General features: G+C 32.0%; 5 protein-coding genes across 6 annotated transcripts in view; 3 read left to right on the forward strand and 2 right to left on the reverse strand.

Annotated features, from left to right (window-relative positions):
- Positions 1-10,889: 10,889 nt before the first annotated feature.
- LOC125848167 (rab escort protein 1) lies at positions 10,890-17,733 on the forward strand. Its single transcript, XM_049527986.1, has 9 exons — positions 10,890-11,720; positions 12,571-12,693; positions 13,397-13,496; positions 14,387-14,425; positions 14,538-14,769; positions 14,862-14,937; positions 15,471-15,672; positions 17,043-17,129; positions 17,331-17,733. Exons 1-9 carry the CDS (start codon positions 11,005-11,007, stop codon positions 17,415-17,417), a joined length of 1,662 nt encoding a protein of 553 aa, XP_049383943.1. The 5' UTR covers positions 10,890-11,004; the 3' UTR covers positions 17,418-17,733.
- A 2,257-nt stretch (positions 17,734-19,990) lies between these two features.
- On the forward strand, positions 19,991-20,868 carry LOC125848748 (dehydrodolichyl diphosphate synthase CPT3-like). The gene has a single exon (XM_049528674.1). It carries the CDS (start codon positions 20,028-20,030, stop codon positions 20,667-20,669), a length of 642 nt encoding a protein of 213 aa, XP_049384631.1. The 5' UTR covers positions 19,991-20,027; the 3' UTR covers positions 20,670-20,868.
- Positions 20,869-21,215: 347 nt separating this feature from the next.
- On the forward strand, positions 21,216-22,304 carry LOC125846804 (dirigent protein 19-like). Its single transcript, XM_049526414.1, has one exon. It carries the CDS (start codon positions 21,552-21,554, stop codon positions 22,116-22,118), a length of 567 nt encoding a protein of 188 aa, XP_049382371.1. The 5' UTR covers positions 21,216-21,551; the 3' UTR covers positions 22,119-22,304.
- Positions 22,305-22,718: 414 nt separating this feature from the next.
- On the reverse strand, positions 22,719-32,823 carry LOC125846789 (phosphoinositide phosphatase SAC6-like). Of its 2 annotated transcripts, none has more exons than XM_049526395.1 (21): positions 32,736-32,823; positions 31,462-31,628; positions 31,285-31,368; positions 30,714-30,841; positions 30,520-30,611; positions 29,201-29,258; positions 28,993-29,049; positions 28,880-28,913; positions 28,683-28,763; positions 28,315-28,421; positions 27,279-27,365; positions 27,107-27,184; positions 26,810-26,880; positions 26,624-26,722; positions 25,722-25,821; positions 25,015-25,123; positions 24,840-24,912; positions 24,359-24,452; positions 23,880-23,972; positions 23,233-23,299; positions 22,719-23,093 (listed from the first exon to the last, which is right to left on the reverse strand). In XM_049526395.1, exons 2-21 carry the CDS (start codon positions 31,607-31,609, stop codon positions 22,963-22,965), a joined length of 1,791 nt encoding a protein of 596 aa, XP_049382352.1. In that variant the 5' UTR covers positions 31,610-31,628; positions 32,736-32,823; the 3' UTR covers positions 22,719-22,962. The 2 variants fall into 2 exon arrangements, with proteins under 2 accessions (XP_049382352.1, XP_049382351.1); XM_049526394.1 differs by lacking the exon at positions 32,736-32,823 and adding an exon at positions 32,603-32,663.
- Positions 32,824-37,897: 5,074 nt separating this feature from the next.
- Positions 37,898-70,117, reverse strand: part of LOC125846792 (catalase isozyme 2) — a 186,530-nt gene continuing 154,310 nt past the window's right edge. Inside the window, exons 2-9 of the mRNA XM_049526399.1 lie at positions 42,165-42,262; positions 41,931-42,027; positions 40,779-41,056; positions 39,467-40,243; positions 38,813-38,902; positions 38,640-38,707; positions 38,435-38,528; positions 37,898-38,143 (exon numbers count right to left, since the gene is read on the reverse strand). Coding sequence (XP_049382356.1) covers positions 38,084-38,143; positions 38,435-38,528; positions 38,640-38,707; positions 38,813-38,902; positions 39,467-40,243; positions 40,779-41,056; positions 41,931-42,027; positions 42,165-42,179 — 1,479 coding nt within the window. The 5' untranslated portion in view covers positions 42,180-42,262 and the 3' untranslated portion in view covers positions 37,898-38,083. The remainder of the gene's footprint in view (positions 38,144-38,434; positions 38,529-38,639; positions 38,708-38,812; positions 38,903-39,466; positions 40,244-40,778; positions 41,057-41,930; positions 42,028-42,164; positions 42,263-70,117) is intronic.

Consider the following 70,117-nt stretch of genomic DNA (forward strand, 5'->3'; position numbering starts at 1 on the left):
GGTGCACGATAACCTAAATAAATAGATATCAAATAATCTAGCAAGAGTTTGGTAAGAAATGACATAAAGAAGATCGCCAATGATCAAGAGATTAACAAATACTAATTTGATTAAAGAAATTATTAGACAAATTTGATAACGGGATAAAAATAAATCACCAACCTTGATATTATTCACTATAGAATTTCCACTCGTGGAACACCTAAAGAGACTTGCAGAGGTTAATATTACGCTATAACTTTCCACACATTATATGATAGTCCCAGAACATTCAAATATCTCCTTTTCCCCTGACAATGAACATAAAAATAACAATAGGTAAAATGCTAACAAAAGTTAGAACTAAAAACTAATAGAAGTGGGAAAAAAATTAAATCTCAAAAGCAATAAAGAAACAAAAATATTGAAGGACAACAAATAAGAGAAAAGAAATAAAACTATCAAGAAAAATATGGATGAAAATAAAAAAGAATTGGAAAAAAAGAAAAATCACATAAACACCCATCATCAAAGAAGGCTCTCAAATATCAAACATGATCTTATACCAGACTGAAAGTTGGCAGAAAAATGTGCACCACGTACAAGAAAACGTATATTTATTCATTCAGGGTAAATAGGGTATTAAGTTTATATGGTAAACGGATATATTGTGATAAAAAAAAAAAAAAAAAAAGGTCTTGTAGGCCTAATACCTTAGGGTTGGCGGAGCTACGTGAACACAACGGACGACCCTTGAATATTTTCATAAAAAAATTATAGTGTATATAAAAAATAATATACTCTTATGCCAAATTTCAACATACCATACATAAATATGATTTAAAAGCAAAGAAAAATGTAAATCTATAACCTTATTCAACTCTTATATGGTAATTTCCTTTTCTTTCGAAGTTTTCTTTTCTTTAGTGGCATAAAATGAGTGTACTAATCTTAATTCTTTGATTTGAAAAAAGTGTCCAGTGCTAGTGTTGATACCACACTATGTTTGAGATGCTGATATTATACAATGGTTGTAAGTCAGTTGTATGAGTTGTTAGAATTAAACACATGGCTAAAGGGAACATTTGGAACTGCTTTATGTGTGAGTAGTGATAAATTGTTAATAACTACGATTCATATATCTTATAAAGACTTCCTATTAAATTGTTGTCAGAAGGTTAGATCTAACTATTTTTCAATCGATTAACGTAGTTTATGAAAAGTTGGCTCAGATCAATCGTTGATAGAATCACTTAGATGAGCCATAGATGCGATTGGAAGTGGTTTGTTTGATTGAATCCTTATGACAATTTATAGTGAAAGTCATATGACTCGATTTGACTATCAAATGGTCTTTCATCAAATAGGTGCACAATAACCTAAATAAATAGTTATAATCAACAAATAATCTGACAAAATTTTGGTAAAAAATGACGTACAGAGAATCACCACCCTGATCTTGACTCCTATCCTTCAAGTTTTTTATTACACAGATCGATCCCCTACTCCTTTAAATTTTTTCTTACACAAATTGATCCCCTCTATTTTTTCTTACAAAAACCGATCCCCTCTATTTTTTTCTTACCCAAATAGATCTCCAAATTTTTCTTACCCAAACCGATCCCCCACTACATCCTACGTGACATTTTGTTAATGCAGGTTAAAAGATATGAATGGTTGTGAATAGGTTGAACTTAACAATGGTGATTCACTGTTAGATGTGTATTGGATGGCTTGTGCAACCTACCAACCAATTTTTTTTCTAATTATAAGTATAAATATAATTATAATTTAATTGTACTATTGATAATTGTATAGAGAAAATTTAATTTCACCCATATATGATTTTGTGTTTAGATTTTAATAAATATAAAAGTAAAAATAAGGGCATGAAAAAAGAAAATCGAAGAGGATATTTCTATGAAATCAAATAAAATGTTTAGATAGTTAAATAACTAAACTAGTAAAATTCCTCATATAATAAATGATTAAATACTACTCGAACAACATATTTAAATGCTGGTCTTGGATCATACTAAATATTAAAATATTTATAAAAAATTCCTTTCTAAAAGTTCACTTCCTAAACATGTCAAAGAAAAACACCTTGTCTTCTCCCTTCTTCTTCTTCTTGCCGAAAGCCCTAAATCTTTGAACGCATAATGTCGAACTGAAGTAAGAAAAAACAAACTATCTCCCTCCTTTGATATAGCAGCCGCAGTTCAAGGAGAAGCCATTAACACTATTTCATTCTCTTCATTCTTAAGGAGAAACCCACATCTTTTAATTATGGTAAACATTTTCTGAGTTACTTTTAATTTCTTCAAATTTTTTTCTTACACAAATCGATCCCCTCTATTTTTTCTTACAAAAACCGATCCCCTCTATTTTTTTCTTACCCAAATAGATCCCCAAATTTTTTCTTACCCAGACCGATCCCCCACTATATCCTACGCGACATTTTGTTAATGCAGGTTAAAATATATGAATGGTTGTGAATATGTTGAACTTAACAATGGTAATTCACAGTTAGTGAGTCTAACTTTATTACATATAGGAAATTCTAAAAATTTTGTGGGATTGTTCTTGGTGGTGGAATTACCTTTGAATGTAAATGTAAGGTTGAAATATCTACTATCAATATGACTTGCAGAAATTATAGACCAGTGCCTTAGAGACTACACCTGAATATAGAATTATGGCAATATTTGGAATGTAGACGTATTTGTTAATTCTTCATCTTCCCTTTATGAAAAGTATCTTCACTATTCTGTTTCTGTGTTATAAATGTATGACGTTATTTTTTAAGATTGTTCAGGTAATCCTATTTTCAATGTTAGAAGAAAAGTTATAGGAATGGTTGCAATGTTTGCATGTGGATATGAGATCGTCATCCACGTTGCAATATTGAGAGAAACATTAAGGTTGTTAAAAAAAAACAACACCTAGGTGATGAAGATGGGAAAAGAAAAAACTATACTTGATCCTAAAATTCAGGTTCAATATTGTCATTAATTAAAACACATAAGCCGATTGAAAAGGAAAAGGTGAACCGTGTCTTTCAGGAATGTTCATTTTTTGGCATCTTTCTCATTAGATTTCTCTTACTTACCACTTTTGTGTATTTTCAATGATGCAATTTACACAATGCAAGCCCTTTTTGCCATACTACTTTCTTTGGTTGGGCTATATTGTTTTTACTCTTTGTTTTTGTAATATGTGGTTACCGAATTCTATCTTTGCCTATTTCCTCTCCGAGTTTTAGTTGTTGGATTGGTTATCAATCGAGATCATCTTAGCAACTGGTTATTGGTTTATATTATGACCAGGCATACCTATGTGTTATACTATTAGTTACTTAGGTCTTTTAACTTATGTGCAATGTAGTTTTTTTTTAATTGTTGTGAAATGACTATTTGTTGGTAGACTTGCATGGAATGAAGTTTGAAGAGTTGCTTGTAGATATAACAATTACTAACAAGATTTTCTGGAAGATGATTGGTTACTTATTTCAATAATTGAATTACACTTTTGATTTTACTTGTATTGGCTACTTGTTGAACTATTGATCCTAAAAGACAATAAGATATTTGCTACAATTCCACTTTTGACAAATTGATTGTTGCGCCAAAGCTCAAATGTGTTTGACTTAATGATCTTTTATTAATACTAAGAATAAGATAAATTACTTGCATACTTTGTGGAGTGTTTTAATTATTTGTTAGCTTCTTATATCATAGAAGTGTGATTTCGATGAAAGATTGAATTCCTTCCTTTCATATTTCTCATGGTTATGTGATTTCTTACCTTCCACACCATAAAGGAGCTTTGACAAAGCTCCGATGAATAGTGAACGAGAGAAAAAAATCGAATATCTTTGTAGTTTAAAGGTTTAAGAACGATTTTTCCACATTTTTTTAAACCTCGATAGATTTCCAGCTTCTCTTTCGCGTAAGGAAAGAGTAACATATAGGTGTTGGGGTCGGTTCTTGTACGTATACGTATTGTATGTAAAATGTATGTACTATGTATTGTGAATGAGAAAATTGGGTTGGGCTGAAATTGGTGTTGTGTTGTTCTTTAAGAGGTATTTGGGATGAAAAAGATGGCTGAAAATTGGGTGTGTGGTTAGAATTAAATTTAAAATTTGGCCATTTAAATTTCAGTTATAGCCATTTGGAGTTTAAAATGTAGTCAAAGTAAGTTAATTGATCGGCTAAAAATTAAATAAGACAAATTAATATTTATTTATTAATTAACAAATTTAATCTGAAGAAAATAAAAATAATTAACTTAATTTTAAGCCAATCAACCAAAAAAATAATCTATTAATTATATTAAACTAATTAACAAAATATTAGTCAAAAATGAAATTTTTTGAGATGATTTTTGAATATTTATAAAAAATATAAATCATATTAATATATTACTGTAACACCCCAGAAATTTTTTGAGCTAAGACTTGAACCATCCTTTGTTGTGAGTAGGATTTTACCGAGGAATTAAAATTTCTAAGTGTTAAGTTCACTAGATGTAGCACCTTTAGTTTGAAAAAGAACTAAGTTGGAAATAGCAAAATCTGAAATTTTGCAAGTTATGCTTAAGTATGAGTTTTGGATTGACTTTAAACGACCATAACTCCTAGATCAGGATGAGTTAAGTGTGCTACCAGATACCGTAGGAAAGACCTTTGAATTATCTTTCCAACGCCGTTGAATTTGCTAAGTTTCGAGGTCGGATGAGTGAGCTATGGCCTTTTGAAGTTAGGCTGTCCAGTTAAGGAAAGTCAAAACCGGAAATAGTAAGGGGTATTTTGGTCTTTTCCTTACCAATCAGATTTAATTCGTTTTTAGTAATGTTTTAAGGGTCTAATCCTATTAGGTTCAGTTTTGTAATCCTAGTTTACGCCTAGGGTTTTAGTTGAGAGAAAAGAAGAAGAGAAAAAAAGAGAAAAGAGGAGAGGATCAAGCGTTCGTCGAGATTCTTGCGTCTTGTTGCGGATTTTCGCCATGGGTTTAATCCCTAAGAGGTATGTAAGCTTCCATAGTGTTGGGTTTGTTCACCCACATGCCAAACATGTTATTTTTTGCGCAAATTTCATTCTTGAAGTTGAAAGATTTGAATTCTTGATAGGTGTTCTTGAAGTTCATTCTAAATCTTGTTGTGTTGGGTTTTGGACGATTTCTTGAGGTCAAAGTGAGTGTTTTAAGGGATGTATTGAGTAGATTAGAGTGTACTTATGTTAAGTAATCAATTCTAAGTGATTGGGGAAGAAACCATTCGATTCTAGGAGAAATAGGATGAGAAAACGAGAAAAGAAACTTGCTGAATTTTCGGGGTTGGGGGCCTGGCGTGATGCGCCTGCTAGAGCTCCCCAAACCCACTTCTGAAGTTTAGGGGCTGGTGCCCCGCGCCACCCATAGCGCCACGGTCGCTTGCCCCCTTCAGTTTGTCGTCGGTTGCCCTGTTTGAGTTCGTTTAAAGTGCACCTTCACTCCTTTTTGATAATAACTACTCTAAGCTACTTCTAAACACCTAAAATCATTCCTAACATGATCATAACCTTGAATTCATAAATCAAATTCAAGGTATAGTTGAGAGTCAAGTTTGAGAGTTCTTTCAAACCTTTTGATAAAGCCCCTTAGAGTTTTTGAAGAGTCTTCTACAATTACTAGTAACTTGTTTCAAGACTCGAGCAAGTGAGTATGATGATGATGAGAATGTATTCATGAATCTACTTTGTCATCATCATGAGATCCTTCATATCATGAACCAAAACTCTTGAATTCATAATTCATAATTCACATTCAAGAGAGAGTTAAGAGTAAAGTTCAAGTAAGTCTTTGAGTTCAATTGTGAATCCTTTGAGATTAACTATAGATTTGAACTAAGTTTTGAGAAAGTAAGTAAGAAAATGAGAAGAGTCATATACATGAGTCCATGTTGTTATGTAGACCATCGAGTCGAGTTGTTTCATGCCCATAATTTCGCATGAACTTCGTAAGTTGAGCATCTTTCAGAGAAGTGGTATCTTCAAGTTTTAAGCCTTTAAATGTTGAGTTCCTAAGCCCTTTTGAGAAGTATCTTTGAGTTCTTGAGTTAAGAAGTTCATGCTTATAATTCCGCATCAACCCTTTGAGTTGAACATTCTTTAAATGAGTAGTATCATTGAAGTTCTTAAGTTCTAACTATTGAGTTCTATCTATGGTTATTAAAAACCTTGCAGTGAGTCATTTATGTCCCTAATTCGGCATGAACCATAATTTAAGGAGTCTTTTGCAAATGTTTGAACTTTGTTGTAAGACTTAAGCTTTGAAGTTAAGTAAAGAGTAAGAGTAAAGTCTTTTATAAACGTTTTAACTTTGTTTTAAGACTTAAGTTTTGAGTTAAGCAAAGAGTAAAGAGTAAATAGCAAAGAGTTGAGTTCATTTCTCAAAAGTTATTAGGGAACTAAGTATTCCCAAAGAAGTTTATAAATGTTTTCACATTTGAGCAAGAAAGGAACTATGATTTCCAAAAGAGCCTTTGGGCTAGTTTTCAGAAAAGGGAACATCGATCATAAGAGAGCTTTTAAGCTAAGTTTTTGAGTAATTATCTCAAACTAAAGAAAGAGGTGTTTAAAACACATATGAGCTAAAGTATATTTTGGGAGTAGTATTGAGCACCGAATTGGGGACGTAAGTTCATATTAACTCAAATCTCCATAAGAACCATGTGGCCAACATGGGATTTAACGGGTCATACTTTTTAGATGATCACGTAAGTTAAGCTAGTGGATCCACTAAGTTAAGTAAGGTCCTATACCGATGGCAAGGTATAGGATGGTCCTTGGCAGCGCGAGGTAAAGTGTCGTATCATCACTATAGCTCTTAAGTGATGGTTGTCGGTTAGAGAAACTCCCACTAAAGTTATTGTATTTTTATATACACAGTAATTTGTATTTTTACATACATTTCTGAGTTATGTTGTATCTTTGCGTACACACAAAGTTGACATCATGTTTTTAAACAATTTGTTTCTTTATATTGCACTTGTTTTAAACTGCTTTCTATTGAAATGAGTTCAATCATGTTGAGTTGAGTACCCAGAGTCAAATATCATATCTTTGAGTTGAGTATCTTATCCTTGAGTACTTCTGAGTTGAGTAAGTTGAGTAGTTTTGAATATCCTTGAGTACTCCTTAAGTTATGTAAGTTTGAGAAGAGCTAAATATGTTTCCTATTTTATCAAGTTTCAAGCTTATGTTTATGCTTTAGAATTCATCTTACATGCTCGTACATTCCACGTACTGAGCCATTTGGCCTCCATCTTCTCATAATGTAGACACAAGTATTCAGGATCATTAACAGGAGCTTCGTTGATACATTCGAGAATTCGAGTTAGCTATGGTGAGCCTCCTTGTTTCCGGAGGATTTCATTTACTTTTCAGTTTAGTCAGGACGTCGTGGGTCTTGTCCCGACTTCCATCTTTATCAGTTAGAGGCTTCATAGATAGTCAGTATAGATGAGAAATATGTATTATTTATTTATTTTATTAAATATTTCAAAGACTTAAGTTGCCTATTTTATGGCGAGTTGAATATTATTTTTATATTCAGAGTATTTCATTTGAGTTAAAGTTTTGTATTTCAGTTTCATGAATTTTGTTCAAATTTTAAGCTTTTGCATGCTTGTAGTCAGCCAAGATGAAGGTTCGCTTGGGATCAACAATGGTCTTCGAGTACCGGCCACGTCCAGGGTGTAGGCTCGAGTCGTGACAATTACAAATATAGAAATATATACATTATTTGAAAATGACAAAATTACTTTTAACGGAATGATAATATTTTGAATTTTTTAAAAGCTAATTATTTCAAATTATTTTTTTATTTTTTTATTTTAATGCAAGGTGAAAACCAATTCAGATTGGGAATGCCCTAACTGCAAGGAGAAGGTGAAAGAAATGAGAGATGTCCCACAACATCGCAACATATGTGAGAAGAAAAGGTAAACAATACAAGTCGTTTTTTGATAAAATTAAGTAGTACAAGTTACATTTAAACACTAAACCCTCATCTAAGAAGTGAGAAACGATCAAGAAAAGGCAAGGGAGAAAGATTACGACTATTACAAAAAGCAATGAAACAATATGGTTCCAAGTATGAAGACTTTCCAGACATATCAAATTAATTGAAATTATAAATGCTCAATAATTAATTTATATCGTGAAAAATCATAATCGAGTGTTAACAACCACATCAATAAATCATACTACACAAAAGAGCATAAATTGAAGTCAAATACCAAATATCAGGATAGAAGAAAACACAACAGGTTAAAACACATGAGGAATAATAGAAACAAATAGTTTAACAACATTGAGAAGGAATAGTCAAACGTAAAGAAAACACTAACAACGAAGAAAGAAACCAGTAGAATATCAAAACATGATCCTACAAAATTATCCCTATCGCCCTATATATGTTGCACTTCATCCTACCTTCCAGGTTTCCCAATTGAAACCATGTCTGTTTATTGATATTGTTAATCCTCATTGTCTAGAGCCAGAAGAGATAGTGGGTAGGCACATGATTAAACAAAGGCAATAAGTTTGTGCCTAGAGCATGTCCACCCTTAGGATACTGGGTTCACTTTCAAAGCAAAACATAAATTTGTATGTGGAAAATTATTAAAATTACAACAAATAATATATATGAACTCATAACTTTAAGAACATAATGGATTCAATGCTAAGAACTAGGGGTGTACATGACCGGGTTGGTTCGAGTTTTTCAATTATCAAACCAAACAATTTGTGACGGATTTTTAAATCTATAAACCAAACCAAATCATTTGTGACGGATTTTTAAATCTATAAACCAAACCAAACCAATAAAACTCAGGGTTTCAACCTCGGGTTTTTTCGGGTTTTTCGGATTTTCGGGTTTTTTCCGGTAAAGTATTCATATAAACATATAATTTAGGGATAAAGGTCTGAAAAATACTCCAACTTTGGTCGAATTTGCTGTTGCGATACTAAACTTTCACGAGGACAAATATTTCTTTAGTCCTACCAAAATATAACTATCTAAGGTGTCTCTTAAGAAAATAACACAAAATATGATATGAGTAATGACACTAAAATATCCAACAAAATAATAATAATAATGAAATCGCGTAAAACAAATATTGCAAATTAACAAGTCATAATGAAAATGATCATAATTTAAAAGTACTAAATCATGCTAAAATAAGTTTAATAAGTATCAGTTACATGACTAAATATTAAAGGACATTGAAATTAGATTATGTATTTGAATTGTCTAAACCAATGTAAAACCAAAGAACAAATATTCAATATTATTGTCATTCTTAGTGTTGAATTGATTTTCTTTTTGCATTAGTATTAATTTGATTTTGATTTAAGCTTTATTATAATTATCAATATCTGTGGACTATAATCTTTATTGAACCGTTTAAAATTCTAAGTTTCAAACTTGAAATAATATATTAAAAGATAAAAACTATGAAAAAGTATAAGAAATATTTAAAAATTATATCAAAGTAAATATTTTTATGTATAAAATAAAATTTTAAAATTATATATATAATGTCGGGTTGGTTTGGTCTCGGGTTGGTTTTTTTTAGTTAAAACCAAACCAACCCAAATATAGTCGGGGTTTTTTTTCCTATACCAAACCAAGTCAAACCAACCACTAGTTGGGTTTTTTTTCTCGATTTGACTTGATTTGCGGTTTGATTTGATTTTCGGTTCGATTTTGTACACCCCTACTAAGAACCTTAAAAATTGAACATGTAGAATTTAAATCATAGATTTGCCTCTAATTATACCTCATATTTCGATCATGTGGAAGCAAATGCTTATGGAACTTATACTTGAGAGGGTTATGCAGCTAGAAAGGGAATTTGGATTTGAATAGAAGAGGAAAATAATTTTGTAGCTAAAGGAGGACGTACGTTGAGCTTCAAGAGTGGTACTAAGCCATTAGGTATTAGGAGTTGGTTAAATTAATTGAAGTTGGTTTAGTTACACTTTTTCCCTTTAGGGGTTATTTGGTATGATGCATTATTATTCGCATTATCTTTGTGTGTTACTAATATCTAGTTTGATATACATACTCAATCGATGTATAACTAATACTTGGTATTATATGATATATAACTAATACATGATAAATCATGGTATTAGCAATTCAAGAATTTTTGATACATGCTAATGTATGGTTAAAAACCAATTGCCACTTAAAGTCTTTTTACATTTTTGAATATTTTTGTAAATAAATATTTTATTTTTTTAGAAATTATGCAATGCATGATTTTTTTGATAAACCAAACCAACTAATGTATAAAAATAATCTCAACATAATTAGTATTAGCATTACGAATAAACCCTATTAGTCACTATCTACCAAACAACCTATTATCGTTTTTAGCTCTTTGTTTTGATTATAACAGATTAGCCCAGTTTACTCTCCCAACCAAAATCTTTCATAGTTAAGCATTATCCTCCTGACTGAGGCTTTTGCCATATACTCCCATTTAAGCTTCGTAATAGCTTTTCTGTGATTTACGCCCCCCCTCCCAACCCAATGTGTTTCCCCTGTAATTAATATCACATAATACACGCCCTTTTAATACATGTTCTTTATTTGAACTCATCTAATATATAAATTTTTAAATTTTACGTACGTACAACAAGTAAATATTTAAAGTAATTGAACAAGTAGACATATGTGCCTAACTTGACATCATATGTGATAACACACATTCTTACGTATCTACTTGATTAACTTTATACAAATTTAAATCTCTCTTTTTATACACGTTCATACTAGGAGATTATAGGGTATATTTATGTATTATATATTTGATTTTATTCATTTGAGTTGAGTTCATTTTTCATTTTTTTCTTGAATACCCCAAAGCTGGAGAAAATGAGAAACAAGTCCACCCATATTATGATATGGAAGTAGTTTAGTCTAAAAATTTTGCTGGATTTCCTGCTCGGTCGACGAAATCGTGCTGATGGATGAAACTACGTCGTATCCTCCTATTGAACCATCCAACTTCGACCTTATAGTGGTCGGCACCGGTCTGCCGGAGGCCATACTCGCCGCCGCTGCCTCCGCCGCCGGAAAATCAGTCCTTCACCTTGATCCTAACCCCTCATACGGTAGCCACTATGCCTCGCTTCCACTTCAGGAATTCACTACATACATTGAATCTCATTCATCTCAATCCTCCGCCAATCTCCCAATTCCGCAATCCGACATGGATTCGGGATTTACTCGGGTCCCTCTCACTACCCGACCGCTCTACTCCTCCGTTGAAATCACCTCTTACTCTCTGGAACCCTTGGAGCAATCTCGAAAGTTCAACGTTGATTTGAGTGGGCCTAGGGTTTTGCTGTGTGCAGATGCTATGATTGATCTAATTTTGAAGTCTGAGGTGAATCAGTACATGGAGTTCAAGAGCATAGATGGGAGTTTTATCAGTGACGGAGAGGGCAATTTGGAGAGTGTACCTGACTCGCGCAGCGCAATATTCAAGGATCGGAAACTAAGCTTTACGGAGAAGAATCAGCTGATGAGATTCTTCAAGCTGGTACAAGGGCATCTTGAGGCTGCAGCAGCTGCTGATGGTGGGGAGAGTAGCGAAAGTAAGAGCATCTCAGAGCAGGATTTAGAGAGTCCGTTTGTGGAGTTTTTAAGCAAAATGGGGCTCTCTGCAAAGCTAAAATCGTACAGATCGAATCGCCTTTCTCTCTCTGTTAGTCACAGTTTCCTGTTTTCTGCTATTCCTTTTTGCTTTCGGTGTCGTTTGCTTATGTTGTATGCTTGTTCCATTCTATAGTCAGTAGGAAGATGTAGCATTAGTTGATTGTGTGATTCCTGTATGATTGTGATGTCTCAGCCTAGTAAAGTAGGAAACCTTATAAAAAATTTATTAGGAACTAGGAAGCTTTTCATTAGATTGAATGAAAGCATGCCAAAAGTAGAGCATTTACTTCTGTAATATATTATACTATACTATAAACAATTTGAACTGGGAGGATAATTGTTTGTTCTGTTCCTAGACCAAAGTAATTTAGTGTTTTTTATATGTTACTTCTGATTTCCATGACATCAATGTAGTGAATGTATGATTCCTGCTATTGCAATGTAGTTCTGACACATTACTGCATCTTCTTTTTGATTGTTGAAAAATTGGTAGGACGTCTTTCCCATGGTCTAGACATGGATCTTATAATTGTGGTGTAAGTGATAAAAATAAAATAAAATTGTGGTGTAAGTGATAAGCTTATTAGAATTCTCTGACATACAAAACCATAGATTAGATTGTTTTATTAATGAAACTTGTATTTCCTTAATGTTGTAAGGTCTACGAATCATGCTTTCAACTAATGCGAATGGTTTATGAATTTTAGCTGTTTATGGTTGTGTATCCAGAATTGGGATGGTTTTTGAATATTAACTGTTTACAGTTGTGTGTCCAGAATTTGGTATGTCACTTGGAGTTTTTTTTTTACCATACGTTAGGTAGAGCTAATTCATCTGACTTATTAGTGAACTTATTTTTTATGTTTTCTAGGATTGTTCTATATGCAATAGCTATGGCAGAGTATGATCAAGAGAATGGAGATGTCTGCAAAAGTGTTCTTAAGACAAAAGATGGTATTGATCGACTGGCCCTTTATCACTCTTCCGTTGGCAGGTTACTCTCACCCTTCCTTTGTACTTAAAACATTCATGTAGAAATCATGAAAATACCTCTTCCATCTTTTCTTCAATACATAAAACATTAGTGTAGTAATCCTGAATGTACCTTGTCCATCTGTACATAAATGGTTGTGTACTAATCATGAAAGTACCTCTTCCATTTACTTGCTGTTTAGCTTCCGCTTTGTCCACAACTGAGATTCATGCTCCTAATTATGGAAATCCTGAAATTATATTATTAGGCTAATATATTTTTATTGTCCTTTTGCATCTCTGGTATATCAAAAAATAAGTTCAATAGGATGCATGCTTAGGTTATGCTTGCATGTGTGGATGAAACAGGTCTAACTTTGGAATGCCTATCATTTGTGTTTTCATGTCTGTCAATTCTTCCCTGATCATTTATGCTAAGTCAAAACCTTGATCTTGTTGTGGTAAGATGGTTTACTGAGAGATCAAAAGTCAACCTGGAGAGCTCTGTGTAAAGTTGGGTTTGCCTTTTTGACAAGGCAAATCCTCGAAACTAGTTAATCATTTTTTGGAACTATCAGAAAAAGATAATGAGATTCGATCTTGAGAGTAATTAATCATAATAATTGGTCCACTTAGATGGAAAGTTATCTTTATATGCCTTGACATCTTATGATCTGAAGTTTCCTTCTCATGAATATAGTTTTCCCCATTTTCCCAAACTTTAGGTTTCCTAATGCACCCGGTGCTATGATTTACCCCATCTATGGTCAAGGGGAACTTCCGCAGGCCTTTTGTCGTCGTGCTGCAGTCAAAGGATGCATTTATGTACGTCTTTTAACATCTTTTTGCTTGGATAACTCCACCGTATTATCACTTAGTTTGCATTTTGGTTCCAGTGAGTTTCTTTTCCTTTTTCCCCTCGTGTTGTTAATTCGTGGTAGAGAATATAAGATATTCCATATATGCGTTATGTTTGTGGTCCTTTTTCATTTTGGTTGTATAATTTCTCACAACCCTGCCATCATCCTCAAAATAGAGAAGAGTTTGTGTTTTGTGAAAATCTATCATAAGGAAGTACGAGAGGTGCATAACATAGCTCTGAAGGGCGCTACTAAAAGTCTTAAATTTGCAGTTGGATGATGTATCAGGTCTCCCAGCATGTAACTTAGGGAGCTTAGCTCTAGCCACAAAGTCTATTGAAAGTTTTATAGCTAGTTGCTGGCCTTGTTTTATTATTCCTCAGAATGCTAGCTATACGTTTGTGATGATTTGCCCTACTGTTTTACAGCTAGAAATGTTGATGAGCTTACTTGTAGTATTGAAAAAAACTCTTTTCAAACAAACTTGAGTATTCTTTACTTTTGACGACTGCTAAATGAGTTTTACTTTATTTTTTTTTTTGACAACTGAATGGGCTCAGCTTTTTACGTGTCAATTAGAAGATATCACCTTGATTCGGTTTCTCTTCTGTTAGTCTTTTTTCTTTAATAAAAAAGATCTCTTTGTCTTGATTCCGTCATTCATTGTTTAGTTGTATCCGGAAATTTGCAAAAAGTAGTTCTTATTCTGCTAAACATATGAATCATCGTTTATGGTGTCCATTCTTCAATACTCATTAATTGATGTTTAATTTTCTGGAATTCTTTGAATTGCTGTTATCATTAATGTATCTTCCCAGAGGCTAATTGTCTATCTTTACTTCAACTTGTTTCCAGGTTCTTCGGATGCCTGTTAATTCTCTCCTTATGGACAAGGTTCAAAGTGATGCTCTTCTTGTTCATATAAACCTTTAACTACCCTCTCATTTGGTGCAACTGGACTTTTGTAGAGTTCATGAGTTGACATGTCGCTTTGATTATTTCACAGGCTAGTGGGAGTTACAAGGGTGTTTGCTTGGCTTCTGAACAAGAATTGTTCAGCCATAAGCTGATATTAGCTCCATCTTTTGTGGTTCAATTACCACTCCCTCATTCCTCCCCTGATGCTCATGATTTTGGTTCGCGAAATGTAACTGAGAAGCTGGCGAGGAGTATATGCATCTCAAAGCACTCTTTGAAACTGGATGTAGCCAATTGTCTGGCATTTTTTCCTCCTAGATGTAAGATAGAGTCCTAACCCACTTTTTGTTTTTAAGTAATAAATATTTGAATTTCTTACCTTATTAATTCCCCTCTCCCCCCAACCCCCCAGCTCTCTTCCCTGAGCAGGTCACAGCAATCCATGTGCTTCAGTTGAGTAGCAATGTAGCTGTTTGCCCCTCTGGAATGTGAGTTCACCCGCTTAATGTCTATTTTACTCACCACTTTTCTAAAGCTGTATGGTCTTCTAACTCACCCCTATAAACATATCACAATTCAGAATTCATTTTCTTTTTTAGGATGTGCTCTTTAGTCCGCCTTTCACTTTTTAGAATGTTATGCTCACGTTAATTACCTTTGCCTTCCACTTTTAGAATGTTACTGCTCAAGTTAATTACCTTTATTCAAAAGTTAAAATATTACATTGAAAAACACCAAGTTTGTTATGCTTAAGTTAATAAGTTCTGTATATGACTCAATCTTCATCCTCAGACATCTATCAAGTTTGTTCAGCTACCTATATAACAAATATTCCCTGTTATGCTTTTGAAACCGTGTTGGCAACTCTAAGAATGTGGTTTCAGTAGTTTGATTGTGAATATATCTAAATATAGTAGTAATTGATACTATTAAGTTGAATGGAATGGAGTTACGCGTTTTTGGTTAATTCCTTGAGTGTCTTCTTACCCTATCTCAATCGGTCTGTTGTTTTTTCTCTCAGGTTTTTGACTTATCTTTCAGCTATATGTGAGGATGATGTTCAGGGTAAGAAGCTATTACATGCATCCATCAATGTGCTGTTTCATGTTCCTGTTTCTGGAAGTTCTGGGAATAATAATAATTTTGCGGAGGACCAAAGTGAAACAGGGGATGCAAAGCCTGCTTTACTTTGGAGTGTCTTGTATACTCAGGAACTTGCGAAGGTATCTGCTATAACCTTTTAATACCCTGTTTTGTTTTTGGTTTGCTCTACGCTGTTGCTCTTCCATTTTGATTCTCTAAGGATATTCCCCAGTTCTTGTTTCATTTTGCTAAGGTTTTCATCTTGCTTTTTTTTTCTTTGCAAAAGCGGTGAAACAACTGTCATAAGCATTTCATTTTGGGCTGTTGCAGTCCGTCAATTTTGTTTCTTCAGGGTTTTGAAGTATCTTTGTTCAGAATCTTCTGCACATTTTGATATAGGCTGTCAACTTATCATATAAACTGTCTAACATGTATGTTAGTACTTAGCATAGTTCATTGGTCAGTTGACACAGAAATTAATCATTCTTGAAGCTTATCAATCCCGTCTTTTGTGTAAAGCTGGAAGTCAGAGTGGAGTAGTTTGATTACTTTATCAGCCAATTTGCTCATAATTTTATCCCAGAAAAAGGCTTTGGTATTTATATCCAGGGATTAGATCTCATGGTAAGTGTGAGAATTACCCTTCTGATCCTCACTTATAAATTGGCTTAGGGGTAGCGTTGGCTTCATTTCTATTCCTCCTTCCTTGCTCTCCATCTTCCTCCAACACAGAGCCTTTCTAGTCACATCTTGCTACCTCCGGTGACTCCTCTTTCCTGCAGATTGCTTTACCCTGCAGCCGGGCTGATCCCCCCACCCCTAAAAAACAAACAAACCCTGAGAGAGAAAAGAGCCATGTTAAAAGCTGACATATACCTTTTCCTGCCTCCAATCTCCTCTTGTTTCCTCCATTCAGCTGATCCCCGTTTCTTTCCTTCTGTTTGTCTTGTATTTATTTTTCCTTGCATTTTCTATTTTTTTTTCGCTTCATTATTCTTCTCCTGTTCCTCAAATATCATGTTGCTTTTCTTTCTATGTCCTGAAATATATAATTTTCACTAACTATGCACAATCTTGTTTTCTACTTTTAGACCAATTTGTGATTCTTCTTTTGTATATTATATACTTCATGGTTGAAAATTATGGATAATTAGTGTTAGATTGATGGACTGAGATGAATTTGTGATGGAAAATAAAAAATTGTAGAATTGTTAATAAATTTAGTTTCTTATAGATCATAAAATGCCCTTGTTCTGCATGAGGACTACTCTTAGACTGGTAATTTAATCCAAGAGTGTATAACGCAAGATTGAGTTACCGTTAAGGTACAGCATGATTAAGCCAACTGTACCAAGCGGCAAACACAGCATATCAGGTTGTGATGACCTGACAATCCCCAAATAATTAATTATTTATCCAGGAACTAATAATCTCAGTTAGTGTGACATGCCACCAAATGGTCCCTGAGTTTGTGATAGTTGTCCTGATTTTTCCAATTTTTGTCCATCAGTTTCAGGATGTACTAGATAACATCATCCGTACCCCCATGCCAGATGGGAGTCCATATTACCATGATCTTCTGGGTGCTACTGAAAAGGTAAACATGCATTTCTTAAATGGACCTCTTTTATGTTGGTCCCTATCTTCTTTTCCCCCTGTTCCCGCCCTCTTTCTTCTTCTTCTTCTTCCGTCTTTGCCATGGCCCGTTTACATGCATTTCACAAGGGCTTATAGTGATGTAGGAGAAGGGTAGATACTCGGACAGTATCCTGATTTGATGTTCTTGTATTTTGTGCAGATATTTCAAGAACTGTATTCTGGTGAAGAATTCTTTCCCAAATCAACCTCACCCGAGGAGGGTGCTGCCCAAGAGCTCGAGGACTAGACACCAATGATGCTGCTGGATATTTTTTCATTTTAGCTGATGGATGGTGGCAGAATATTACAGCTTGCATTGACAATGACAACAGCATACCCGGTGAGGGTAGGATGTGCCTCATTGACAATGGCGACGATAATATAGTTGTCGGTCCCTACATACCAATATTAGTGATTTATTCGAAATACTTTGTTGTTGTAAAGGTAATATCGATAGTGTTCGAGTTTCTTTGGCTTACAATTAACAGGATTGAATGTAGAGGTTTGGCATGAGACTTGGACTGCTAAAGGTGTTATCTACTTTTGCAATTATTAATTTTTTGATTTGAAATTGAGACTTCCCAATACTTCACCTTTTTTTTATTTTTTTTTAAAAAGAAGGTCTCTAATGTATCTCGCGTGCTTCCCCTCCGTATCCAAAGTATGTCACTTGGTTAATTTCAACAGAGATTATCAAGGAAAATTAGATGTAGATTAAATTATGACTTTAAAAATAATATTCAAAGATTTAAAAGTTTAATCATTTATGGGAATTATTACAATTGAAGCTGCATGTTATAAACTTGAAGAGGCAGTTATGCTCCGTGTTAAAAAAAGAAGAAACTTGAGTGATATAGGTGAAAAATTTACATCATAATTCATACGTATACTTCCAAGTTCTATCCCGACTGAATAAGAGAGTGGACAAAACAAGAGTTAAAAGCCCCGTGGATAAAACAAGAGTTAAAAGTGGGATGAATCCGTAACTTCCATTTTGACAGAAAAAACTTAAAAGGAATATTACACAAACATGCATTTCCATACACCATTAAAGTTCCCTACAAACTGAGCAGATACATCAAATTTGTACAATTTAATGATGGAGTATGTTTAACCTCCTCAAAGTTATTCATTTCATCAAATAAATACTCCCTCTCTTCCAATTCTTCTTTTCCTCTGTTCGGTATACCTACACCGACCTATGCATCACTGTAAACATTCCCCCCAAAAAGAGCACTTGAGCAATTAAAAATTCAGTGCATTTTCATGTTCTTGGGACAATATTTTCCATTATACTAGGTCGAGTCGAAATCATGTAATTTAATTTATGATTTTTCCCCCATATTTGAATGATTTGTTTGGTGTTGTGGAATTGGCCTAATTAGTGGTTTAATGTGGTGTTAGTTACCATGAAGGGACAAAATGGAGATACGGGAACTATTTGTGGAGCAATAAAAGAAGGTGGTGGCGAGAAGTGAAGGTCCAGCATGTCACGCTGGCCGCGAGCTTCCCAGCGTGACAGTGGACCTTCTCTCTTTTTTATTGCTCGAAATAGCTCTCAAGTTCCTACTTTTGCCTCCAAATTGTCCCTTAGCTCTATTTTGAATACCTAACACAAAGCTATGCATATAGGATAGAGAATTACTAACACAAAGTCAAAAGAAGAGAAAATTATCTTGATAGATTATTAGTGGAAGACTACTAAAAAAAAAGTAAAAGAAGCGGAAGACTGCTCTATAATTTAGAACTGAGCTAAAAACAACAGTGCAACAAAAACTTGCTGATTCTGTTTACCAGGATGTGGACTGAAGCAATATCCGCCTTAATTTCATACTGGATGGACTTATTTTCTTGGCTACACATCTGTCTCAGTATCTTATGCTGCAAGGTGAATTGGGGAGAACACAACTTAATAGTGCTTTATATAGAAAATAAATCAATATTCTTTTGCATGTTTGTCGTTGAATGTTCACTATGGTTTTTGTGTTCCTTTTCGTTTCTTTTACCAGGGTAAGAAGCTGCTTGGTATATGTTAATCTTTTATCTTTTAAAGGGAATAGTTAATGTCTGATGTGGCAATGACTAGGAAATCGGTCAATGTTACTAGATGGACCAAACAATAACGCTCTTGTAACATTCAATATCTCTTATTCAGTGCTAGAAGAAACTTTGACTGCTGAGCTGTGTATGAGGTAAGACATTCTCAAATACGGTTCTAAGGAAAGGAATGAACTACCTATTCTGGCCGGGGAGAACAGGCCATTCAACAGGCAGATTCTGAAATTGCAGAGGCTTGGTTCGATCAAGCCGCTGAGTATTGGAAGCAGGCTATAGCGCTTACTCCCGGTAATTATATTGAAGTGCATAATTGGTTGAAGATCACTAGACGTTTCAAATAAAAGAAGACCCTGTTTGTTTATTATCCTTTATTTAGAATCTTATATTATTCTGATATTGGTTCACAAGTTGGATGACTTAAGGATGTTTCTTATATTGGTTTTGTTGCCTGAATGAATGTTTTTGAAGAAAGATATGCAACGAAAACAGGAGAAAAACGAGTTAGCAGCTTTCACAGTGGAAGAGAGAGAGAGCATAGAAAAGAAGCTCTTCAATCTTCATGAACATAGAGAAGGAAACTAATACGAAACAGAACTTATTTTAGTTTGTATAACGCGTGTGAACTGTACTAGGGTTGTGTTCTGGATGAAGATTGAAAGGTGCTTTTCTGGGTTTTCCAAGAAACAAACAACATGCCCATTGTAATCCTAGTAGTGGGGTCCGGAGAGGGTAGGATCGACACAAACTTCACCCCCCTCACTTTTCGTTTCTTGAGAACAATACATACATTTTGATACAGATGAACACCGGAAATTTCCCAGCAGTCAAGCCGCAGCATATCCTACAAGCCACCATGGATTCAGAACCGGATATGGAAGGTGATAGGCAAAATGATGGGGGTAAATATGAGCTGAAGAAATTGCTTTTTAGACATGCGTTTATCAACGAATATGGAGTGAGAATTCATTTCATGGGGAACCTGAAGCTTCTTGACGAGCCGGTTAGAGTTGCAGCTGAGAAGGCGATGCAAGTCACTGCCAAAAACACCAAGAGCAGTCTCCTTATCTGTGTGGCCTACACTTCTACTGATGAGATCGTGCACGCCATTCAAGCATCCTGCCAAGAGAAATGGAACGAAATCCAAGAACTAAATGCGAACCAATCTCAAAATGCAGAAATAACTGACAAAAAAATGCAGCTAGATCATGTCATAAAGCTGGAAGATATAGAGAGGTTTACATACACGGGATTGGCACCTGATCCTGATGTTCTGATCCGAACTTCAGGTGTGTCTCACATTAGCAATTTCCTTAATTGGCAGACTACAAACTGCATGCCCCAAAGGTATAGTTTCCTGATTTTGGTTTACGACACTTGGTATGGGAAGTGTTGGAACTTCCAGCGACTGTATACTAATTTGGAGAAGGAAAAGAAGTTGTAAACTCATTGCTATTATGAGTCGTTTACATGAATTTTACCGTGTTTTTCCTCAGATCAGTAGTTGCAATTATTCAACATTGCTAATGTCCACAATGCTTCAAAGGAAATATCATTGACTCTCTGATATTAAGGATGATCAGTCATTCTTTCAAAATTATAGAGTAAGCTCTGGTTGTTCCTTTAATTACATTTTTTTTTTAAAAAAAATGGCTAAGCCTCATAGGCAAATGTTAGTAAATAGCCCTTGGTTATACCTGTTGGCTCTGTAATTAGAATCTCAGGTTCAGCCTTGACGTTGTTTCATTTCTTTCTTTAAGTCATATAGACAATACTCAACACCAAGAAATTTCTTTTGGATTAAAATGAACAATTATTTGGTCCTTCTGTGCCAAAATTGTCAAGATAATGACTAATAATCCAATCATCACGTTGGTGGAAAAACTCTTCTATTGACTTCATTTTCTTCATGATAATAACGTTTTACCTAGAAGTTACCACTCACGAAAATACTTTCGAGATTCTGTCCATCTCAGTCATCTTGCTTGGAGACTTTGAAACTTCCAAGTAAAGCCATGGCAGGACTCATTAATTCCATGCCCAAAGGCTGTGGTAAGACTTGAAGTCAATGGTGGGTCCTTGTTCATGAAGTAGGTGAAAATGGAAGATCAATATTCAATTTCTAGTAAAAGTTAAGTGATCTCTTCCTATTTGTTTAACCCTCGGTGGACAAAGTTACTTGATAACTGTGTTAATAAAACGTAGCAGGCACCGAATGAAATAGTTGAAATGCATACAAACTGGCACAGACACTGCTATTATAAAAAAAAGGAAAAGGTGGTAACCTCTGTATTATAATTGAACCGTATTGCTTTGTTAGACTACAATGGCTCTCTCTATATGCTACTCTTCTTTTCTTTCTTATCTTCTTCTTTTCGTCCTCTTGTTTCGTGAGGCTAGCTCAGTTTCTCACCACCACCACCATGAACTCAAATCTATCCATTTTACTCTCTTTCAACACGAAACCATAAATAAAACAGCATATCTTATAGTGAATGGTGTTGCAGGACCGTCCATAAGCCAAACCACGACCCCTTTTGGCACCTTATATGTGTTCCAAGATCCCTTAACTCTAAAAGCCAACTCAAACTCAAAGATAGTTGGGACAGCTGAAGGAACATCGATAACATCCTCGTTGAATGGACTGCAGAGCATATCTATTGCTAAGATCACTTTGATGATGAATCATTACAAAGGCTCAATATCAGTTGTGGGAGGCACACACAATACAAAGCCATCTAACCATCCTGTTGTCGGAGGAACTGGTGATTTTCTGTTTGTTCAAGGTTACGTGACATCTTCTCCAGTGGATCTGTCTGGGATCACTGTTACTTATAAGATCCAGTTTCACCTCTATTGGCCTCCCTATGCCATTCCAAGTCATCCCAAGTAATGTATTTAAGGCTACAAAGCTATCTTTTTACAACTATCATATTTCTGCTGTTTATCTCAGTAGTCTAAATAAATTCTGAAGCATTATTAGGAACAGATGAAGCAGGCCAAGTAAGTGTTTACCCTAAAAATACTTCATCTGGATGCCACAATGTTCTGATTTAAATTCTAGTGGATCTAATTTGACTAAATTATTTACCTCGTTTAGTAGAAACAACATTTCCTTGAATACACATCATGTTTGCACACACGAGTATGATCTAATGGTCAATGAAGTGGGCAAAAATCATGAGAGACCAGAATTCAGATCCCAACAAAGACAAAAACATCAGGTGATTTCTTCTTATCTATGTGCTTTGGTGGGTAAAGTTGCAAGATGCCTATTTGGTGGGAGGTAGCAGATACCTAATAGAATAGACCACGTGCGGTCAAACTGGCGCACATGACATAAAAAAAGAAAAAAATATATGTTGTGTAGGATGACTACATGACATAACATTTCTAGAACTAGCTGAAACCACCACCCTTTGCCCTCCTTTGGGACTTTGACATAATGCATCAAGGAGAAAGGATCATAAGACAAACAAAGAGATCATACAACTTAGAGAGTAACAGAAACAGTTACCAAATCATGGCAAAGCCGAGATTCAATTTCTAGAAATATCAACTCATAACCATTTCAATATACAAATAATCATGTAACTAGGACCTTTTAAATGAATGAGCAAAAAGAAAATTATCAAAGACATGAAAAGAACACATAATAACCAAAATTTTTACAAAGCATATGAAAAATCTGGCAATTTTAGCAAACATAGCTCCTACCAAGCATTCTGAACTCAAAATCAACGCCTTGATTGGTGCAGGCTAGGCCTGTTACAGAACATTCGACCATTGGCTTTCACAAATGCAGCTATGCCCAAACTTATGCTTGCCCAAACCACTGCATATATCAGACTCCGGAGATCATGTCGAACTATAGATAGGGAAGTACAAAGCAGGAAACATGGGTAAGATACTTGTTAGGCATTAACAGGATTTGGATTCTTTAAACACCTTCAAAGATAATTGTTGAAGAGCACAATAAGAAACACATTCAAATTATGCCAACTCACCTTTCCTTAGCGACAACATAGCAAAGAACAACCCAGTCAATATTAGTGCCAATGCCAGAGGAAACGACTGTAATCACATAAGATACTTGTTAGGCAAGTGTAGGCCTTGATTACAACGGATGGTAATGAAAGTTAAATCAAATGTACCACATTTAAGACTATACTCATGAAAAAGGGAATGAGATACAAAGAAGTAAAAAAACATTGTATAAGCCCTGATTAAGGGTTGTCACACTAAATAGCTGGAAGAGTAGATACCATGATGTAAAAAAAGTTAAACCAGCCCAGAAACAGAAAATTTCATCATTTAGCTAATTGGATAAAAAATCGAATGAGAATTATGCTGATAAGGAACACATTTAATTTTTGGCTTCAATAAAGACCTAGCATATGCTTTGGGCCAAGTCTATGTGTTGGAAAAATAATAAACTTGTCAATCCTCTAACGTTATAGAAAAGAATAAGACTGATGTCAGTCACTAGTCAATAGATTGAACACTTTGGTCTTGAGTCAAAACAATTTTGCAGATGCAATTAAGAGTGTTGGTGAAGTCAATAATTTAGTATGTCAATATGGTCTAATCACAGGAATCTGATAAATAGGAGCATGTTAAGCATGATCACAGCAGAATAAGTAATGAGACTCACAGCTTTAGTCTCAATGCTTCCTTTTTGGGTTGATGGTTTCATATCTCGAGAGACAGCCGGAATATAGTGTCCTTGCAATAAATCAACTGCATCCTTCATGATATAAAAAATAGCATAAACGAATTCAGTGTCCAAATTGGAAATATAGAAGCTCAAAGTTGTTGCAGCCAATTCCAACCTAGATACTGCGACACATAACAGGTTAAACATTCTTAATGGAAGTATCTCCTAGAAGTCAACAAGAAACTAATCCAATAAAATGGCAGCACACTGCAAATGATGATACTAGGTTCAGTTAGTACTTTGCAGATGGCTTGCATACATGAAGCTTAGTACTATTTAAAGAATGCATTCCAAAATTTCAACTGGCGGATAAGTATGAAACCAAGTTGCAAGTGACAGCACATAATGAACGCTACCAACTTGATATGACGTACAGACTTGAGTAACAACTAATTGGTGGAAAGAAGCATCTTTACCTGTTTAGTACCATCAACAAAGTTGTTCAAGTAGTATCGTGTTAGGGCATTACATCCGTCAGCGAGAACCCCCTGGGCTGTTCTGTGACCACATCTGAATATCAAACAACAATGTTGATTTTATCATGACATTGGTCGACGAAAGAAAAAGCTTGAAGTCGTAAGATCAATTTTTTTACTATAACTTATAAAGTTGTATGCTATATCCATCATGATCTTGAGATAAACTATCGATGGAATTATGCAGTTGGCATTTAAAGATCCAATCCCAGATTCTTACTCTTGATATGAATGTAATTGGCCAAGAACTAGTACCAATGTCAATGATGGTTATATAATGTTCGTTGATTTTGGAACTTTGTCAGGGTTTGAATCCTACTATCTATGCATTTATATTAATGCACTCTCCAAAAATATGTTTTGTACTAATGCTGCCGTCATATGATACCATCTTCTTTAAGCAGAACAAGTAAGTTGTTACCTGACAAAATCTCCCTTTAAAGCTGGAGTACCAGAATACTGGATGCTTATATCATCCCCATGGTTGGCCCACACTGCAAATAATTTTTAAGGTAAAAAAATAAACAGGTCAAGATAAAGAAGCTTAATATCTATCCAACATAGAAGCTTTAACACAGATATCAAAAACTTCTCACAGAGTTTGAAGCTTTCGTCAAGGTTGGGGTGTGAGCTAATAGTTTCTTCAGCATCGAAAGCACCAAGCCTTCTCAGTTGGAATTCGAGCATTTTCCGACCTAGCATGTTCTGCAAACAAACATCATCAATTAGGGCATCCGTAAATTGTGATGAGAAGTTGAAAAAAAGTGGATCCAAATCTATTAGTTGGTACATGCTTCTCTAGTGGTTTAAGTCCCAAGGCACAACCATATCAACCATTCCTGTCCTGATCCCAGTCCCACGACCAACAAATGAATAATTATAGAAAACAGTGTCAAATATTAAGCCAGAGTGAATCTTCCAACTTTCTAGATTTAGGAAGTAACATTCACTCCCAGTCGGGACATTCAATAGAAGCCTGCCTAGAACCAGAAAGGCAGTACAAATAATGAACTTGCAAATCATCTCTAGTTAACATGTCTATGTACAGAAAAAATGTCAACTGAATATTTTGAAGCTAGTGAAGGAGATTCAAATAGGCACCCAAAGGTAAGTAGAGAAAGCTAAGTGACTATTATGTTGTACCCTTCCACAATCGACAATTCTTAAAGAGTTAAATGGAAAATCTGCACAAGCAGTTGTGAGGTCAGTATTTTCCTCTCTGAACTAAGAAATGAAACTCATCTTTTATATGCATCCACATCAAGCACCAATGATAGTAATGTTTCCACAGGAGGGAAGGTACCTGAGTTACATTTGTACGGTCTAAGCAGTCAATGCAGTTGGTCCTCAAAACTCCAAGTTGCAGTTCAACTTTCTCACCTTTCTCATTTAACAGAAAATACCTATACCATGAGAATAAGAAATCCAAATTTAACATCAAGGTCAGGTGAAACAACAGTCAACAATTAGATACTACAAGAAACAGAGTGGTAAAGAAAGCGTATCTGTTCCTGACAAAACACCAAAGAGAAATAATTACTTTATGATGGATGCAAATTTAGAGTCTCTAAACAACACCATGCAATTAATTTTGTTATTTGCCCCTCTCTCACTCTCTCTTTCTCATAATATTCCTGACTCGGTCTGCTATTTGGTTTAGATTTTCAGTTTCTCCCAAATTTTCAAACCAAAAGAGTTCTCTCCTCGCTACTAGTGCTGCTGTCTCTTCATGCATACAGGTGTTTTGGCATAATCTTTTGCTCTAGGGATGTATAACATGAAATGGCACATTCTACTTCACTTATTTGTTTCTAATAGTTCTTTCTATGAAAGTGTAACATGCTGACTTACACTGGATTCCTTTACTAGTTCTTGGTAAGCCAGGTTTAACTGGTTTGTCCTCCCAGAAAGAATAAAGAGTAAAAAGAACAGTTAAAATTCTTTACGGTTAACCCATCAAACCCTCCACGATTTACAGACCAAGCCTGGCCCAATGGCTTCTGGCTAGAATGAGTCCCTGCACATCCCAGCTCCATTATCATCCCTCTCCAGGTAGATGAGATTCAGAATTAAGAGCATATTTTCATGTAATCCCACATGATTTACGACTAGTAAGGGGTTGAGGAAACTGAAACTCTATACAAGATGGTACATATATGTGTGTGTGTGTGTTTATATATAGATCTACACTCGGAAGAGACATACCTATTTTTAATGAAAAAATCCTCAATTTGATCATAGAGGATGGAAAGGAGTTCAAAATGAACATGCCCGCATATATGGTGAAAATCAAAGTGCAAGTATCTGCAAAAGTCATAAGATATTAGAATGAAGTGTGGTACTTAAAAAGATCCATATGATTTACCACAAGAAAAATAATTAGAAACCTACTTCACATCATCAGCAGCAACATGCTGCATTGCATTTGCGAACTTTTCACATAGGCGTCCTTCTCCTCCATGCTGATAAGAGTTTTGGATAAAAAAGTCAAGGACGATAGATAAAATTGTCTAGATATATCGATGTAAAAATACATAGAATGTTTTTCATACATATCACATTAAAAAAATCACAGACCAAACTGCCTCCAAGTTATTATTACACATGCACAAAAAAAGAAGAGAATCAAACTATGTTTTCTAATAGATCAACTAGTTTGAAAACCAAGAATTAGTTGAAATATTATACCTTATTGACGAGATCAATTGATAGAACATTTCCGTACTTTTTTCTCAGATCCAAGTAATGCCGCTCAACAACTCTAGGCTGCAGAATGTTACACAACAGTCATTAAGAGTGAAAAGCACATTAAGTGTGTTACAGAATCAGGAAACTAAAAGAGGCAGAAATGCTACTCAACTGCTTCTATAATTCTCACTATCTCAAACTTGGGCTTATATGTCAAATCAACAATCTGATTCCATAGTAATGGGATTGACCCCCTGACCTACAAAAAGGCAATAATTTTAATGAAATAAATAACTCAACAAAAAGTGAAAAATGAACAAATGAGCTAAATCTAAATTAAGATTGTGAATTTCCCAACCTTCCCTTTTTCTGCTTGCCAAAAGATTCACTTTTCCATATTGTTGAGTCCTATATTGGTTGGGGATGGGGGACTTGATCTTGTTATATGGTCTTGGAAAATTCTCACCTCATGAGCTAGCTCTTGGATTGAGTTACGCCCAAGGTCTATATTCTTATCATGGTATTAATGTGAGATATTATCTACTGCTTCATAGTCCGGGTGCTATTTTTTCGAGGATTCGGTCTTTTCCTTAAAAGGGTGAGCTAAGCAACTAATGAAAGTTCTAGCAAGTGGATGATTTGTTATTGTCAGGCAGAGCTGCAGAGGATTCAGTTTTATTGCCCTTTGCCGTACCAAAATCTACATTGCATCTGAGAGGTTCTGTACTGAGTATTGAACTGTTCTTTCAACAGTAAGCTCACGGGAAAGCTTTGATATGTCAAATAAATAATGCAGGATTTCTATATAGAATGGTCCGAACACCAAAAATCATCTTGATAATTGATTTAGTTATTTCATTATTCTCACGACATCAAGTTCTCCACCCTAGTACTCTCGATTCCCTCTTCTTCTCTTTTTTGATCAACCCCTTCTTCAATCATTAAAAGAGAGGGAACACACACACAACTTGCACACAGAGAAGGTAATACAAGTTATAAGGGTTACTACATTAGTTTAAACATTTTATCACAGCAATATCAATTCAACATCAAACTCTACTGTGACAGAATTTTTAGATATCCCCTCAGTTATCTACATATGTATAAAAGGGTATTTCATGAGCAACAAGATTGTTCGTCTAGAATTGTTCAAAAAAAAAGATTGTTCGTGTAGAAAAAAGTCATAATCAAACTTTGAGCGAGTGTACCTGAACAAATGATGCTGTATACCCTTTCAACTGGATAATTTGCTCGCTTTCCACAAAATTTGCAACAAATCCATCAGAATCAGCCCCTCTTCTCCACATTCGAGTGCCTACATTAACGAGCCAATTGCAGTAACCAAGAGAATAGGTTAAGACTAATAAAATTAAATAAACAGAGGACCTGAATAACATGGAGCTAGTTGCAACATGAATTGTTCTTAATTTGCATTCAGTTCATAGACAAGTTAATGAGAATGGATGACTATACATAAAACACATAACAATATTTACAACCTTGTTCATTACTTGCATTCACCGTGCTTTATCAAATTGCAAAGTTGAGAGAATAAACAAGAAAAAGAAATGAATACCAGCTCTTCTGTTGCACCTCCTAGCAATCAGCGTAACATCAATAATGTCTTTTCCAATTGCAGCTTGGAAATTGTGAAAACCTTATGATAAGTTAAGGTATTGATCAAAATGTAACAATAATAACTCTACTTATGCAGGAGTTAAAGTAGCTACACTACTTGGAAAATTCATGTATTTAACTGAATTACAAGGATACTGCCTTGGACAACAGGAAGCAAGAACGGGTCAAGCTGTAAATGCAAGGCATAACAAATGAGTCAACACTCTAATGAGAGAATAAAATGAACCCAAAGCACATAGATAACTGACCTTGTTATCTATCAGTTGTTCCATCATATAGTTGTTCCAAACAAATCGAGGGTCCGCCTGCATAAAATAAATTAAAGCAATATTTGAATCACAGTTGCTAGTCAACCAACTAAGACATAACGGAAGCAAGAAAGCTACTGCATGTAGTAGATAAATATAAGCAATCAGAGCTACGCCATCACAGCAGTAGGACGTCTAAAATACTTACTTGTCTCCAGAGAGGAAGCATCTTGGATTCATCACCCAAATCATGCAGTCTCTGAGCACTGCAGTGTGAACCATAAGTTTCTTTCTGTTAAACACTGCATCGTGATATCTTAGCAATCAGATGAAAGATAATCAGGAATATGAATGTGTCAAGTAAATTCCATGTGGGCAGCAGAAGGTAACACTTCCAAATTGCAAATAATGATACTTTAATTTTAACAAGTTCTTTTAACTCATAAAATTCACCTCTAAAAATGGTACCCTAAATAAGTCCATACAGAAAGATGATGAAAAAAGAACATAAAAAGAAGAAGAGAAATTGCCTTAATATGTTGTTGAGGAAAGTAACCTAAATCTTCTCAGGGGTTCAATGATATGAGATCAACATAGAGGAGTTCAAACAAGTAGCCTGGTATACACTAACCAACAGCCTCCATAAGAACAAACAACTAAAGTCCTAAGCATCGAATTTTGGAAATATATACTTATGTAGAAAATGGATTGTGTGCCTAGCGGAACATTAAAAAAAAGGCTCTTAGAGTTTATTTTACAAGGACAATTGGTAATGTTACATACTGAAGCTGCATGGAGTTTGTTAGTCACAAGGCTAGTGGAATAATATGTTGATTCCTTCTGAGGTTTGAAATGGAAGTGGTCAAAAGAGACAGGCTTTAGCTCTGAAACTTATTTTACTTTGTTCCCACATGGATGCAGCTCAAGCACATAACAAGATAAAAATTTATATCAAAGGTCGTTGTAGAAGTTCTATAAAATAAAAATACTGTACAGGCCAGTACAGGATCCTTCACTGGATCTGCACTGCAATATCTCTTCATCACTAAACTTCATCATTCATGCATTGATGAAGAGATAACAAATTGGATCCCAAAATAAGACAATCAAGTGACAGTTAGTGTTCTACAACTCATCCAACATTGACAAGCAATATGCCCGACAGCAAATACTCAACTTTAAGTAGAATTGCATCTCAAAGCATAGGATAAACAAATAAGCGTCCGCTAGCAAGAAGAAGACTTTGAGGGCTTAAAATTTATGTAAATGCTACTGATGCTAAGCTTGAGATACCATCTCCTCCACTATACCAAATAAATTTTCCATGAGTACAAAAGGAAAAAAAGATCCTCCAAAATGCTAAAACACAATTTAGTAGTATTATAATAATTACATTTTATTTTAATAAGTAGTTCTTAATTGAAATAAGCAGCTAGGCTGTTAGTTAACTTCTAATGGTACCCCAAGACAATGAAAGAAGAAAAAAGGCAACATACAAGTAGTCAGAAGGTTGTAAAGACAATTCACCTCAATGTTATATTGACATCATAAGAGAAGTACAGACCAGGAGTCCTCTCTATGACATTAAGCAGTGCTGAAAACTGAGCTTCCATGTTTTTCTGCCAAAAGCCAAAGCAAGATTATAGGAACAGAGATAGAAGACACCAGCATGAGATTGCAAAGAAATAGGGTAGGAAATTAATAGGAATTTGGAAACCTACCTTTTCAGCAGTAGAGTTCTTGAGAGACTGATCGCAAGGATAAAATTTCATCGATGAAACTTTGAAGATAGGGTGTCCAAAGTAAGATCCAACACATTCACGGTCCGTTATGACCAGTACATATGAACCTGAACACAAGAGCAGCACACACTAGATCAGAGCAAGCTTTGATATCAACCAATCAAATGCATAATTAATATTTCTCTTCCAACTTCTTTCTACCATGTTATGTCTTTTCAATCTTCTTTTGAGAAAAGGATAATAGTCAAAAACATTTTTTCAATGACATGATGAACTTTTTGTCTTAAATTTCATAGTCCTGCTTTTGCTCAATACCTGAGATGTAAGATACCCGTCAAATGCATAATTGAGCAAAACCAAGACATTGGTATATACTTTGTATATGTGTGAGGTCATTTTATGGAACAAAATCTTCATGAGAATTAGCAACAAAACGTAATTTTTTCTGATAATGTAAAGATTTATTGATTTAATTGATGTATGTCTGAGAGCTGACCTGTTATTGAAATATAAAAAACAAAATCTTTTAGTTCTTCCTAAAAGTTCTTACCAGCCAAAAGCTTTAGTATGCCTATAACACCAAATATTTTTTGAATTTTGGGAACACGAACCGAATTGCATTCTGGAACCTCATCTGACATAGAGAACAAGTACCAGAAATAAAATACCATTAGCTTAATAAATAGTTTAAGTCCGGAAGAAATTCATAAAGAGGAAAAGACGCAACCTATTAGTTTCACAGACCCATCTACGCGACTGATCTCCAAGCACGAACCACAGGATCCATCAGTAGGCTCAACAACATACTGGTCTGGAAATTCCCAAAGTCGCATCCTTGTATATAATTTCTGTGAAGGATCTCCCTTCTCCATCATAATTAAAAGACTACAGACACTGAAACACAAAGTTTTTACCAAACCATCGCCTTTGTGAATCAATTTAAGTGGGATATACAAAATATAAGAACATATCAACACAAGAACTGTCACCTCTGATACTTGCAACACATGTAATAATTAAGCAGCTAGGTTTATACAAGTAATATAGATGGATGTGTCAACTTCAGTACACTCTGTGACATCCTTAGCAAGTAGTAGTGCAAACAGAGCAACTCTATTATAAAATTAACAGAACAAAATAATGCAGAAATTATGTGTGTAAGTTCAAAGTCCTTTCTTTCCTCGGAAAATATTAAAGTGCTTCCTCAATTTCAATTTATTTGTCTTACTTTCCTTTTTAGTCTGTTACAAAAAGAATGTTTCTTTTCTTGACTTAAAAACACAAGATTCAAAACTTTCTTTATTTTCTTGAACCCATATCAATTCAAAAACCATACAAACAAAATGAAACACAAGATTCAAAACTTTCATTATTTTCTTGAACCCATATCAATTCAAAAACCATACAAACAAAATGAAACCAGGGAGTAATCGCCATTAGCAGTTTCTTGATTTCCTTCTTGAAAATCATATAATGAGTTTGTATTGGATAGATATTCAAGAACGTCTATTTTCGTTTTTTTACTTAAAAATTACAAGATCCAAAAGTTTCTTTATTTTCTTGAACTCCGTATCAATTAAAAACAAGAAAGGGAGTAATTGTCTTCAGTAGTTTCTTGATTTTCATCTTGTTAGACTGAAAATCATACGAGAAAGAAAACAGAAAACTTTTGTTCTTCCTGTTGGATATTCAAGAATAACTTTCCTCAAATATTTCCGACATTGAACCTAGTTTTAGGAAACAAGATCGTCATCTCAAGAAACAACATTCTTGACATGGAAAGTACCAAAAAGTTATTGACTCTATGAATTCATCAAGAAACCCATTTTACCTATGATTAAATTCAAGAAAGTGACAAATTTTGATACCTGAGTAAGAAAATTTGCCTGAAAAACGAAAAGGGAAGTAACGAATCTACAGTCTGTGGAGGGCTTGGCTTAGATCAAGAAAATTGTAAGAAAGGGAAGAAGAGAAGATGGAAAATTAGCTTCAGTTACTCACTATTTTTTGGGCGGAAAAACACAGATGGCACTAAAGGAGTGATTCGCGTAGAGTTAACGGAATACCGAACTATGCCCTTAGATGTCGCTACAATGCCCTATAATACTGCATGTCACCTTCTTATTAACCAGGCGCCTTTTGGATTTAGAAATTTAAAAGAATTCTCGATTTTATTTTTTTTTAAAAATAATTTAGTTTTCAATAATTGTGATTTATACTATTTTAGTACTAATTTTTAAATCTGTAATATATTATTTAAAAATGTTTGCAATAACTTATTTAGTTTTAGGTTGTGGTCTATTGTTTAATCATAAGGGGTCGTTTGGTTGGGAATTAGTTATTCCAGGATTAACTATCTTGAGATTAGTTATACTGGGATAACTTATTCCACCATGTATATGGATAACTTAGCCCATCACTATGCTATAAATGGTGGGATAACTTATCCCACCATGTATATGACATGTATATGGGATAACTTATTCCATCACTATGCTATAAATGGTGAGATAACTTATCTCAAACATGTCAACCAAACAAAACATCTAAATTTTATCCCAACACTATTTTTTTATCCCAGTACTATTTATTCTTATCTCTCACTCCAAACTAGCCCTAAGATTTTTCAATTTACTCAAAAAGAATCATTCGTGCTCTGCATGTAGGGCTTACATACGCTCAAGCAAAGATGATTTATAGAGAAGCTCTTAATCTCTCCTAAGTCTTCCGTCTCTTGAAAAATATTGTATTCTTATGTTTGAGATCGCCTCTACTTGATCAAAACATTGGTGCGCTACCAGACCCTTTTCTTATTAGCACGGGGAGTTGTGATGAATACCAAGATTAAAACTACCCAGCGCCAATTAGGGGTTCAAGAGATAGTTGGATCGTATGACTTTATGCCAGAGAAGCTAAATCTATTTTAATTGATGTTTCTCACCTTCAGCTAGAACTAGTGATGCAGATAATGCAGTATCTATTTGAAATTTGAGAGAATGCAGATGTCAAATACTTCACTCACTCAAGAAGACGCATAAAACGAACCTATAGCTATGTCACAGTAAAATTCATTTTTGACCAGTCACTCAACTATTAACTACATAATTAAACATTTTCTTCTCGATACAGCAAATGCATGTTTACAATATCCATACAAATCAATTCTTAACGTGGAATTGTTTAAAGTAAAAAAAAAAAACGCATGGTTAAACTAATATACGCTCCTAGTTTCCAACGGTATGCTATATGTTGGGACCAAAGACATTCATAACAAAATTGATAAATAAGTACTACTTATAGCACAAGAAAAGAAAAATTATTTATCTGTAAGTTCCATTGGCCATTGCTTCCTTCATTCATTCATATTACAACAGCAACACCATAACAAATGCAAATTGATTTATTGCTTCCTTCATTCATTCATATTACAACAGCAACACCATAACAAATGCAAATTAATTTATTAGGAATGCTGCGCTCTCCTTATTTTATCTTAATATGATTGTCCACCGCATTATACATCTTGCTATATGACTGGAGTGAGTTATTGAAACTCTCCCGTTCAGATCATCACCTCCTCGGAAACCATTTAAAAGCTTAGACTTTATATGCTTGGTCTTCACATTAAGCCTTGAAGCAAGCTTTTGACCCAGAGATTTCTCAGCCTGCAGTAATCCATCTAACATTGTCAGCATATTTACAGAATGCTATATGACATGATTGAGATTATTTTCCGACTTTAAGTAAAATTAACAGGAGTCAAGGTTGATCTATTGCCAAGATAGATAGGTTAGAGGTTATATAGGGTATGATGGAGTACTGACCTGAGACCAGTATGAGATCCAAATGCTTTTGCGTATTTCATAAGTGATACAAGGATCAGACAAGGGTCTCCACCCATTGACGAACAAAGCGTTCTTGTCTGTGAATGAAAAAAACAAGTATATCAAACAGAATGAAGGAGATGGGATTTACCACTTCTGAATGTTATTTACAACACCACATGTGGGCTTCCAGTGGAACTTCACATAAGTTGATAAGTTGATTTCCCAGTCCTGTTGATCAATGTGAATGTGTGGACACCAGACCCGTCCATATGCAGAATTTCAGGAGGGGTTGAGGAAACTGAAACTCTATACAAGATAGTAAATACATGTACATGTGTGTGTGTTTATAAATAGATCTACACTTGGATGAGACGTACCTATTTTTAATGAAAAGATCCTCAATTTGATCATAGAGGATGGAAGGAGTTCAAAGTGAACATGCCCGCATATGTGGTGAAAATCAAAGTGCAAGTATCTGTAGAAGTCCTAAGATATTAGAAAGAAGTGTGGTACTTAAAAATATCCATATAGTTTACCACAAGAAAGATAATTGGAAATCTACTTCACATCATCAGCAGCAACATGCTGCATTGCATTCACAAACTTTTCACTTGGGCACAAAAGAAAGAGAATCAAGCCATGTTTCCTAAATAGTCTGGGAATCCAAGAATTAATTGAAATATTTTATCTTATTGACAGGATCAATTGATAGAACATTTCCGTACTTTTTTCTCAGATCCAAGTAATGTCGCTCAACAACTCTAGGCTGGAGAATGTTACTCAACAGAGTCATTAAGAGTGAAGCCATTAAGTGAATCAAGAAACTAAAGAGGCAGATAGTGCTACTCAACTGCTTCTATATATAATTCTCACTATCTCAAACTTGGACTTATATGTCAAATCAACAATCTGATTCCATAGTAATGGGATTGACCCTCTGACCAACAAAAAAGACACAATTTTTAACGAAATAACAGAATATCTCAACAAAAAGTGAAAAAAATGAACAGATGCTCTTAAATCTATCACATAAGCTATGAAGCATTCTAATTGTGATGTTCCAGCAAAGCTCAAGCATTTCATTCAAGATTGTGAATTTCCCAACCTTCCCTTCCTCTGCTAGCCAAAAGATTCATTTTTCCATATTGTTGAGTCCTATATTGGTGGTGGGATGGGGGACTTGATCTCATTATACGGTCTTGGGAAATTCTCACCTCCGAGCTATATTTTGAGTTGAGTTAGGCCCAAGGTCCATTTTCTTATCACAATATTATCTACTGCTTCATAGTTCGAGTGCTACTTCATTCGTGGATTCAATCTTTTCCTTTTGACAGAGTGAGCTATAAACCTGTAGGAAGTAACTAATGAGTGTTGTAGCAAATGGAAGATGTGTTATTGTCAGGCAGATGATTCAGTTTTATTGCCCTCTGCCATACCAAAATGTACATTGCATCTGAGAGATTGAACTGTTCTTTTATCAACACTTTGATAAGTCAAATAAATAATGCAGTACATTCGAAGTGGGATTTCTATATAAAATGGTCCGAACACCAAAACCGTATTTATTCGGACGACATCATGTTCTCCACCCTAGTACTCTCGATTCCTTCTTCTTCTTTTGTTTTATCAACCCCTCTTCTATAATTAAAAGAGAGGGAACACACAGAGAAAGTAATACAAGTTACAAGAGTTATTAGTTTAAAACATTTTATCACAGGAATACAATATATTAGAATGAAGTGTGCCATATGATTTACCACAAGAAAGATAATTAGAAACCTACTTCACATCACCACCACCAGCAGCAACATGCTGCATTGCATTTCACATAGGCCTTTTGTTCATTCAAGAATCAAGAACAACTCAAACATAGGTTTCCCCTTCAAATATTTTCAACATTAAACTAGTTTTAGGAAACAAGATCATTATCTCAAGAAACGTATCTAACAACATTCTTGACATCAAAACTGGTTATTGTCTTAATTGACCAACACTTTCAGGGATATTCTTCAAGAAACCCCATATTAAGATGATTAAATTAGGTACCTGAGAAACTTGAACCGAAAAATGAAAAGGGAAATAAGAAATCTATAGTGCAGAGGGCTTGCATCAAGAAAATGGAAAAAATGAAAAGGGAAGTAAAAAATCATTAATTATAACTTGATAACTAATTTTTTTTCCCAATGAATAGTATACTCTTTCTTATAATATTTCATAAGATATAAATAGACATATATAAATTATTGTACATTATGTAACACCACAAATGTTTAGATTTTATCTAACTTCTTATTGATTATATTTTGAAAACTACTTCAATTAACTCAGTTGTTATACAAACTTATCAAAATTATTTTAGAACTATTTAAAAATAGAATTAAGATTCGCTTAATTTAGTTTGCTAAATAAACTATTATTTTTTAATTAGCATAAAATTTCATATCATTTTTAATTACAAAAATAGGTCTAAATCAACAATATTGTAGTGATGGTTACGCTTTAGAAAATATCCAAATATAATGTCTTTTTAAAGTTTATTATTTGATAATCTAATTAATTTAAGCCTTGAAATATATGAGAAGACATCCAATTGAAGTGAATTAGACAAATTATTAAGTAGAAAGTAAGTGGAAATTTATTTACTTACGACTTTTAATTATAATTACATCAATTGTATTTTTAAAAAATTGTAAAATTTTGAAAAGATATGCATAATAATTGATAAAAGATGAACAATAAATTATTAAGAAAATTTCAATTTATACCAACAATAAATACATAATTCTTGTTAATATATTTTTGTTGTTAAACTAAAGTAGTTTTTTTTTTTTGCTTAATAAAAATAAATAAATATATTACCTCTACAATTGTACTCTTTCGCCTCCGTGTTTTGCTCTTCCCGTAAAGGAATCAAACTTGTTCATACTTCATCCATAATTAACTAATTAATGCAACCGTAGCAATAATGTCTGTGACTTATTTAAAACCACAAATTTTAAAAGTGTTTCCTCCTTTCTTAAACTCCACGTCAAGTCAAAGTAACTCATATAAATTGAAACACAAAGAATATTAGGTTTTAGATCATGATTTAATACTTCCTCATACGAGTTTCAATTTATTCAAAAAGAGGGTTGGTGCTCCACTTCCATATTAAAGCACTTCACTCTCTTCTTCTTAATTAAACATTTCCTTCTCGATGCAGCAAATGCATATTTACAATATCCATACGAATCAACTGTATGCTATATGCTGGGACCCAAAAACATTCATGACAATACTGATAAATAAGTGTACAACTTAGTACAGAAATATTATTTGTAATTACCATTGCTTCACTCATTCATTCATTCATTCATATTACAACAGCAACACAATAACAAATGCATATGTATTGGGAATGCTCCTTATTTCATCTAAATATGATCATCCGTCACATTATACATCTTGCTATATAACTGGAATGAGTTATTAAAACTCTCGCATTGAGATCATCACCTCTGAAACCATTTAAAAGCTTCGTCTTCATATGCTTGGTCTCACATTAAGCCTAGATGCAAGCTTTTGACCCAGAGACTTGTCAGCCTGCAGTAATCCATTTAACATTGTCAGGAAATTTACAGAATCAATCATCACTCTATGAAATTTACTGCCAAGATAAAGTCTAGCTTGAGAAAAATAGACCTAATAGTCTAGAAGCGAGTTCTAAGTTTGTCGTTAGTAGGTTTAGAATGAGTATGATCTTATAATATGTATGCCTTCTAAAGTTTTTTTGCATATTTGAACAAAAGCACGAGTTCAGTTTGACCAGAAAAATTTACCCTAAATCCACCTCTGCCCAACACAGATAAATATAGGGTATGATAGAGTACTGACCTGAGACCAGTATGTGATCCAAATGCTGCGTATTTCATAAGTGATACGAGGATCAGACAAGGCCTCCACCCATCGACGAATAAAGCGTTCTTGTCTGTGAATGAAAAAGTAAGTATATCAAACAGAATGAAGGAGATGGGGTTTAGAACTTCTGAAAATGTAAACTTAACAACAACACAGTTTAAGATATGTCAATCATGTTTACCTGTCGGGTGTGAATGTGCGGTACCTTTCTCCTGGTTGCTTGAAATTGTTCTCTTTTTGAATGATGCACTGTAAGAAATTTTCAGATGCACAAAAGTTAAAATAAGTTGTGTTGAATATCTAGTTACACTGCTTCACAAGTTTTAGTCTTAATTCAGCTTCAAGCGAACAAACCTTCTCACGTTTGCCACTGCAAACTGTTGAAGGAATAGGATACACCTCAGCATGGCGAACTTGATCATACCTTGAAGGGAAGTAATCGATCTGTAATTAACCACGCATTAACTATTATAAAGTAGCATCATAATTAAAACAGTAAATAAACTAAAAGTTATGACACTACAGTCAACATATCAGACGAACTATTTCAATGTGTATGAACTTCCAAGCTAAGCTAAAGACACACCATTTGCTGCAATAACGTATTGGTATTATGTGGTATTAGTGTAGGATTTAAGTTACATACACCGACATGTAAAGAACTTTTACAATATCAGTGCAACATAACTTTCAATGTGTATGAACTTCCAAGCTAAACTAAAGACACACCATTTGCTGCAATAACGTATTGGTATTATGTGGTATTAGCGTAGGAATTAAGTTACATACACAGACATGTAAAGAACTTTTACAATATCAGTGCAACATAACTGGCTATTTCCCCAGCGTTTAAGTTAATATATCACCTTTGCTATGAAAATTAACTTATTGTTACACATGGTAAAAATTTAAAAAATGTTAAACCTGATTGTGTAAAAAATCTTAAAAGATTAAGATCATAAAATTTAGGGATAGATATGTCCCGTTATGGAAGGAGAAAGAACGTACCTCCTCATCCCTGTGCATAAAATTCATAGAGCCATCATAGTGATTGTTGTGATGAGCACACTTTGGAGCATTAGCAGGAAGTTGCAAATAATTTGGTCCAAGTCGATACCTCTGGGTATCAGAGTAGGAGAAAATACGAGTTTGAAGCATCTTATCATCTGAGTAATAAACCCCTGGAACCACAATAGAAGGGCAGAAAGCTAGCTGCTCATTCTCATTAAAAAAGTTATCAATGTTCTTGTTCAGAACTAATCTTCCCACCGGCTGCAAAGGCAAGATATCCTCTGGCCAAGTTTTTGTCACATCAAGTGGATCAAAGTCAAATTTGTCTTCATGATCTGGATCCATAATCTGAATGAAGAGCTTCCATTCAGGATAATTTCCAGCTGCAATAGAGTCATAGAGGTCCTGAGTAGCATGGCTGTGATTTGCTCCTCCGACTCGGATTGCCTCTTCTTCCAACAAGGACTTGACACCACATGTGGGCTTCCAGTGGAACTTCACATAAGTTGATTTCCCAGCCCTGTTGATCAATGTGAATGTGTGGACACCAGACCCGTCCATATGCCTGTAATCTTGTGGAATACCAATATCGTCGAAGAGGAAAGTGAACATGTGCAGGCTTTCGGGATGATGAGAGAAAAAATCAAGGACCCTCCAATTCTCCTGGATATGGGACTTGGGATTTGGCTTCAGAGCATGGACCATGTCAGGGAACTTCATTCCATCACGGATGAAGAAGACGGGGAAGTTGTTCCCTACCAGATCAAAATTTCCCTGATGGTATATTGCAAATTGAGCAGGAATTAAGGATTAAAATCAAATGCAACCAACAAATCACAAACGCAGGCATCTTTGAAAAGCAATGAGATCATTTCTCAAAAAGACTACAAAAAGACAGGTGTTAATCATGAAAATTAGCAGCATAAAATGCACTGAAAGGAATTGAATATCACAGGTTCTTATAGTCTCTAGTATGATGTTAAACAACATGAACAATCGCTTCATATTTCAAAACCTCTAGAATGTAAACAAACACGTGAACCCATATGCAGGGTACTTAAAGATAGAACCCTATGGGATGCAGATACACTGCCGCAAAAAATTAAATGAACTCCATATAGTATTTTTGAATTGCAACATAACATCGATGAAGAACTCCAGGCAACATTTAAATGAGGTACATATTATTAAGCCGTGTGCCAACAAGGGAATCATCAAAACATGCATACTCCAGTCTGTATATGGAAATTGAAGTATGAAGGTACAGAACTATAGTAGCTGTAACTCGTCAAATTGATGTTTGGCATACCTCTCTGGTGTAGAACTTGACAGCAAAACCACGAGGATCCCTCAGAGTTTCAGGACTACCCCTCTCATGAATAACAGTAGAGAATCTCACAATGACTGGAGTCTGGACACCGGGAGCTCGAAGGAAATCAGCACAGGTAAGGTGAGCAATGTCATGAGTAACTTCAAAAAACCCTTTGGCACTAGCACCTCGGGCATGAACAACACGTTCCGCAATACGTTCCCTGTCAAAGTTGGCAAGTTTCTCCACCAAATGGTAATCCTCAAGCAACACGGGACCTGGAAAGAAAATTGTGAGCAGCCACAAACACAAATATGTAAGAGAATCTATCATACGACAACATCACTCTCCATATCAGGTTTGATATAGGAATGTAAAAGTAGGGTAGTAACCTTTGATCTATAACTGGTTAAATTGCACTGGTAATCCAAAAATTCTTTACACGGTAAGTGTGTATAACTTAAGTTCAATGTAAAATTAACAGTGGTCCTACAGAGTGCTAGTTATGTTAGCAAACATCTCGGAGAATAACTTAACAATACCTATTTTCGAACTGATATTGAAATATCATCAAGAAACAAAGCTCTATTTGTGTTGATACACCACTATATTCAAGGGTAAGTTTTTTTTTTTCAGAGTTAAACTGTTAAAGTAACGAGCATAATAGGTTCACGACATAATCTTCAAGCCAGTAGATAGATGGATAAGCATATATGATGAAGAAGCAATTCTACAGTGAAATAGGAGTCATCCATTTAGTATATACAGAGTGGTATAAAAACCTCTGGAAAACCAAAACAAATGGTGATTGCCTTCAAATCTGAGACCAAAATGGCGACAATAGAATCTAATAGTAATAATTTTAACTGTCATAGACATAAATAAATAAAAGCAACTTCTAATTAACCAACCATCGGCCAAATAATATGTTTGACAATAAGTTTAAGAGAAAAGAAAAAAGAAAAAGAAAATGGTCTTTTCAGATGTCAAATTAAGATCTCTGTTATAAAAGAGCTAAAACATTCAAAAAAGGCTAGAAAACCATTTCTTCCGAGTTAAACTCCTAAAAAGTAAATCGCAAAGCACATTTCATGCCCTAACCAGAAGTAGTCATGAAGAGACATGAGTCAATCGAAGAAAATTAAAACATACCTCTTGCTCCAACAGTAAGAGATGAATTGTTGTTCCAAACAGGAGCACCAGAATTAGTGGTACAGAAAGGTGAATTGAAAGCACTTGACGGACGGTACTGCATTATAACATGAGCAAAACCATACATATATAAGTTTCACAGGAAAATTAGAAATAGGGTAAAAGAGAGATAACAAAAACAGTACCATTATTATCTATCAAAAGCTAAGTTTGAGGGAAGAAGAAGAAGTATACCTTGTAAGGATCCATTGGAGAGCTAAAGAGAGAGAGAGAGGTGTAGAGTATTAACTAAAGCAAAAAGAGGGAGAAGAGAAGGGGACTTGTGGTCTTAACCAATAGAGTTCGTCACTGCAAAATGAATATAATAAAAGCTATGGCCGGCACGTCTTATTTATATCGAATACTTTCTTCTTCTCTTTTGGGTTTTTTAAGTGGTGTCCTGTACCGTTTTAGGACAGATTAATCTAAATTAATATCAGAAAGTCTTAAAGAGTTTGATTTAATTAATTGTGAGAAGTACTTATTATTTCATCGCGGTCTTTAGATGTATTGAATAATTTGATCATCCTTAATTCTCCTCCTCATACGCACGGATTTACAGACCCTTTGGCAGAAAATCAGGGAAAGGAAAGAAAAATATATCACAGAGTTTACTCAAATTAAGTATTAGGCGTACAAGTAAAGGTCAATTAAGAAATTTTTAGGTGGTAATTGAGATTAAACAAGTTACGTAAGGAGCCATAAGCGTGAGATCTATCTAATATAAATGGCTTATTTTAATTTGCTTGTTTAGTACATTTGTCCATTCCAACTAATTAGGTAAGTTTAATACTTTCTCTGTCAATTTTTAATTGTCTTAATTTTCTTTTTTTAGAGTTAAATAATACTAATTTCATTTACTTTTAATTGTCATGGTTTCCTTTTTTAGAGTCAAACTATAAGAATTTCGACTAATGGTGTATTTTTTCATTATATTGATATGCAAAAAAATGCATTTTATAGTATTGTTCGTATAGTTTTTGAATATCTTTTTTTTTTTTTTCAAAATATTGAATTAATGTAATCTAATTTAACTTGAAAAATTAGTCAAATTGACTTTAGCGCAATATGACAGACGGAGGGAGCAATAACTTTGACTAACATTTTACGATGTATTTTTTCATCATATTGATATGCAAAAAAATGAAATTTATAATACTTTTCGTATAGTTTTTTAATATTTAAATTTTTTGTTTAAAATATCAAATTAATGCATCTAATTTAACTTTAAAAATTAGTCAAATTGACTTTCGAAAAACGTAACATGACAATTAAAATTGGATAAAGGAAGTAATTGATTGTAATAAAAATTATGCTCGCGAGAGAAAAAAACATACTTCTTATTAAGAAAACAATTATTGATATAAAAATTTTAATATTAAAAAAAAATAGGAATACTTATCTGATTCATATATAATCGAACATGCCGAATTTTACGGGGAAAAAATGGTAAAACATATTAAATGGCCAAGAATTAGTGGCGTCACTGCTGGCTAGGAATCACTAGTAGAAAAATGTGGGTCCAAATATAATTAATTTATATTTATTGTGAAGATGATAAATAGTGGACTTTGGATAATACTTGAAAAATAATATGAGAACATAATGTATTGAAGGGGAGGTTTCCTTATCTTGTTTTATTTTATTTTGTTACTTACAAATAAATACATCTAAGTTTTAGGTAGCAACAAAGCCACAATAAATATGTAAGCTTCTCGATACCACTAAAAGGCAGAAAAAAAGGGTAAGGAGTCATTTAGAACCACACAAAATGTAACATGGAACATTTGCCAACGAATAGAAAATAGCAGAAACACAATTGTCAGTATAAAAATGTACGTCAAGATCCTTTTCACATTGCTATTATATTTATTCTTTGGATTTTGGTGGGATTGGAGAGAAGAAGAAGAAGAAAAAAAAGAGGAAGATAAAGAGTACACGTCATGTAGTTGGAAAGTACTCACTGACCTACAACTTTAGATTTAAAATAACTATAAAAACGTGAAATTTCCAAGAAAAAAATATTGTGGTTCATGAATTTGCAAGAATGGCAAAGAGTACTTGAGTGATTGTCAACTTTCTTTCAGTGAATTACGTAACAGAAAAGGAGAACATATGTAACGGGTTCTTAAAATAATTAATTTTGAGACTAATTTTAGGATGATTTTATTTCATATTTAGTTAGGATAAAATTAAATCTCATGATTAATTATCTTGGAATTGCATTGTTATAATTATCTCATATTAAAAGTGAATAACAATTTTAGAACAACTAATTTCAAAATAATTTGTTTCTCACCAAATGACCACTAATACTACTAGTGGTGATGGGTGAATTAAGGACCTAACTTGTATAATCAGTGCTAGACCCCACGCTGTTTCAGCAAAATGGCTTTTAGGACTTTCTTCCTAAATTTAACTTCAACAGTCATCTCAGAGGCCGGGTCAGAAATATTGAGATTGATCTTCGTCAATTCGATTTGATTTTCGATTTTTAAATATTCTACTTATAGTAACTAAGAAGACCAATACATTCTGGGGCAGATTTAGAAAGGTTTAAGTGTGTCACGTGACACTGATTTGTTGAAATTTTTTAATAAATTATATATATTGAAAAGAGAAAATAGTGATAAATATAACTAAAAAATGATATACGTTTGACTAAAGTTAACCGTAGTTCAAATGGTTTGGTGCTGCAATTTCAAAGGTTAGTTTATGTGTTTAAACCCTGCTAGCTTCGTTTTATAGCTTTTTTTTAATGTTTTTTTTCCATTGACCTTCTTTGATTAAGAATAATTTATAAAATCCAATGAATAAAATTCTTTAGTGATTATTTGGTGTTTTGTATATTTAGCACTCTTGTTTTTAATTTATACTTTTTTGAATACATTAAAAAAAAAACTCATTCAGAAAAGCTGTACATATACTAATATAGTGTTATACTAGTGAATTAACTCGCGTTTCGCGCGATCATAAAAATACTGTATTGTTTAAACTTAAAAAACAAAAAATAAAAATCAGAGACTCATGCCTATTCAATCATAAATTACTAAGGAGGTATTTGATTATGATTTTTTATTTTTTTTAGAGTTTAACTTCAAAAAATACATTTGACCAACAAAAATATGTTTTCCCTATAGATTATTGATAGAAAGTCAAAAGGAGTAAAATTTGTATTATATATAACTCCAATTTTCATAAATTATTTTTCATTTTAAAAATAACAGTAATTTTATTCAAATTTTACGATGAAATGTGGCGAAATGCCCATTCAATTTTCTCATTATGATAATATCCATTGTGCCCTATGAAATTATACATTAAAAAAATATTGAATCAAACTTTATGTAATGTCTTATTCTCTTTTTACTTCCTTTTTTCTCTATCATTTACAAAAGATAAAAGATAAATGTAAAATTAAAAGAATTAACACTTCATAAATAATTAACAAACAACCTCTTTTTCTATGTGAATTTTTTATCAATCTTTTCTTATTGGTTTCTAAAACGTTTCCTTCAAACTTCGAACCTCAATTTACATTTGTTCTTACAAAAATATAAAATCATAGTTTATAGTTCACATACTCCTTTTAATAAATGTATATAGAAAGAAAATAGATGTTATCACTTCTTTTGGCTTTCAAAATGAGTCTTTTAGGTTCAGACTTCAAGTAACACTTCTTCCTGCAAAATATAAAATCATAATTCAGGGTTCACATGTCGTAATTACTCATGTCTTTTATAATTTCCTTTTGAAAAATGCATATAAAAAAGAAGTTAGATATTCTTATCATAAATTGATATGAAAGAAAATAGATAATCTCACCTTTAAAAATAGCATGCATAATATCACCATCACCCTCAGACCTCAAGTAACACTTCCTCCTGCAAAATATAAAATTATAATTCAACGTTCACATGTCGTAAACACTCATGTCTTTTGTAACTTCCTTTTTGAAAAATGCATATAGAAAGAAGTTAAATATTCTTATCATCAATTGATATAAAAGTAATAGATAATCTCACCTTTAAAAATAGCCTAATATAATATCACCATCACCCTACGTTGTACTGATCTTCTTGATCATTTGAAATGTTTCTTATATTTATATGCCCATATATGATGTAACTACAAAGCATAATGATTTGGATGGTAAATGTCATTAAATATAATGACCTTTCACATTTTAGTATTTATTAATTAGCAATGAACTTAACTTTTAAATCCCATAATTACTATACATTTCCTTATAACAGAAACAACATAAGCAATACAAAAAAGGTACTAAAAGAACGTTAGTAGAAAAGATAAATAGTGAGGAATAATATAAATAGATCACCATAATTTTCTATAATTACTACATTAATTGCTACATTTTCTAACAAAAACGTTAATATTTTTTTTAAAACTATAACAAAAACGTAAATATGATCATATGTTCACTTTTCAGTAGTAATAATGATCATATGTTCACTTTTCAGAATTTTAGCTTTCTGTTTCATGTTAAGAATTAAATCGTGTACAACTCCCTCATTAATGAGGAATAATATGAATAAATCACCATTAATTTAATGTAATATTTAAATCCTATTATAAGAGATTTTTTTCAAAAATCCAAGAAAAAAAAATAATTAGAGCTCCTGGCCAAAGAGGTATGCCACATCAACTTTTCAATTTCTATATATATATATATATATATATATATATATATGCGCGCGTGCGTGTGCGCATTTTTCAGCAACCTTTTTAGGTTGAGACTCCAAGTAACACTTTCTCCTGCAAAATATAAAATCATCATTCATGGTTCACATTTCATAAAAAGTCATGTTTTTTAGTAAATTCCTTTTGAAAAATGCATAAATAAAAGAAGATAGATATTCTTACCATCAATTCATAGATATAAAAGAAAATAGATTTGAGACTCCAAGTAACACTTCCTCCTACAAAATGTAAAATCATAATTTAGGGTTACATTTCATAAACACTCATGTCTTTTAATAAATTCCTTTTGAAAAATGCATAAATAAAAGAAGATAGTTTCTTACCATCGATTCATATAAAAGTAAATAGATAATCTCACCTTTAAAAATAGTCACTGAAATATCACCATCACCCAATGTTAACTGAGCTTCTCCATCATTTGCAATGTTTCTTAGAATTATATGTCCAAATATAATGTAAATAATAATGACTTTTCACATTTTTGCATTTATTAATTTGCAATGAAACTTACCTTTTAAATTCCATAACTACTGCATAATCCTAAATATGAGTATATTAAAAAGGTGAAAAAAACTGAATAATAAAGTTGATTATCAATAACTTAAATGATGATCACATAATGAGGTCTAAATAAAGAAAGAAAAATAACGGTTATGGATCAATGAAGAAGAAACCAATCAATTTTCAATAATTACTACAATTAATTGAAGGAATAATATAAATAGATCATCATTAATTTAATGTAATATTTTAAATCCTAAAATAAAGAGAAAAATCTCAAAAGTTAGAGAAAAAAAGATAATTAGAAATTCTGATCAAAGAAGTATGCCACTTTAATTTTTCCTTATCCTCCTTTATATATATATAGAGAGAGATATTGTTTATTTATTATTTATTATTTTAAAAGATGACATTGCTGACAGAAATTTTTTTATGTACGCCATTGAATACACTGCATGTATGATTGAAAGAGTTTAATTTGTTAGAGTGAATTCTTATGCTTCAAAAGTTTTTATTATATTTGAGTCTCATTTTAGTAAACTTCCAGAAAAACTGAAAATTTTAACCTCTTAGACTTGAATAAATTTGAAGTTTGAACTTGGCTTTCCTTTTAAGAAAATGGGGGAAACAACACAGGTTGCCTGGAATAACTCTATAATAGGAGGAACCCCACAAAATAATTTAACTATTACATCTGTTAATTTATTTATTTTCTAGTTTGATCTATCGAAATTCTTTTTGCGGTTATGAAAGATAAATATCAAAATGAATCTCAATAATTTTCTTGAATTTTGAACTAACTCATTTACTTTGGACTATACACCAATAAAAATAATTTTTAACGATAATAAGTATGCTCATTAATAAATTCAATCGAATTGGTACACTTATTAAGAAAACAATTATTGACATAGCGAGTTTACTATTTATCCCTATTAATTATGAAGTAGATGAATTAAAAACTTAAGATTTTCAAGAAGTTTATTTTTTTCAAAATAATTAATTGAGGCTATAATAGGTAAAAAAAATTGTCACTTTTTAATTAGTTAAAATGGATAAATAATTAAGAACATAGAGTAGTAAAATAAGAAAAGACAACTTAAAACAATTCAAAACATCTGGCACATTTCCTTCTTTCAACCTTCCAAATGCATCCTTTCACCTTCCATCGATGATGGATTTGTTATCACCTTTACTATTAGTCATAAGTATGGAGAGATATTAATATGATGCAAAAGAAAAAAAATAAATTGATAGGAATAATAAATAATTAAGGATATTATCAAATTAACTCTAGTCTCTATTTGATATTTTTTTAAGGGGTGTGCAAAAAAAAAATCATGACAAATATTTAGGAACAGATAGTATTAAATAATTATATAAAATATAATAGTCAAAGTTAGAGTAAAATACATTTAATTAAAAAAAAATTAAGGAATGTGTCAGTCAAATAGTATAATACGTAGTAATTGAGTGTATTCCTTCCATTTTGACCTTAGTAATAAGTATCCGAAAGTAACAAGCATTGACTAGTAAGCATGAAAAATTAAGGGATGGGCATATATTTATACTGCAATGTTGTGATAGCTTAGATTAAATTTCTTTTTATTTATTAAAGAATGATTAATATTTTAATGATTAAAAATAATAAATAAGGATATGATAGTCAAAACGCATACCTTCTCAAGAGGCATGTAAACAAGGAGACTTACATAAATCCCACTAGTTTAGAAGTTAATTACTTAGATACATTCTAGTTTGCAATTACGTATCTTACTAGATTTTGGTGTGTCTAGATACATTTAGATACGTCCAGATACGTTAAACTCGAAATACATGGGTCAAAAATTAGGTGTAATTTATTCTAGATACATTGTATCCAAGTGGATTCACATGTATCTGGATATACTCACCTCTCTCTCATCTCGCTCACCACTCTCCTATGTATTTGATATCCCAGATACATGTGAGTCACATTGAATACATAGATATACATGTATCTAGTGTGATTCACATGTATCAGGAATACATAACGAATTTTGCTCACCTCTCCCCCCTTTTTAGTGTATATGGTAGGAAAAATACATGCGTCTAAGTGTATCTTCATCAATATATGGTAGGAAACTCTTAATTAGTGGTAAGATATGTAATATTTTGATAGTATAAGTAAAAATGATATATTATGTTTAATTATATAATCTTCCCAACAAAACATATGATAAGTAATGTGGCCCAAAAAGAATAACATAATACTACAATTTATATTTGCAAGTTACCTTGTCAATATAAAGAAAATTGAAATGATTTTCACCAGCTTTCATCACATATATTTGAGATTACAAATAAGAGAAAATTAAACTCAGAATAGGTTAAAATAAATTTGCATCAATAATGAAAGAAGTGATAAATTAGTTTCTGTAACACTCAAATTTGTATGAATTATAACTATAGTCATGATACATATGATATAATTATGTATATGATGCTATAATACATGGCATGTAGTATTTAGTTTGTACACAACTTCTTTATAGCGTACTCATTCTTGAAGCCCATTTCAAATACACCAATCACTTCCTGCATAGTGAGCATTGCCTTGCGAACTAGTAATTATATAATAGGGATTGTAATGGGGCAGGGTGGAGCAGGTTTAGAGCTATGCTGGGCGGGATGAATTTAGAGTTATGTGAGGCGGGTTAAAAGTTATGTGGGGCGGATAGAAGTAATTATTTTTAAAATTAATGTGGGGTGGAATGGATTGCGGGTTTAAGGTACCAAATAGGAACCTAAAGAAAATTAAATCTTTGTAATTGATAAAAAAACAAAGATATACACTTCTTATATTAAGCTTTGACTTTAATTTTGACTTCTTCTTTTTTGTTAAATTTAAACTAGACTTGTTCAATCAATTGTTAGTTGTTGAAATATTAATTAGAAAAAATTAATTAGCAATTAAGAAATAATTGTTAAAATGTTAACTAGAAACAATTAATTGGTGAAAAATGAAAAAAAAATACCAATTTGTTTTTTTTCATATTAAATTCAATTAAAAAGGAAAAAAAACTTCGAAATTTATGCGGAGTGGGTTCATATAAGGCGGAGCAGTTCAAAAAATTTGCAGTTGAGCTCAACCCGCGCCACCCCCACTCCATTTTCAATACCTATATATAAATTACAAGAAATATATTATATTGAAACAAAAAGAGAAAAATGAAATTACATATTGTAACAAAAAGAACACAACAAAATATCCATAAATCAAAATATAACAAAAATTTGAAAGTACGACAATGATCTATAGTTGAACACATAAAAAAATTTAAATTACGTTGTTCGAGTTTTGATTAATAATACTCTTTATCATCTTTCCCTGGTGGAAGAATGTTGAGATTTGTACAATGGTTCTTCACCATAGGAACCAAATCGTTGTGTATAGTTTAACATAATTCTGCAGAAGCATTAAGAGCCTCTAGTGCTTGTTGTTCTTCTGCAACATTGTCCCCAACACCTTCCTCTGGTATTACAGCAGCATCAACAACAATCTCTCTTTCTTGTGTTGTTGTAGCCATAGGAGAAGATATGGGCAGATCAACGGTCAATCGTATTGGGGGAATTCCTGTATTTATATTTTAAAAGTTCAGTTATAAAATAAGTATTTGGAATCCAATAAATAAAAGGAGTTATGATTTCAAATTTTCTTTCTTACTAGAGTAATATGAATTTTGATAGGAGCACAACTTATTTCCACACAATGGTTGACGTGGATGAGTGTCTTTTTCTGTAGGCACATGATGTTTTTTGTTGTAAGCATCATTGACCGTTCTAATTGGACGCGATGTGTCTGATCCATCACCAAACACATCGCACAATCGCTTACGTGGAGTGTATGTGCGTGGTATATCACCAAACACATGATGCAACCGCTTAGCCATGACCTGGATGCTCTCATTTACTTGTGCTTCCTTTTGTTGTTTTGTAGCAACAACGACCTCTTTTGTTGATTTTTCCTCCAAAACCTTCTCTAGCTTGGCCTTTGGTGTTTGATCTTCTGTAGATTCATCGTTGTTAGATATTAGAAGAGGATGTAATTGAGCTCTATGTATGGGTAGATCAACGATCAATCGTATTGGAAAAAATTCTTTATTTATATTTTAAAAAATCATTATAAATAAGTTTTTTCAATCAATAAATACTTATATATATATATATATATATATATATATATATATATATATGCATTCGGGTCAAGTGTAAGCGGCCAACTAGAACGGCCAATACTACTTACAATAAGAAATATCAAGTGGATGAGTGTCTTTTCTGTAGGCACTTGATCTTTCTTGTTGTAAGCAATATTGGCTGTTTTAGTTGGTCATTTATACGTGACCCAAATGTGTGTATATATATATATATATATATATATGTGCGCGCGCACACACACATTTTTCAGTGAGATTTAAAAAGAAAAATCCAATATCAATGTTACCTGTGATAACGGTTTCACTTGCAGGAGGAGTGAGATTACTTAGAAAGGCAGAAGAAGCAAAATCATTCAAAACGCGATTGAGCTTGGATGAACAAGTGTTTTCTTCATCACTACCGATCTTGTTCTTCATATATCCAAATAAAGAAAATTAGTCATATCAACATCATAGAAGAAAATATAAATAATTGATTTGCACATATTTGAATTAATTGAAAACACAAAATGAAAACAAAGAGAACTTTCTACATAAATAGATTCTATGTAGATATGTAGTATCATTAGATAATTAAATTAAGAAAACTTACATTGTTTTTATCCTTGGAGGACCTTTTCTCAATTGAAGCATTATTGCCAGATCTTGTTGAAGAAACCATACCTTCTTAATTAATTTGAAAGAAGAAGCTAAACAAGATTAATGTTACTAAATGAGTAATGTGATGGGATGGAAAAAATGAGTAATGTAGGACTACTATTTATAGCTCTCACTTGCAATCTAAGGTGTCATGTGTAGTAATTATAAAGTTGACTCTCTTGTCAAATATTAATAATGTTTTTTTGCCATTAGTTTTATTTAATATATACATTTATTAAAATTTATAATATGTTAAAAACTGCTTTTCAAAAGCAATGAATTAAGAACTATGACATTAATGAAATGAATTACATGCAAATAAGAATAGTTGACCATAAAAATTATCATAATATTTTCTTATTATCATATATAGGTACAGATTAATGGTAATATATGTTTTGGTTACTTATGATCAAGGAAAAAATAATGAACAACACAATGAATTGAGAATGATTATTCAATTTTCTTATTTAACACAATAACAATTAGTATATCATAATTCAAAAATATTATCAATTGAGATTTACTGTATGAATTATTTGTATCAACTTCGATCTTACATTTGAGCTTGTTTTATTTCTCTAGTACTTGATATATATATATATATATATATTATAATAATAAGATAAACAATCATTAAGTAGAAAAATGAAACTTTGTATAGACATGTATATATATATGCATAAAAAGCTTATGAATAATAGGGGTCCCAAGTTCGATTCACCATTAGCTCATTTTTTAATGCAGTTTCTGTTTCTTTTGGAAAATAAAAATGTTAGGGCTTGGACTCGAACCCGCAATCCACACATGAAAAAACAATGTTTATACCATTAGGCCATGGGCAACATTTGACTTTGACAGACACTATTATAATACGTATGTGATGAAAAATTACAAACGGTTGAGATTTAACGACTAATAATTTGATCGATTCAATCAACTTAACGATATGACACTCACAACCTTTACATTCTAGATCCGCCTCTGCCCTAAAATGTTGTTTTGAGGTGAAATTTCTACAAAATATATGTTTTATTAAGTTTTTATTTACTTCAAGAAAATTTTCCACATATTTTCAATTTAATACGCTACTTATGACTCTTATATATAAGAATGAACTGTAGCAATTTTGAAAAACCATAAATAAAATTGAAAAATAATTTAGATAATAAATAAATAAAAAAACACTAATTTAACTTCTCTGTATATACCAAGTAAAAAGGAAAAAAATACACAACTTTGTATATTACTAATTTAACTTTGTATAATTTCAAATAACTGGACCCACTACTTTTGACATAATTTTTTTTTTCTTAAAAGAACACAAATTAATCCTAAATATCTCCAATTTCCTCTATTAATTTTTAGTGATTTCTCTGTTTTAATTTATTTGTCTTACTTTCCTTAATAGTATGTTATGTATTTAATAATTATAAAAAAATAGTATTGCAAATCACAATAATCAACAACTTAAATATTTAGAATAACATACAAAAAATTTGGTTAACTCTAAAAATTTCACCTATGCCATAAATGGGACTGTGGGAGTGAAATATATTATTTGAAAATTAAGTTAAAAGTTTATAAATCACAATAATTAACAACTTAAAATATTTAAGAATATATTAAAATTTTGATTAACTTTTAAAATTTCACATATGCCACATAAATTGAGACATAATGGGTAACATATATTATTTAAAAATTACGTTAATCGAGAGTATCATAAATCACAATAATTAACAACTTAAAATATTTAAACAAATATATTAAAAAAAATTATTAACTCTCAAAATATCACATGTGCCACAAATATTATTTGAAAACTACCTTAAAATTTTTATAAAAGTAATTAACAACAATAAATATTTAAAAATGTAAATGACTCTCCTAATTCTATTTGTGTCACATAAATTGTACAAAGTACAAAAATCTCATACCTTAGGGGGCTAATTACATCCTTTCCTTGAAGTTTGTCCAATTACAATTTTTTTTTTATTTTTCATTTCTCTCTAATACATTCCCTTGGTTGTTCGATACATTGTAATTTGTAAATGATACATTACTCAATGGGAGAGATTTATCCGAGAGGTAATAGATGTATTCAAGAGGGGATAGGGATGTACCCGAGAGACGATAAAGATGTATCCAAAAGGGGGTAAGGATGAATCCGAGAGAGAATTTTTGTAATTTCTTTAAATGGTAGGGAATTTAGAAATTATAATATCTTAAATTGTATATCTATGTATTTTTTCCTAAATTAAAACAAATAAAGTAATATATTGGGCTTGGGCTTTTGTATCTAGTATACATGTATAAAGCAAAAAAAATTGACAAAGTAAATAGGTTGGGTGCTTTGTATGCATATATTTATATTTGTGTAACTTTGGAATTATAAAGAAAAAAATGCGTGACTTTGGAAGGAATAATTCATAATTGAGTACCATATGAGATATTATCTCAGTTTTGGTCTCATAATTATTTTAAAACTTTTCATTCACTTAGAAAGACGGGATCCACCTAAATTTTAGGATAAACTACCTTATTAGACATACATCACTACTATATATACTAATATTATCTTTACTTTTAAACAATTACATATATTACCACTTTTAGTATTTTATACCATATATTAATATATTATTTGAAAATATTATTAGATACCCACATCCCTTAAACTATTATTGATTAATTATCTGCTTAAATAACTCTTTCACTCCAAATCAACCACTATCTCTAAATTCTCCCCTCCCATGTTTATCACTCAATTATGTCTCCTCCTTTCTGATTCAAGAATTTCACCTTATAATTTCATTTCAACAATAGTTAATCTACTCTCTTCTTCTCAAGATATCATCACCACAAATTCTCCTAAACCAAAATATCATTTTGTATTGTTCATTTATCACGAGTTTCAATCACAGTAACTGCCACAGAGAAAACTTTCAATTCATAGTGGGTCTTAATTGTTTGTCTCCGAAAGAAATGGATCTTAGTTTTGATTATGTTATGCCACAGTGCGAAAGGATCAAAGGGAATATTGTAGAGAGTTTTTGTTTGCTGGTGTTCTTCTAAGACTTTCTTTGGTTACTGTGATATGGATGTGGTAGTACCAATATTACTTTGATATAGCCCTTGAAACATGTGTATCCAATAAGTAGTAATCTTAATTAAGATTCGAGTTGTATTTTTAGTAATGGGGTATCTGAACATGTATATGTATCCACTATATATTAAATTTCGGATACATGATTTTTAACAACACAATGATATTAATGATACGACAGATACTCTACAACGTGATTTGTTCATAGATTCATGTGTTTCAACTACATTTCATATTTAGATACACATAATTAAATGTATATGCTTATTATGTATTCGAGATACATGGTTTTGGATATAACGTATGAAATTTAGATACACATAATTAGATGTATATGCTTCTTCTTTTTGTGTATTGCATATTTAGATACACATAATTAGATGTATATGTTTACTGTGTATTCGAGATACATGTTTTTGGATATAACATATGTAATTGATACTTGATACATCAAATTCATACTAGATACATATAAAAGATACATGAAATTAATATATATATATATATATATATATATATATATACACATACATACATACATACATAAAATTAATACTAGATACGTATAACAAATACATGAAATTAATGCTAGATACAATTCTATGATACATATGAATGTACTTGTATGACACTCATGTATCTAAATGTTTAGTTTGTTGGATACATCATATATTGATAATAGATACATCAAATTAATGAATTTATTATTTTAAGAGTAATAATTTGAAATTAATCAAATTACATTACCAAGATATACATGTTTTTATCTTATATTAATAATATTAATGAATTTACTATTTCAAAGAATAATAAAATGAAATTAATTATCTATGTATTTTGAAAATCCTCAATTACTCCTCTAATTAAGGAAATAAGTTACAACCAATTAATTTAAATAAATAAATTTTGTATCTCAATTTTAAAATTCGACAGATACATGTATCTCATGGATTCAGACTCATGTATCCTAATCATAAAATATGGTAGAGGAAGTAATATTTGAAACTATTGGGAATCTTAATAATTAAGACCTAAACTAGTGAGATTTATGTGATTTGCCCTAAATTTTATCACATAAAATCCACTAATACGCTTCCACTTCAAACATCAATTTTTAACTTGGTTATGTCCATAATTTTAGGACAACTAATCTCAAGATAACTTGTTCCCGATCAAACAAACCTAATTAGTACTACTAGTGAATTAAGGATCTAAATTGTATAGTCAGTGTTAGACCCCACATTAACTGGAATTTCAACAGGAAAAACTACATAATTAGACATACTTTACTATCATATATATACTGTTATTACTTATACTTTCAAAATATTACGTATTTTACCACTATTATAGAGTTTCCTAGTTATTTTACACTTAGATACATGTATTTTTCCTTTCAAGTACACGAGGGAGGCGAACGAGATTCGTATATATCTCAGGTACATGCGAATCATACTAGATGCATGTATCTGGAGTGATGCATAAACAAAATGGATGAATTGGGTGGGAACAGTTGCACAAATACCAGCAGCAAAAACTACCAGTTTCATCAACCAAACAAGTAAATTACAAAGGTCAGCTGCAACAATTAAATATAATTGCCAAAGCTTTCATTGTCAATATCAAGGAGAAACTTTTTCCCCTTTGCCATCAACATGCACCTTATATGGCTGTCCCCTGAAACTTGACCAGCAAGAACTTATGGGGAATTGACCAATATATTGTATATTATAAGCTTACAGAAGCTGAAAATGGAATGAAATGGGACATAATGCTTACCGTAGAAGGAAAGAATTCAATGGTGAACATATGAGATTACACATTGAATTTCTAGTCGTAGATCCATGATAAAAAAAAGTGTTTGTGATTGTTTCTGAAGAAATGAAACAAAAGATAGATTAAGTAGATGTAACTGTTGAGTTCAAATTCCCGTTCACGTTCTTTCTTTTTCTTATCAATGAATAAATCTCTTTACTTGTAGCCTTTCTTTATTTTCAGACCAAGAACAGGGAAGAGAGAATTCAGAAAAAAAGAACGAAATTTATTATATGTCAATCTTGAATTTTCAAGCAAAGAGAAAGCTCAACTCATCATTGAATCAAGCCAAAGTGTATGCTAATTCAAAGCAACTTTACCTCTTCATCAAAATCATAACTTTAACTCATCATTTGACTTCAAAATTGTACTAATAAAAGAGTAAGAGTCCCATCATGATTACCGTTTTGTGCTTATATTTGGTCATTCCTATTTTCCAAAAATAGTAAATTCCATGCCTTGGGTGTTTTTGTGTTGCATTCTAGTCCCTTCGGACCATTTTATTTAGGGAAAATTAGCAATTAAGTCATAATACCTAACATAATAAGTCAAAATAACAACACTTTAAAATATTTATTTAAAATGGCAGAATGATAATATTTTTATAAAATAATATGTATTCAGATTTTAGTATTTTAAATTAATTTTATTTATGGAAAGAGTCCTATATTAGACCAAATTATATATCAATAACCGTTTAAAGTGAAAAAAATAAATTAAACCAATACCATTAACCTTTTTCCATCATCATTCACGTTTCTTCCCCAACTTTCACGTTTCTTCCCCACCTTTCACGTTTCAAGTTTATCTTTCTTCAAAGTGCTAAATTGTTGTTCATCAAGAAATTTTCTTTATTGTTAAACGAAATCTCTTTATTAATTCAAGCAGATTTCTCGATTGGCAAGGTAATTTCCATTATCAATTTTGATTTTTTTTTATTTGATGTTTAAATCACCGATTCTATACATTACGGATTTTCAGTCAAATTTTCCAATTTTTATGTGATTTTGTTTAAATATTCATCATATATTTATTAATTTCAATTTTTTTTTGTGATTTTCTTTTAATTTTTCAGATTTTGTAGATTCTAGAAATTCGTATATATGTTTGTTTTGTTTGATATTTAATACATTTTAAAATTTAATAATATCGAAATTTCCTTTTAGGGTTTTAGATTATGGGGAAAGCATCTGATTATCTACAATGACTGATTCAATCAGAATTACTAGAGGTATACCAAATAATATTCAAAATTTTGGGGAATTTCCCTCATTTGATTTGTGTATTACCCAAGGGTTGCATTGTATTTCAATCTCAATTAGTATACCAACATGTTTGTATTTCCTTCTTAATTTGTATTCATCCTAATTGTATGCTAACAATTTTGTATTTTATTGGGTATTCATTCTGTATTTCAATCTCAATTTATATGTGAACAAGTTTGTATTTCTCTTTTGTTTTGTATTCAACCTAATTGTATACCAACAAGTTTTGTATTTTATGTGCCTACTTTACCTTTCAAAGTCATTTTGTATTTCAAATGAAGAGAGTCTTTAATTTCTTTTGTATTCACAACTTTATATTCAATCTCACTTTGTATTTATAACTTTGTATTTTCGTCTCATTTTTGTATTCATATATTGTTGTATTCAACATATAATTCATGATCCATTAGTTACATTAACTTAATGAGATACAAATTATTGTATGCATTCAAACAGAAAAAAAACAGCTACTAAACTAAAAAAAAAAACAATTTCATTCGTTATACATCATAATTTGGATACAAAACATCCGAAAAAGCTATAAATCCCAATGCATACAAAGATTTCACTGATTCAATCAGGAAAAAAAATAACACTCTTGTACTCGACATATACGAATATCTCATCCAAACAAATAAAAAAATCGAAAAAAATACCTGATTATTTTTCGATTGTTCACTGGATGCGACAAATTTATAGTTGTCAATTTTGAAAAATTCTGTTTAAAAATTATGTCGTATTCAACTTGAAGAGGTTTTGAAAGTTATCAGATGAATGATTCGGAAGACAAACTAAATTATTTTAATTTTATTTTTTGATGTTCTTAAGAAGAAAGAAAAAAAGCGCTCGACGGAAAGATGACTATTTATGCTCTTTTCAAAACGTAACTGATTTGTATTTAAAATGTTTTTTACCTTTTTTGATTTTTTTTTGTACCATGATTTTCTCTGTTCTGTTATTAATTATTTGTATTCTTTCAAATTAATCAAAATAAAATAAATACATAACTAATCCCTTAACAAATTAAAATAATGACATTTTTAATAAATAATGAAACTGTTGCTAAGAAGTCCCACTTAAAGCTAAAATATTGCTCTTTTGAAAAATTTCCCATTTATTTATTGTGCCGGTGAAAAATAGATGGTCTGAAATAATTGTCATGATTTTAGAAAGCAAATGTATGCTCCTTCCGTTTCATTTTACTTGGTCCTTCACTATATCAAAAATAATCTTTAGTGATAATTAATTAACAACAATAGCTTAATTGTCACTAAATATATTTTTAGAGTTACTTCTAGTGACAATTACATTTTAGCACTCTTTGTAAATATTGTTAAAAGCCTATAACTATATTGGATCTAATGACAATTAAAAAATGTTGATAGACACTTTAACACTCTTTGTTAATGTACATATTTGTTGCAATTAAAAATTATTTTTGTTATAGTGCCTACAGTAACGTACACAAGAATTTTCATCAGCGGTATCACCTTTTAAAATGTGAAATAATAAATATAATAATATAATATTATATTTTAAAAAAGATAAAATATAAACAAAATACAATTCACGTATTATACAATACTTTTTGTTAAAAAAAGTTAAATATATTATAACTTCTGCTCAATGAGTACTCTTTTTTGAAATATATCTAAAATAACTACATAAAAAAAAATACTATTTTTTTAAAATAAAAAATTACACAAAGTGTCAAACCTATCCTACAAAATTACAACAACAAGCCAATTGAGCTACGGACACGATTGGTTTAAAAAGTGTCACTCACCTTAATTATATATTATATTTGCTTTTCCCTTTTCATTATGTAATTGCATTTATTTGATGAAGCAGTGTCACGTGACACCTCTTGATATTTTCTAAATCCGCCCTCAGGGCCTATATCAAGAATAAATATTTCAATTTATTTCTCCAATTTAGTAAATCAAGAGAGTTTGTTTTTCTTCTTACTACCCTTAGTACTCTCTCCGTTCCAAAATACTTGTTATATATTCTTCCTAAAACAAATGGTCCACAATATTTGTCATTTTCAAAAAAACTATTCCCTCTAGTTTATATTAAGTGAGTTGTTGGGGGTATGCCATACCTCTTAAGAAAAATATTTAAGAGAATAAATAAAATGTTACTTTTCATGTAACACCTCGAAAGTTGGATAGTTGGAAAAGAAAGAAAAATGCAGAATTTGGCTAAAACGGTGAACTACGAGTCCAATCTACGGATCGTAGGGAGTCCTATGGGCCGTAGAAAGGCAATCATAGGAAGTTGGGTTGAGTTTTGAAGTTTCAAGTTTCTGAAGTTTGACATGCAATTTGACATGACGAATCGTAGGATGTTTGACGGGTCATAGGACTGACCCGTAAAATTGATTCAGATATTTGATTAGGACCTTAGGTCTACGAAAGGTTCCGACGGGTCGTAGTTGGTTCTACGGACCATAGGAAGGTCCCGTAGAAGTGTTTCATGTTTTATTGCATTCCCCTCATACTTAGTACATTTCATGCACTAATATATACTTGTGCCTACATTGTTTCACTAATGTAGAGCTTGACGTTTTCTCTCCCTCCGACGTGGCTAGTTGGTGATCCATAGACTTCGTAGAGTTAGTGAGTTCTCATGTTCCAAGGACAAAGACATTTTTATTTGATTTTCTTTATGTTCTAATTTTCAGACTTTGTATGTGGTGTACGGGTTACTTCCCGACCACTTCTTTTGATGTAATAGATGGCTTGTCAAGACTTTGATATACTTCCGCTTATATGTCAAACTCTATACTTCTTATGAGATTTCTTGTTTTTTTCTATAATGTTGTTTATATGTATGCCAAGTGGCTTGTGTAGGGCCTCTCGGGGTCTTATACGAGATGTCACGTCTAGAGTGTACTTTGGGTCGTGACATTCCATTACCCTTTTGATTCTTTTCAAATTAAACTATTCTCCTAGAAAATGTAAAGTAGTTAACAACCTTACTAAATGAAGGATAAATATGGAAATGAGTACCAATAATTCACTTGAAAACAATTCATTTATTTTGAACTATGAAAAAGTCTAACAATTCATTTAATATGTACTAGAGGAAGTAAGTTATAATTAATGATTTGTTACCACTTTTATATTTATTTAAAAATATGGAGAGGTAGATATAATTAATTGTTTGGTTAGCACATTTAACTTCGGTCATAAAAGAATTTTTTTATTAAATCAGGAGTAATAAGTAACTAAGGATATTATCAAATTAAGTTCTACTTAATATTTTCCTTTAGACATGAGGAAAAAAAATCATGATAAATATTTAGGTACGTGTAATATTAAATAATTATATAAAATAGGAGTAGTCAAATTTAGAGTTTCAAACGTATTATTAAGGTTAGTTTAGTAAAATACACATTTAATGAAATTTTCTTAAGTGATGTGTTAGGTCAACAAGAGGCAAATAATATGATACAAATTGAGTAAATGAGTACACTCTTCCTATTTTGACCTTAGTAATAATAATCCTTGAAAGTAACAAACATTGACTAATAATTAGCAGTAAAAAATTAGGGGAAGAACATGTACAAATACTCCAAAATTGTAATTGCTTAGTTAAACTTTCTTTTTATCTATTCACTTTATTCCATATTAACTGAATTTTTGAGGATTTTTTTATTGTTCAAAATAATTAAATTGGTCAAAGTTCAAGATGGATGTTTGAAACTTTTTTCATACTTCTCTTTTCATTTATTAGAGTTTTATATTTTGTAGGAGATAAATTACACTACTTACAAAGTTATATTTATGATTTCACAAAAGGCAAAAGTAGAAATTTTGGTTTAAATTATGTCCTTGAATGTTTTTCTTAATATGTGTGCACTGTCTCACAAATATAGTTAATATGAAGTAGAGGAAATATTAAAGAGTGATTAATATTTTAATGATTAAAAATACAAAATAAGAATATGATAGTCAAAACATATATTTTCTCAAAGACAGGTAAACAAAAACATGACAAGTAAAGTGATCCAAAAAGAGTAACATTAAACAACAATTTATCTAAAGAAAATTAAAGGTTTTTCACCTTCAAAAGCTTTCATCACATGTATTTGAGATTACAAATCAAAGATAATTGATTAAAATAAATTTACATCAATATTAGTAAAAGTGATTAATTAGTTTACGTAACACTCAAATTTGTATATATAGTTATAACTATAGTCATGATACATAAGTTCTCTTTAGTTTGCCCATATATTCTTTGAAGCCATTTAATCACTTCCTTCATAATGCGCATTGCCTTGCGCATTAGTAATTACTCCTTTCATTTTTTTTTAAAATGACCTAATTTGTTTTGGCACGGAATTTTAAAAAGATAAAGAAGATTTTTCAATTTTATGGTCCTAAATTAAAGTTATGTCAAATTTACTAAAATATTTTGTAATTTTGGAGTTTTAAACATACCACGTGAAAAGCTAAAGCTAAAATGTTGTTAAAAAAAAAGGTCATTTTTTAAACAGACTAAAAATTAAAAAAAGTCATTACTTTAGAAACGGGAGAATATATAAACTAACAAGGAAACCAAAAGAGAAAAACAAGACAAAATTCCATAAATAAAAAATATAACAAAAACTTGAAAATACACAATTGTCGATTGTTCAACATCAACACAAAAAAAATAACACTAAATTACATGGTTCAAGTTTTGATTAAGAATAAAAATCTATATTATTTTCCTCTTGTGGTGGAAGAAAGTTGAGATCCGGACAATGGTACTTCACCACAGGAACCACATTGTCTCCTACTTATGTAAAATTGTCCCCAACACCCTCCTCTAGTCTTACAGCAGCAGCAACAACAACCTCTCTTCCTTGTGTAGTTGTATCCATTGGAGAAGATACGGGCAGATCAACTGTCATTCGTATTGGGGGAATCCCTGTATATTTTAAAAGTTCAGATATAAAATCAGTATTTTGAATCCAATAAATAAAAGGAGTTATAATTTCAATTTTTCTTTCTTACTAGAGTAATATGAATTTTGATAGGAGCGCATCCTATTTCCACACAATGGTTGACGTGGATGAGTATTTTTTCCTTCAGACACCTGATTTTTTTCATTGTTAGTAACACTGACCGTTTTAATTGGCCGCGATGTGTTTGATGGATCACCAAACACATCACACAACCGCTTACGTGGTGTGTATGTGTGTGGTCTATCACCTAACACATAATGCAACTGTTGAGCCAAGATTCGGATGTTCTCTTGTATCTCTGCTTCCTTTTGTTGTTTTGCAGCAGCAACAACAACAACATCCTCTCTTTCTTTTGCTGCCTCTTTTTTTGTTTTTTCCTTCAAAGCCTCATTTGGTGCTTGATCATTGGTAGATCCATCATTGTTAGACACTATAAGAGGATTCGATTGAGCTCCATGTATGGGTAGATCAATGGCCTGTTGTATTGGGGGAATTACTGTATTTATATTTTAGAAGCTCATCAGTTATAAAACAAGTATTTTGAATCCAATAAATTAAAAGGAGTTATGATTTCAAATTTTCTTTCTTACTAGAGTAATATGAATTTGGATGGGAGTGCATCCTATTCCCAATGAAGAGTTGATGTGTTGCCGGCACCTGATACTTGTTGTAAGCCGTATTAATTATTCTAGCTGGCCACTTAGTTGGAATGAATCCTCTAATTGATGATGTGTGTGATCCATCACCAAACACATTATGTGACTGCTTAGCCATGACATCCATTCCTACTTGTGCTTTCTTTTTTTGGTTTTGCACATATTTGAATTAATTGAAACAAAGAGCACTTTAATTTCTACATAGATTATGTAGCATTATTATATAATCAAATCAGGAAAACTTACCTTGTTTTTGTTATTAGCAGACCTTTTCCTAATTGAAGCACTATTGCTAGATCCTCTTGATGAAGTCATAACTTCTTAATTAATTTGAAAGAAGAAGCTAAGCAAGATTAGTGTTGCTAATGAGTGATGAACGGATGAGAAAAATCAATAATGTAGGAGTCTTATTTATAGCTCTCACTATTGTTTTGCCATTAATTTGATAGGATATATACATTTATTAAAATTTATAGTTTGTTGAAACTAATTTCAAAGCAATTAATTACAGATTATTACATTATTTAATTAAGTTACATCCAAACCATAAGAATATTTTAATGTAAAATTATTACTCCCTTTCTTCCATATTAATTAAATTTTTGGACCTTTTTTCAATGTTCAAAATAATTGAATTGTTCAAAGTTTAAGATATATGTTTGAAAATTTTGCTTATTTATCCTTTCCTTTAATGAAGTTTGATATTTAACAAAGGACATAGTGAAAAGTATAACTTAAATTATGTCTTTGTTTTTCTTAATAAGTGTGAATTGTCTCACAAATTCAATGATAATATATGTTTTGGTTCACTATGGTCAAGGAAAAAAAAAACACTGAATTGAGAATGATATATTGTTTGATTTTTTCTTTAACACAATACACATGATGTAAGTTTTTCTGATTTTCACCTTCAAAAGTTGTCATCACAACTCACGTGTATTTGAGATTACAAACAAGAGATAACGAATAATTTGTTTATATAATTATAACTATATAGCTAGTCGTGATATATACATAGAATATAATTTTGTACATGATGCTATATAATACATGACATGTAGTATTTGTACACAACTTTACTTTACTAAAATACACTAGATAATCAAGTTGTTGGGCTGCTTGTCTTTTAATCCATTCATGTAATTGTAACATATAAAAAGGGGATGGGGGCAATGACCGAACCTTCAAACAACACAATGACTGTAAAAAAATAGTCTACAAAACGCTTTGAGGATAAAATTCGAATTTGCATCAGGAAATCATACATTTGGGGTAATGCGCTTCCTTACTAAGACACTCCATAAACTAGGAGACTCAAATACGAGATTACTCTGGTCAAACTAAAAAATACTTTGAGTTAAACTAAAAAATCATATTGTTGAGTCCGTGCATCACATTGCAGGCTGCTTGTGATCTTTACATTTGGTTCATCTAATTGTAACATAAAAAAGACAAATAATATGTGTACAAAATAATCTACACAACGCTATGAGGATAATACACAAGGTGATAAAAAGTCCCATATAACAATGTAGTCTGAATCTGCATTCTTCAGATTGTTTGTAATATCTCCGATGATGTTTTTCAGCTTGAAGTTACGTTGTTTTTCGTGTGCCCATCTTGATCATATATATCCTTGTAAGGTAATCTTGAGGTTGTCCCGTGTGCCCATTCTTGAACTAATCACTTCATGCATATAGTGCGCATTGCCTTGTGCGCTAGTAATTATAACAAGGAATTTTTATATATATATATATATATATATATATATGTTATATTGAAACAAAAACAAAAGCAACTACGGCTATAATAAAATAAACACTAAAAAATATCCATAAAAACATAATATAACTAAAACTTTCAAAGTACTGTAATTGTTCGATCCATAGTCCAACACATAAAAACACACAAAATATCAAATTAAAATTGTTCTAGTTTTGATGAATAAATGAACTTCATCATCCTTCCTCGGTACTTTATCACCGTTACTACTCCAGCATCAACTTCTCTTCATGGCTGGTCCTTCGAGGGACGAGTCTCTTTTTCAGGCACCTCTTTACTAATGCTTTCAGCCGTTGAAATGAGTCCTCTAATGCATGATCCTTCACCAGCCACGTCGCGTATAGCTGGACGTGGTTCTGCAGCAGCGGCCCCTCCTACTTGTGCTTCCTCGTTCTCCAAAACCTCACCTTCTGGCTTGCCCTTAGGTGATATTGCCAGATCAACAGTCAAGTGTATTCCAGGAAAATCTATAATTATATTTAATAGACTCAGTTATAAAAATAAAGTATATCGAACTTAGTAATTAATATGTATATTTAAATATATGGATTTTCTTTCTTACCAATAAATGGTGGAGCTACATAGGGATACGTTATATCCCCCAAAAAGTATAGATCAGGATGAGTGTCATTTCGCACCGGCATCTGATCATTCCCCTTGTAAGTAGAAGTGACGACCATTCCATCATCATTGGTATCACCGCTCTTTGTTTTTCATATATCAAAGAAAAATAAACAATCACATTAATTAGGAAAATTCATACATATTTGAATTGAGAATAAAATAAAAACAAAAAGGACTTTCTACATAAATAGATCCTATTAGAAAAAACTTACATCATATGTATCCTCCGAGTAATTTTTCTCAATGGAAGAACCATTGTTGGATGAAGCCATAATTATTTAATTAATTTGCTAAATGAGTGATGGATGAGAAAAATCAGTGATGCAAGAGTCCTATTTATAGCTCTCACTTGCAATCAAAAGTATTGTTATTAAATGTAGTAATTAATAAAAAGTTGACTCTCTTGCCATATATTCATAAGATTTATTACTATAATTAATGTAGAGAATTTATTTGGTAAGACTGCTTTGCAAAAGCAATTAATTAAAGATATTACAACATTAATGAATCGAATTACATGGCAAAGTGATACTCCATCCATCCTCTTTCAGTTGTTATATTGTGCTTTTTGAAAGTCAATTTGACTAATTTTTAAAGTTAAATTAGATTACATTAATTTAAAATTTAAGCAAAAAATTTAGATATTCAAAAACTATACGAAACGTATGATAATTTGTTAATTTTTTTTACATATCAATATGATGAAAAAATACATTGTAAAATGTTTAGTCAAACTTCTTATATTTTTACTCTAAAAAGAAAAACCATGACAATCAAAAGTTGACCGAAGGAGAATTAGCCTTAAAAATATACATTTGACCAACATAAAAAAATGAAGTAAATAATTAATGTCCATTGGTCAAATTAATTAATCAAAATAAATTAATTCATGTTCATTGATTGAAAACTTGACTTCAAGAAAATATTAAATAAGGATAGAATAGTACTCTTGCATTATGATTCATGAATACAACCCTCATGCATGCACGAGTTTGATATTAGATACCTTTAAGTTATTATATCAGTTCAATAAAATGATATAATGATATATATCAACTAGGAAGCATTGTATAGGAATAAAACAAAGTGTCTGTTATAGTCACCTATTTAAATAGCGTGTTCACGAATAAAAAACTAATAAATTGAATTGATAATATGTAAAATTGAATCAAATTAGAGTTTTAAGGCGTGCAGCATCATTAATAAGGAATTAGTACGTTTAGTAAAAGATACATCTATATACATTTTTTAAGGATATATAAGGTCAATACGAGTCAAATAAAATAAAAAGGAGAAAATAATTGAGTATCTTATTTACATTTTACTTTTAATAAAAAAGTAATAATTAACATTGACTAATTATTAACATAGAAAACACACATACTCAAATATTATGATTACCTAGATTAATTCTATTTTTATTTATTAAAGAGAGATTAATATTAAATTAATAAAAATAATAAATAAAAATATGATAGTCAAAACACATAATTTCTCAAGTGGTATGTAAATAAAAAAATATTAAAAGTAAAGTGGCTCAAAGAGAATAATTCAGTACTACAATTTATAATTGGTTGGTTACTCTTTTGATATAGAGAGAATTGTAGAAGGATTTTCACCTTCAAAAGTTTTTATCACGAGATTATTTTTTTTAGTAAAGAAGATGATATATTATAATTTAATATGCATCAGTACAAGTAAATAGTCGAGTATGGCTAGAAACGTTCGGGAAAGGGATTGGGATTACATTATACACATTAATACCTTCTATAGTAGAAGACGACTTTTTTAGCCTAACATAAAGAGTTCCTACTTTGTTTGCTTCTATTCTACTAGAAACAATCAACGGAGGAGTTGTCCAAAGCACGAGGGAGTTAGCTTCCTTCAATCTAGACCCCTCCTTAGCCAAAGTATCTGCCACTTGATTTTCTTCCATGTATATATTTATGTTGTATTGGAGGGTTTCCAAGTTTAAGTAGAAGTTCCCTGCAATCAGTCAAAATATAAGAGTACGTAGGATGGATGATCATTTGCTAGACAGTGAAGGCAGTGAAGGATATCCTAACAGTCTACATTAATTTCAAGTGACGTTAAGCTGTAGGTTAATGCAATAGTTAAATCCTTTTGCAGCGCTAATAGTTCAGAAACAATATTTGTTGCTTCAAATATGTTTCCCATGAAGCCTACCACCCAATTACCATGTTTATCTCGTGTAATATGTTTCACGAGATTACAAAAGAGAGCTAATGAATAAAACAAATTTGCGTCAAAGAAGTTAGTACTTAGTTTCATAACACTCAAATTTGTATATATAATTATAACTATAGTCATATTATATCTTTATCGTAATATTAGCTCTATGTTTATCATGTGCTACTTTTTCATTTTTCTTTTAATTTAATTCCTACCTTGCACCTCCAAATGATGATGCATGTAAAGATCCACCATTAATATTATAAATGCTAGCACGGGCCATGGCCCTCTAGTACTTAAATATTATGATTACCTAGATTGATTCTCTTTTTTATTTATTGAAGAGAGATTAATATTTAATTATTAAAAATAACAAATAAAAATATGATAGTCAAAACACATGATTTCTCAAGTGACGGGTAAATAAAAAAATATTAAAAATAAAGTGGACCAAAAAGAATAAGTAAGTACTACAATTTATAATTGGTTGATTACTCTTTTGATGTAGAGAGAAGTTGAAGGATTTTCACCTTCAAAAGTTTTCACCACGAGATTACAAAAGAGAGATAATGAATAAAACAAATTTACGTCGAAGAAGAGAGTACTTAATTTCGTAACACTCAAATTTGTATATATAATTATAACTACAGTCATAACTCATAATACATAGAATATAATTTTGTACATGCATGATGCTATAGTACATGACATGTATTTGTACACAACTTCTTTATTGAAAAATACTTTAGTTAAACTATAAGATCATATTGTTGAATCCTCGTGTTTTTATTCATTCAACTAATTGTAACATAGAAAAAGAGGATGGGGACAATGGCCAAACCTCCAAACAACACAATGACTCTAATGATAATACACAAGGTGTGAAGAAGTCAGTACTACAAATCTCCTCCCAATAGTAGTAGTCGCATTTTGTCAAGTTGAAAACAGTAGAAGAACATGTTATATCTCCATTAATTTGTAGATGCAAGTTTAGCCATGAAATCCACTACTTGATTAGCATCATTATAGAAATATAGGGTGTGTTTGGTATGAAGGAAAACATTTTCGGGAAAATATTTTCCAATTTTCTCATGTTTGGTTGGGTTAAATGTTTTGGAAAATGTTTTCCAAATCAACTCATTTTCCTCAAATTTAAGGAAAATGACTTCTCTTCAAAACTTAAGGAAAACATTTTCCAAAACTCTCTTTCAATTTCAAAATTTCATTTTTTTCACCCTACCCTTGAACCCCCCCCTCCCCTCCACCCACCTCCTACCCAGCCCCTTAACCCCCCTCCAAAAAAAATTTTAAGTTTGTTTTTAAAAATATTTTTAATTTCAAAATTTCATTTTTTCACCCCTACCCTCGACTCCCCACCTACCCACCCCGTACCCAGCCCCCCCCCACCCAAAAAAAATAATTTAAGTTTGTTTTTAAAAAATATTTTAAATTTCAAAATTTCATTTTTTCACCCATACCCTCGACCCTCAACCCACCCCCCTACCAGCCCCCCACCACCACCACCCCAAAAAATAATTTTAAGTTTGTTTTTCAAAAATATTTTCAATTTCAAAATTTCATTTTTTTCACCCCTACCCACCCCCTACCAGCACCCCTCCACCACCCCCAAAAAATAATTTTAAGTTTGTTTTTCAAAAATATTTTCAATTTCAAAATTTCATTTTT

This window comes from Solanum stenotomum, chromosome 12 (assembly GCF_019186545.1).
Source record: "Solanum stenotomum isolate F172 chromosome 12, ASM1918654v1, whole genome shotgun sequence".
Lineage (NCBI taxonomy): Eukaryota > Viridiplantae > Streptophyta > Magnoliopsida > Solanales > Solanaceae > Solanum > Solanum stenotomum.

Bases quoted from the DNA above. Each gene is read 5' to 3' on its own strand.
- LOC125846789 (XM_049526395.1), bottom strand. From the start codon at position 31,609: ATGATGGAGAAGGGAGATCCTTCACAGAAATTATATACAAGGATGCGA. The intron at 30,612-30,713 runs GTAGGTTTCCAA...GGCTTTTGGCAG, and splicing joins AGAACTCTACTGCTGAAAAG to AAAAACATGGAAGCTCAGTT. The intron at 28,764-28,879 runs GTATCCTTGTAA...ACTTATCATAAG, and splicing joins GCTTCCTGTTGTCCAAGGCA to GTTTTCACAATTTCCAAGCT.
- LOC125846804 (XM_049526414.1), top strand. From the start codon at position 21,552: ATGGCTCTCTCTATATGCTACTCTTCTTTTCTTTCTTATCTTCTTCTT.
- LOC125848167 (XM_049527986.1), top strand. From the start codon at position 11,005: ATGGATGAAACTACGTCGTATCCTCCTATTGAACCATCCAACTTCGAC. The intron at 14,426-14,537 runs GTTCAAAGTGAT...ATTATTTCACAG, and splicing joins ATTCTCTCCTTATGGACAAG to GCTAGTGGGAGTTACAAGGG. The intron at 15,673-17,042 runs GTATCTGCTATA...TTTGTCCATCAG, and splicing joins ATACTCAGGAACTTGCGAAG to TTTCAGGATGTACTAGATAA.
- LOC125848748 (XM_049528674.1), top strand. From the start codon at position 20,028: ATGAACACCGGAAATTTCCCAGCAGTCAAGCCGCAGCATATCCTACAA.